Genomic DNA, 72,089 nt, shown 5'->3' on the forward strand with positions numbered 1-72,089 from the left:
GTTTTAGAAATAAAGAAAAACCATATATGGAAATGGAGGCGCCCTTATATGGGCAGTAATGTCAACTAGTGAAAAAGTGTGGTACTGCGCCCAAACAAAATCTTACTGAAAGCTCATTTTTTGAGATATCAACCTAAAATTTAAAACACAACTTGTTCAGATTTTTGGCTTTGATTTTTGTGCAGTTTTAGAGTTACCCAGGTTTTGAAAAAATATATTTTATATAAAATATGAATAATTTTTTTATTTTATTTTATATTTTCATAAACTCAAACTTCTATAACTTTTTTTCTGTTACACTTTCTTAATTTATTTCACTTCTACAAAAATCTGCCAATTTTCTTCTTAAAAACAAGACCAATCTTACATCCATATTCCAAAGCATTCTTGAGTTACAAACATTTAAGTTCGGAAAGTGCATTTTCATGTATATTCAAAAAAGGGGCGTGACACTTAAAGGGTTAAACAAAGAGGATCTTCTAATATCTATCTCAATGATCTCGGTTTGTTGACACCTATAGCCTAGTGGTCAGTGCAATGACTTTTAAGAGCTGATGATTTTTAGGAGACACAAGTTCAAGTCCCGGCTAGGGCTCTTTTTTTGTTTTTTGATCCCATATTTTCCTATCATAATAAAAGGCAACAACTCCAAAATATATTTCTTTGAACTGGTGCCAGGTAACTACATCCAAACACAAAATAGAATCAGCATTTTTTAAGCCACTACATCAATATCTCTCATAATGGGAGAGGGGGAACGGATTCCGACAGCTGATTTTTTGCCGTCGGATTCCGTTCCCCCTGTTTTTCTCAAACAAAGAGGATCTTCTAATATCTATCTCAATAGTTTTGATTTGATTACCCCTATAGCCTAGTGGTCAGTGCAATGACTTTTAAGAGCTGATGATTTTTAGGAGACACAAGTTCAAGTCCCGGCTAGGGCTCTTTTTTAGTTTTTTGATCCCATATTTTCCTATCATAATAAAAGGCAACAACTCCAAAATATATTTATTTGAACTGGTGCCAGGTAATTACATCCAAACACAAAATAGAATCAGCATTTTTTAAGCCACTACATCAATATCTCTCATAATGGGAGAGGGGGAACGGATTCCGACAGCTGATTTTTTGCCGTCGGATTCCGTTCCCCCTGTTTTTCTCAAACAAAGAGGATCTTCTAATATCTATCTCAATGGTTTTGGTTTGTTGACACCTATAGCCTAGTGGTCAGTGCAATGACTTTTAAGAGCTGATGATTTTTAGGAGACACAAGTTCAAGTCCCGGCTCTTGGACTTTTTTTTATACCAGATTTTCCTAATATAAAAAAGTCAAAAACCAGGAAATCACCATACATTTAATCTCTCTTTAACAAGCCTTCATGTAGCTCAAACAGTAGAGCATTGGCACTTGCAACGCCAAGGTCAATGGTTCGATTCCCGGGGAAAGCAAGAAGGTGTATTCAAACTAATTTCAAATTCAAACGTCAGCCAAATGGTTCAATGTAATAATTCTCAAATAAAAACTATCTTCTAATATCTATCAAACTTATACCGATTTCTTGACCCCTTATAGCCTAGTGGTCAGTGCAATGACTTTTAAGAGCTGATGATTTTTAGGAGACACAAGTTCAAGTCCCGGCTAGGGCTCTTTTTTTGTTTTTTGATCCCATATTTTCCTATCATAATAAAAGGCAACAACTCCAAAATATATTTCTTTGAACTGGTGCCAGGTAACTACATCCAAACACAAAATAGAATCAGCATTTTTTAAGCCACTACATCAATATCTCTCATAATGGGAGAGGGGGAACGGATTCCGACAGCTGATTTTTTGCCGTCGGATTCCGTTCCCCCTGTTTTTCTTAAACAAAGAGGATCTTCTAATATCTATCTCAATGATCTCGGTTTGTTGACACCTATAGCCTAGTGGTCAGTGCAATGACTTTTAAGAGCTGATGATTTTTAGGAGACACAAGTTCAAGTCCCGGCTAGGGCTCTTTTTTTGTTTTTTGATCCCATATTTTCCTATCATAATAAAAGGCAACAACTCCAAAATATATTTCTTTGAACTGGTGCCAGGTAACTACATCCAAACACAAAATAGAATCAGCATTTTTTAAGCCACTACATCAATATCTCTCATAATGGGAGAGGGGGAACGGATTCCGACAGCTGATTTTTTGCCGTCGGATTCCGTTCCCCCTGTTTTTCTCAAACAAAGAGGATCTTCTAATATCTATCTCAATGGTTTTGGTTTGATGACCCCTATAGCCTAGTGGTCAGTGCAATGACTTTTAAGAGCTGATGATTTTTAGGAGACACAAGTTCAAGTCCCGGCTAGGGCTCTTTTTTTGTTTTTTGATCCCATATTTTCCTATCATAATAAAAGGCAACAACTCCAAAATATATTTATTTGAACTGGAGCCAGGTAACTACATCCAAACACAAAATAGAATCAGCATTTTTTAAGCCACTACATCAATATCTCTCATAATGGGAGAGGGGGAACGGATTCCGACAGCTGATTTTTTGCCGTCGGATTCCGTTCCCCCTGTTTTTCTTAAACAAAGAGGATCTTCTAATATCTATCTCAATGATCTCGGTTTGTTGACACCTATAGCCTAGTGGTCAGTGCAATGACTTTTAAGAGCTGATGATTTTTAGGAGACACAAGTTCAAGTCCCGGCTAGGGCTCTTTTTTTGTTTTTTGATCCCATATTTTCCTATCATAATAAAAGGCAACAACTCCAAAATATATTTCTTTGAACTGGTGCCAGGTAACTACATCCAAACACAAAATAGAATCAGCATTTTTTAAGCCACTACATCAATATCTCTCATAATGGGAGAGGGGGAACGGATTCCGACAGCTGATTTTTTGCCGTCGGATTCCGTTCCCCCTGTTTTTCTTAAACAAAGAGGATCTTCTAATATCTATCTCAATGATCTCGGTTTGTTGACACCTATAGCCTAGTGGTCAGTGCAATGACTTTTAAGAGCTGATGATTTTTAGGAGACACAAGTTCAAGTCCCGGCTAGGGCTCTTTTTTTGTTTTTTGATCCCATATTTTCCTATCATAATAAAAGGCAACAACTCCAAAATATATTTCTTTGAACTGGTGCCAGGTAACTACATCCAAACACAAAATAGAATCAGCATTTTTTAAGCCACTACATCAATATCTCTCATAATGGGAGAGGGGGAACGGATTCCGACAGCTGATTTTTTGCCGTCGGATTCCGTTCCCCCTGTTTTTCTCAAACAAAGAGGATCTTCTAATATCTATCTCAATAGTTTTGTTTTCATTACCCCTATAGCCTAGTGGTCAGTGCAATGACTTTTAAGAGCTGATGATTTTTAGGAGACACAAGTTCAAGTCCCGGCTAGGGCTCTTTTTTAGTTTTTTGATCCCATATTTTCCTATCATAATAAAAGGCAACAACTCCAAAATATATTTATTTGAACTGGTGCCAGGTAATTACATCCAAACACAAAATAGAATCAGCATTTTTTAAGCCACTACATCAATATCTCTCATAATGGGAGAGGGGGAACGGATTCCGACAGCTGATTTTTTGCCGTCGGATTCCGTTCCCCCTGTTTTTCTCAAACAAAGAGGATCTTCTAATATCTATCTCAATGGTTTTGGTTTGTTGACACCTATAGCCTAGTGGTCAGTGCAATGACTTTTAAGAGCTGATGATTTTTAGGAGACACAAGTTCAAGTCCCGGCTCTTGGACTTTTTTTTATACCAGATTTTCCTAATATAAAAAAGTCAAAAACCAGGAAATCACCATACATTTAATCTCTCTTTAACAAGCCTTCATTTAGCTTAAACAGTAGAGCATTGGCACTTGCAACGCCAAGGTCAATGGTTCGATTCCCGGGGAAAGCAAGAAGGTGTATTCAAACTAATTTCAAATTCAAACGTCAGCCAAATGGTTCAATGTAATAATTCTCAAATAAAAACTATCTTCTAATATCTATCAAACTTATACCGATTTCTTGACCCCTTATAGCCTAGTGGTCAGTGCAATGACTTTTAAGAGCTGATGATTTTTAGGAGACACAAGTTCAAGTCCCGGCTAGGGCTCTTTTTTTGTTTTTTGATCCCATATTTTCCTATCATAATAAAAGGCAACAACTCCAAAATATATTTCTTTGAACTGGTGCCAGGTAACTACATCCAAACACAAAATAGAATCAGCATTTTTTAAGCCACTACATCAATATCTCTCATAATGGGAGAGGGGGAACGGATTCCGACAGCTGATTTTTTGCCGTCGGATTCCGTTCCCCCTGTTTTTCTCAAACAAAGAGGATCTTCTAATATCTATCTCAATAGTTTTGATTTGATTACCCCTATAGCCTAGTGGTCAGTGCAATGACTTTTAAGAGCTGATGATTTTTAGGAGACACAAGTTCAAGTCCCGGCTAGGGCTCTTTTTTTGTTTTTTGATCCCATATTTTCCTATCATAATAAAAGGCAACAACTCCAAAATATATTTATTTGAACTGGTGCCAGGTAATTACATCCAAACACAAAATAGAATCAGCATTTTTTAAGCCACTACATCAATATCTCTCATAATGGGAGAGGGGGAACGGATTCCGACAGCTGATTTTTTGCCGTCGGATTCCGTTCCCCCTGTTTTTCTTAAACAAAGAGGATCTTCTAATATCTATCTCAATGATCTCGGTTTGTTGACACCTATAGCCTAGTGGTCAGTGCAATGACTTTTAAGAGCTGATGATTTTTAGGAGACACAAGTTCAAGTCCCGGCTAGGGCTCTTTTTTTGTTTTTTGATCCCATATTTTCCTATCATAATAAAAGGCAACAACTCCAAAATATATTTCTTTGAACTGGTGCCAGGTAACTACATCCAAACACAAAATAGAATCAGCATTTTTTAAGCCACTACATCAATATCTCTCATAATGGGAGAGGGGGAACGGATTCCGACAGCTGATTTTTTGCCGTCGGATTCCGTTCCCCCTGTTTTTCTTAAACAAAGAGGATCTTCTAATATCTATCTCAATGATCTCGGTTTGTTGACACCTATAGCCTAGTGGTCAGTGCAATGACTTTTAAGAGCTGATGATTTTTAGGAGACACAGATTCAAGTCCCGGCTAGGGCTCTTTTTTTGTTTTTTGATCCCATATTTTCCTATCATAATAAAAGGCAACAACTCCAAAATATATTTCTTTGAACTGGTGCCAGGTAACTACATCCAAACACAAAATAGAATCAGCATTTTTTAAGCCACTACATCAATATCTCTCATAATGGGAGAGGGGGAACGGATTCCGACAGCTGATTTTTTGCCGTCGGATTCCGTTCCCCCTGTTTTTCTCAAACAAAGAGGATCTTCTAATATCTATCTCAATGGTTTTGGTTTGTTGACACCTATAGCCTAGTGGTCAGTGCAATGACTTTTAAGAGCTGATGATTTTTAGGAGACACAAGTTCAAGTCCCGGCTCTTGGACTTTTTTTTATACCAGATTTTCCTAATATAAAAAAGTCAAAAACCAGGAAATCACCATACATTTAATCTCTCTTTAACAAGCCTTCATGTAGCTCAAACAGTAGAGCATTGGCACTTGCAACGCCAAGGTCAATGGTTCGATTCCCGGGGAAAGCAAGAAGGTGTATTCAAACTAATTTCAAATTCAAACGTCAGCCAAATGGTTCAATGTAATAATTCTCAAATAAAAACTATCTTCTAATATCTATCAAACTTATACCGATTTCTTGACCCCTTATAGCCTAGTGGTCAGTGCAATGACTTTTAAGAGCTGATGATTTTTAGGAGACACAAGTTCAAGTCCCGGCTAGGGCTCTTTTTTTGTTTTTTGATCCCATATTTTCCTATCATAATAAAAGGCAACAACTCCAAAATATATTTCTTTGAACTGGTGCCAGGTAACTACATCCAAACACAAAATAGAATCAGCATTTTTTAAGCCACTACATCAATATCTCTCATAATGGGAGAGGGGGAACGGATTCCGACAGCTGATTTTTTGCCGTCGGATTCCGTTCCCCCTGTTTTTCTTAAACAAAGAGGATCTTCTAATATCTATCTCAATGATCTCGGTTTGTTGACACCTATAGCCTAGTGGTCAGTGCAATGACTTTTAAGAGCTGATGATTTTTAGGAGACACAAGTTCAAGTCCCGGCTAGGGCTCTTTTTTTGTTTTTTGATCCCATATTTTCCTATCATAATAAAAGGCAACAACTCCAAAATATATTTCTTTGAACTGGTGCCAGGTAACTACATCCAAACACAAAATAGAATCAGCATTTTTTAAGCCACTACATCAATATCTCTCATAATGGGAGAGGGGGAACGGATTCCGACAGCTGATTTTTTGCCGTCGGATTCCGTTCCCCCTGTTTTTCTTAACCCTTTGACTGTCACCGTCCCACAGGTGGGACGTTTGCCAGTATATTTTTAAAACAATAATATCTTAGTAAAAACCTTAAGTAATATTGACAAACTATATATCATTTGAAAGCTTACAATCTCTAGTTTTCATATTTGGTGACTGATTTTCAAAATAAATTACAGAGGAGCTGTAATTTATCAATTTGCAACAATAATATTTTCATACTCCTAAGGTGTTCAGTCCTTTATTTTGAAATAGTAATGAACATGAAAAATCATGAAAAAAATGGTAGAAACCTCAGTTTGTTTTCATGCCAAGAGTTCAAAAGATAGCATTTGTTCAATTATTTTAGAAAAAAAGGTCTGAAAATGTTTTAGAAATAAAGAAAAACCATATATGGAAATGGAGGCGCCCTTATATGGGCAGTAATGTCAACTAGTGAAAAAGTGTGGTACTGCGCCCAAACAAAATCTTACTGAAAGCTCATTTTTTGAGATATCAACCTAAAATTTAAAACACAACTTGTTCAGATTTTTGGCTTTGATTTTTGTGCAGTTTTAGAGTTACCCAGGTTTTGAAAAAATATATTTTATATAAAATATGAATAATTTTTTTATTTTATTTTATATTTTCATAAACTCAAACTTCTATAACTTTTTTTCTGTTACACTTTCTTAATTTATTTCACTTCTACAAAAATCTGCCAATTTTCTTCTTAAAAACAAGACCAATCTTACATCCATATTCCAAAGCATTCTTGAGTTACAAACATTTAAGTTCGGAAAGTGCATTTTCATGTATATTCAAAAAAGGGGCGTGACACTTAAAGGGTTAAACAAAGAGGATCTTCTAATATCTATCTCAATGATCTCGGTTTGTTGACACCTATAGCCTAGTGGTCAGTGCAATGACTTTTAAGAGCTGATGATTTTTAGGAGACACAAGTTCAAGTCCCGGCTAGGGCTCTTTTTTTGTTTTTTGATCCCATATTTTCCTATCATAATAAAAGGCAACAACTCCAAAATATATTTCTTTGAACTGGTGCCAGGTAACTACATCCAAACACAAAATAGAATCAGCATTTTTTAAGCCACTACATCAATATCTCTCATAATGGGAGAGGGGGAACGGATTCCGACAGCTGATTTTTTGCCGTCGGATTCCGTTCCCCCTGTTTTTCTCAAACAAAGAGGATCTTCTAATATCTATCTCAATAGTTTTGATTTGATTACCCCTATAGCCTAGTGGTCAGTGCAATGACTTTTAAGAGCTGATGATTTTTAGGAGACACAAGTTCAAGTCCCGGCTAGGGCTCTTTTTTAGTTTTTTGATCCCATATTTTCCTATCATAATAAAAGGCAACAACTCCAAAATATATTTATTTGAACTGGTGCCAGGTAATTACATCCAAACACAAAATAGAATCAGCATTTTTTAAGCCACTACATCAATATCTCTCATAATGGGAGAGGGGGAACGGATTCCGACAGCTGATTTTTTGCCGTCGGATTCCGTTCCCCCTGTTTTTCTCAAACAAAGAGGATCTTCTAATATCTATCTCAATGGTTTTGGTTTGTTGACACCTATAGCCTAGTGGTCAGTGCAATGACTTTTAAGAGCTGATGATTTTTAGGAGACACAAGTTCAAGTCCCGGCTCTTGGACTTTTTTTTATACCAGATTTTCCTAATATAAAAAAGTCAAAAACCAGGAAATCACCATACATTTAATCTCTCTTTAACAAGCCTTCATGTAGCTCAAACAGTAGAGCATTGGCACTTGCAACGCCAAGGTCAATGGTTCGATTCCCGGGGAAAGCAAGAAGGTGTATTCAAACTAATTTCAAATTCAAACGTCAGCCAAATGGTTCAATGTAATAATTCTCAAATAAAAACTATCTTCTAATATCTATCAAACTTATACCGATTTCTTGACCCCTTATAGCCTAGTGGTCAGTGCAATGACTTTTAAGAGCTGATGATTTTTAGGAGACACAAGTTCAAGTCCCGGCTAGGGCTCTTTTTTTGTTTTTTGATCCCATATTTTCCTATCATAATAAAAGGCAACAACTCCAAAATATATTTCTTTGAACTGGTGCCAGGTAACTACATCCAAACACAAAATAGAATCAGCATTTTTTAAGCCACTACATCAATATCTCTCATAATGGGAGAGGGGGAACGGATTCCGACAGCTGATTTTTTGCCGTCGGATTCCGTTCCCCCTGTTTTTCTTAAACAAAGAGGATCTTCTAATATCTATCTCAATGATCTCGGTTTGTTGACACCTATAGCCTAGTGGTCAGTGCAATGACTTTTAAGAGCTGATGATTTTTAGGAGACACAAGTTCAAGTCCCGGCTAGGGCTCTTTTTTTGTTTTTTGATCCCATATTTTCCTATCATAATAAAAGGCAACAACTCCAAAATATATTTCTTTGAACTGGTGCCAGGTAACTACATCCAAACACAAAATAGAATCAGCATTTTTTAAGCCACTACATCAATATCTCTCATAATGGGAGAGGGGGAACGGATTCCGACAGCTGATTTTTTGCCGTCGGATTCCGTTCCCCCTGTTTTTCTCAAACAAAGAGGATCTTCTAATATCTATCTCAATGGTTTTGGTTTGATGACCCCTATAGCCTAGTGGTCAGTGCAATGACTTTTAAGAGCTGATGATTTTTAGGAGACACAAGTTCAAGTCCCGGCTAGGGCTCTTTTTTTGTTTTTTGATCCCATATTTTCCTATCATAATAAAAGGCAACAACTCCAAAATATATTTATTTGAACTGGTGCCAGGTAACTACATCCAAACACAATATAGAATCAGCATTTTTTAAGCCACTACATCAATATCTCTCATAATGGGAGAGGGGGAACGGATTCCGACAGCTGATTTTTTGCCGTCGGATTCCGTTCCCCCTGTTTTTCTTAAACAAAGAGGATCTTCTAATATCTATCTCAATGATCTCAGTTTGTTGACACCTATAGCCTAGTGGTCAGTGCAATGACTTTTAAGAGCTGATGATTTTTAGGAGACACAAGTTCAAGTCCCGGCTAGGGCTCTTTTTTTGTTTTTTGATCCCATATTTTCCTATCATAATAAAAGGCAACAACTCCAAAATATATTTCTTTGAACTGGTGCCAGGTAACTACATCCAAACACAAAATAGAATCAGCATTTTTTAAGCCACTACATCAATATCTCTCATAATGGGAGAGGGGGAACGGATTCCGACAGCTGATTTTTTGCCGTCGGATTCCGTTCCCCCTGTTTTTCTTAAACAAAGAGGATCTTCTAATATCTATCTCAATGATCTCGGTTTGTTGACACCTATAGCCTAGTGGTCAGTGCAATGACTTTTAAGAGCTGATGATTTTTAGGAGACACAAGTTCAAGTCCCGGCTAGGGCTCTTTTTTTGTTTTTTGATCCCATATTTTCCTATCATAATAAAAGGCAACAACTCCAAAATATATTTCTTTGAACTGGTGCCAGGTAACTACATCCAAACACAAAATAGAATCAGCATTTTTTAAGCCACTACATCAATATCTCTCATAATGGGAGAGGGGGAACGGATTCCGACAGCTGATTTTTTGCCGTCGGATTCCGTTCCCCCTGTTTTTCTTAAACAAAGAGGATCTTCTAATATCTATCTCAATGATCTCGGTTTGTTGACACCTATAGCCTAGTGGTCAGTGCAATGACTTTTAAGAGCTGATGATTTTTAGGAGACACAAGTTCAAGTCCCGGCTAGGGCTCTTTTTTTGTTTTTTGATCCCATATTTTCCTATCATAATAAAAGGCAACAACTCCAAAATATATTTCTTTGAACTGGTGCCAGGTAACTACATCCAAACACAAAATAGAATCAGCATTTTTTAAGCCACTACATCAATATCTCTCATAATGGGAGAGGGGGAACGGATTCCGACAGCTGATTTTTTGCCGTCGGATTCCGTTCCCCCTGTTTTTCTCAAACAAAGAGGATCTTCTAATATCTATCTCAATGGTTTTGGTTTGATGACCCCTATAGCCTAGTGGTCAGTGCAATGACTTTTAAGAGCTGATGATTTTTAGGAGACACAAGTTCAAGTCCCGGCTAGGGCTCTTTTTTTGTTTTTTGATCCCATATTTTCCTATCATAATAAAAGGCAACAACTCCAAAATATATTTATTTGAACTGGTGCCAGGTAACTACATCCAAACACAATATAGAATCAGCATTTTTTAAGCCACTACATCAATATCTCTCATAATGGGAGAGGGGGAACGGATTCCGACAGCTGATTTTTTGCCGTCGGATTCCGTTCCCCCTGTTTTTCTTAAACAAAGAGGATCTTCTAATATCTATCTCAATGATCTCAGTTTGTTGACACCTATAGCCTAGTGGTCAGTGCAATGACTTTTAAGAGCTGATGATTTTTAGGAGACACAAGTTCAAGTCCCGGCTAGGGCTCTTTTTTTGTTTTTTGATCCCATATTTTCCTATCATAATAAAAGGCAACAACTCCAAAATATATTTCTTTGAACTGGTGCCAGGTAACTACATCCAAACACAAAATAGAATCAGCATTTTTTAAGCCACTACATCAATATCTCTCATAATGGGAGAGGGGGAACGGATTCCGACAGCTGATTTTTTGCCGTCGGATTCCGTTCCCCCTGTTTTTCTTAAACAAAGAGGATCTTCTAATATCTATCTCAATGATCTCGGTTTGTTGACACCTATAGCCTAGTGGTCAGTGCAATGACTTTTAAGAGCTGATGATTTTTAGGAGACACAAGTTCAAGTCCCGGCTAGGGCTCTTTTTTTGTTTTTTGATCCCATATTTTCCTATCATAATAAAAGGCAACAACTCCAAAATATATTTCTTTGAACTGGTGCCAGGTAACTACATCCAAACACAAAATAGAATCAGCATTTTTTAAGCCACTACATCAATATCTCTCATAATGGGAGAGGGGGAACGGATTCCGACAGCTGATTTTTTGCCGTCGGATTCCGTTCCCCCTGTTTTTCTTAAACAAAGAGGATCTTCTAATATCTATCTCAATGATCTCGGTTTGTTGACACCTATAGCCTAGTGGTCAGTGCAATGACTTTTAAGAGCTGATGATTTTTAGGAGACACAAGTTCAAGTCCCGGCTAGGGCTCTTTTTTTGTTTTTTGATCCCATATTTTCCTATCATAATAAAAGGCAACAACTCCAAAATATATTTCTTTGAACTGGTGCCAGGTAACTACATCCAAACACAAAATAGAATCAGCATTTTTTAAGCCACTACATCAATATCTCTCATAATGGGAGAGGGGGAACGGATTCCGACAGCTGATTTTTTGCCGTCGGATTCCGTTCCCCCTGTTTTTCTCAAACAAAGAGGATCTTCTAATATCTATCTCAATAGTTTTGTTTTCATTACCCCTATAGCCTAGTGGTCAGTGCAATGACTTTTAAGAGCTGATGATTTTTAGGAGACACAAGTTCAAGTCCCGGCTAGGGCTCTTTTTTAGTTTTTTGATCCCATATTTTCCTATCATAATAAAAGGCAACAACTCCAAAATATATTTATTTGAACTGGTGCCAGGTAATTACATCCAAACACAAAATAGAATCAGCATTTTTTAAGCCACTACATCAATATCTCTCATAATGGGAGAGGGGGAACGGATTCCGACAGCTGATTTTTTGCCGTCGGATTCCGTTCCCCCTGTTTTTCTCAAACAAAGAGGATCTTCTAATATCTATCTCAATGGTTTTGGTTTGTTGACACCTATAGCCTAGTGGTCAGTGCAATGACTTTTAAGAGCTGATGATTTTTAGGAGACACAAGTTCAAGTCCCGGCTCTTGGACTTTTTTTTATACCAGATTTTCCTAATATAAAAAAGTCAAAAACCAGGAAATCACCATACATTTAATCTCTCTTTAACAAGCCTTCATTTAGCTTAAACAGTAGAGCATTGGCACTTGCAACGCCAAGGTCAATGGTTCGATTCCCGGGGAAAGCAAGAAGGTGTATTCAAACTAATTTCAAATTCAAACGTCAGCCAAATGGTTCAATGTAATAATTCTCAAATAAAAACTATCTTCTAATATCTATCAAACTTATACCGATTTCTTGACCCCTTATAGCCTAGTGGTCAGTGCAATGACTTTTAAGAGCTGATGATTTTTAGGAGACACAAGTTCAAGTCCCGGCTAGGGCTCTTTTTTTGTTTTTTGATCCCATATTTTCCTATCATAATAAAAGGCAACAACTCCAAAATATATTTCTTTGAACTGGTGCCAGGTAACTACATCCAAACACAAAATAGAATCAGCATTTTTTAAGCCACTACATCAATATCTCTCATAATGGGAGAGGGGGAACGGATTCCGACAGCTGATTTTTTGCCGTCGGATTCCGTTCCCCCTGTTTTTCTCAAACAAAGAGGATCTTCTAATATCTATCTCAATAGTTTTCATTTGATTACCCCTATAGCCTAGTGGTCAGTGCAATGACTTTTAAGAGCTGATGATTTTTAGGAGACACAAGTTCAAGTCCCGGCTAGGGCTCTTTTTTAGTTTTTTGATCCCATATTTTCCTATCATAATAAAAGGCAACAACTCCAAAATATATTTATTTGAACTGGTGCCAGGTAATTACATCCAAACACAAAATAGAATCAGCATTTTTTAAGCCACTACATCAATATCTCTCATAATGGGAGAGGGGGAACGGATTCCGACAGCTGATTTTTTGCCGTCGGATTCCGTTCCCCCTGTTTTTCTCAAACAAAGAGGATCTTCTAATATCTATCTCAATGGTTTTGGTTTGTTGACACCTATAGCCTAGTGGTCAGTGCAATGACTTTTAAGAGCTGATGATTTTTAGGAGACACAAGTTCAAGTCCCGGCTCTTGGACTTTTTTTTATACCAGATTTTCCTAATATAAAAAAGTCAAAAACCAGGAAATCACCATACATTTAATCTCTCTTTAACAAGCCTTCATGTAGCTCAAACAGTAGAGCATTGGCACTTGCAACGCCAAGGTCAATGGTTCGATTCCCGGGGAAAGCAAGAAGGTGTATTCAAACTAATTTCAAATTCAAACGTCAGCCAAATGGTTCAATGTAATAATTCTCAAATAAAAACTATCTTCTAATATCTATCAAACTTATACCGATTTCTTGACCCCTTATAGCCTAGTGGTCAGTGCAATGACTTTTAAGAGCTGATGATTTTTAGGAGACACAAGTTCAAGTCCCGGCTAGGGCTCTTTTTTTGTTTTTTGATCCCATATTTTCCTATCATAATAAAAGGCAACAACTCCAAAATATATTTCTTTGAACTGGTGCCAGGTAACTACATCCAAACACAAAATAGAATCAGCATTTTTTAAGCCACTACATCAATATCTCTCATAATGGGAGAGGGGGAACGGATTCCGACAGCTGATTTTTTGCCGTCGGATTCCGTTCCCCCTGTTTTTCTTAAACAAAGAGGATCTTCTAATATCTATCTCAATGATCTCGGTTTGTTGACACCTATAGCCTAGTGGTCAGTGCAATGACTTTTAAGAGCTGATGATTTTTAGGAGACACAAGTTCAAGTCCCGGCTAGGGCTCTTTTTTTGTTTTTTTGATCCCATATTTTCCTATCATAATAAAAGGCAACAACTCCAAAATATATTTCTTTGAACTGGTGCCAGGTAACTACATCCAAACACAAAATAGAATCAGCATTTTTTAAGCCACTACATCAATATCTCTCATAATGGGAGAGGGGGAACGGATTCCGACAGCTGATTTTTTGCCGTCGGATTCCGTTCCCCCTGTTTTTCTTAAACAAAGAGGATCTTCTAATATCTATCTCAATGATCTCGGTTTGTTGACACCTATAGCCTAGTGGACAGTGCAATGACTTTTAAGAGCTGATGATTTTTAGGAGACACAAGTTCAAGTCCCGGCTAGGGCTCTTTTTTTGTTTTTTGATCCCATATTTTCCTATCATAATAAAAGGCAACAACTCCAAAATATATTTCTTTGAACTGGTGCCAGGTAACTACATCCAAACACAATATAGAATCAGCATTTTTTTAAGCCACTACATCAATATCTCTCATAATGGGAGAGGGGGAACGGATTCCGACAGCTGATTTTTTGCCGTCGGATTCCGTTCCCCCTGTTTTTCTTAAACAAAGAGGATCTTCTAATATCTATCTCAATGACCTCAGTTTGTTGACACCTATAGCCTAGTGGTCAGTGCAATGACTTTTAAGAGCTGATGATTTTTAGGAGACACAAGTTCAAGTCCCGGCTAGGGCTCTTTTTTTGTTTTTTGATCCCATATTTTCCTATCATAATAAAAGGCAACAACTCCAAAATATATTTCTTTGAACTGGTGCCAGGTAACTACATCCAAACATAAAATAGAATCAGCATTTTTTAAGCCACTACATCAATATCTCTCATAATGGGAGAGGGGGAACGGATTCCGACAGCTGATTTTTTGCCGTCGGATTCCGTTCCCCCTGTTTTTCTTAAACAAAGAGGATCTTCTAATATCTATCTCAATGATCTCGGTTTGTTGACACCTATAGCCTAGTGGTCAGTGCAATGACTTTTAAGAGCTGATGATTTTTCGGAGACACAAGTTCAAGTCCCGGCTAGGGCTCTTTTTTTCTTTTTTGATCCCATATTTTCCTATCATAATAAAAGGCAACAACTCCAAAATATATTTATTTGAACTGGTGCCAGGTAACTACATCCAAACACAAAATTGAATCGGCATTTTTTAAGCCACTACATCAATATCTCTCATAATGGGAGAGGGGGAACGGATTCCGACAGCTGATTTTATGCCGTCGGATTCCGTTCCCCCTGTTTTTCTTAAACAAAGAGGATCTTCTAATATCTATCTCAATGATCTCGGTTTGTTGACACCTATAGCCTAGTGGTCAGTGCAATGACTTTTAAGAGCTGATGATTTTTAGGAGACACAAGTTCAAGTCCCGGCTAGGGCTCTTTTTTTGTTTTTTGATCCCATATTTTCCTATCATAATAAAAGGCAACAACTCCAAAATATATTTCTTTGAACTGGTGCCAGGTAACTACATCCAAACACAAAATAGAATCAGCATTTTTTAAGCCACTACATCAATATCTCTCATAATGGGAGAGGGGGAACGGATTCCGACAGCTGATTTTTTGCCGTCGGATTCCGTTCCCCCTGTTTTTCTCAAACAAAGAGGATCTTCTAATATCTATCTCAATAGTTTTGTTTTCATTACCCCTATAGCCTAGTGGTCAGTGCAATGACTTTTAAGAGCTGATGATTTTTAGGAGACACAAGTTCAAGTCCCGGCTAGGGCTCTTTTTTAGTTTTTTGATCCCATATTTTCCTATCATAATAAAAGGCAACAACTCCAAAATATATTTATTTGAACTGGTGCCAGGTAATTACATCCAAACACAAAATAGAATCAGCATTTTTTAAGCCACTACATCAATATCTCTCATAATGGGAGAGGGGGAACGGATTCCGACAGCTGATTTTTTGCTGTCGGATTCCGTTCCCCCTGTTTTTCTCAAACAAAGAGGATCTTCTAATATCTATCTCAATGGTTTTGGTTTGTTGACACCTATAGCCTAGTGGTCAGTGCAATGACTTTTAAGAGCTGATGATTTTTAGGAGACACAAGTTCAAGTCCCGGCTCTTGGACTTTTTTTTATACCAGATTTTCCTAATATAAAAAAGTCAAAAACCAGGAAATCACCATACATTTAATCTCTCTTTAACAAGCCTTCATTTAGCTTAAACAGTAGAGCATTGGCACTTGCAACGCCAAGGTCAATGGTTCGATTCCCGGGGAAAGCAAGAAGGTGTATTCAAACTAATTTCAAATTCAAACGTCAGCCAAATGGTTCAATGTAATAATTCTCAAATAAAAACTATCTTCTAATATCTATCAAACTTATACCGATTTCTTGACCCCTTATAGCCTAGTGGTCAGTGCAATGACTTTTAAGAGCTGATGATTTTTAGGAGACACAAGTTCAAGTCCCGGCTAGGGCTCTTTTTTTGTTTTTTGATCCCATATTTTCCTATCATAATAAAAGGCAACAACTCCAAAATATATTTCTTTGAACTGGTGCCAGGTAACTACATCCAAACACAAAATAGAATCAGCATTTTTTAAGCCACTACATCAATATCTCTCATAATGGGAGAGGGGGAACGGATTCCGACAGCTGATTTTTTGCCGTCGGATTCCGTTCCCCCTGTTTTTCTTAAACAAAGAGGATCTTCTAATATCTATCTCAATGATCTCGGTTTGTTGACACCTATAGCCTAGTGGTCAGTGCAATGACTTTTAAGAGCTGATGATTTTTAGGAGACACAAGTTCAAGTCCCGGCTAGGGCTCTTTTTTTGTTTTTTGATCCCATATTTTCCTATCATAATAAAAGGCAACAACTCCAAAATATATTTCTTTGAACTGGTGCCAGGTAACTACATCCAAACATAAAATAGAATCAGCATTTTTTAAGCCACTACATCAATATCTCTCATAATGGGAGAGGGGGAACGGATTCCGACAGCTGATTTTTTGCCGTCGGATTCCGTTCCCCCTGTTTTTCTCAAACAAAGAGGATCTTCTAATATCTATCTCAATGGTTTTGGTTTGATGACCCCTATAGCCTAGTGGTCAGTGCAATGACTTTTAAGAGCTGATGATTTTTAGGAGACACAAGTTCAAGTCCCGGCTAGGGCTCTTTTTTTGTTTTTTGATCCCATATTTTCCTATCATAATAAAAGGCAACAACTCCAAAATATATTTATTTGAACTGGTGCCAGGTAACTACATCCAAACACAATATAGAATCAGCATTTTTTAAGCCACTACATCAATATCTCTCATAATGGGAGAGGGGGAACGGATTCCGACAGCTGATTTTTTGCCGTCGGATTCCGTTCCCCCTGTTTTTCTTAAACAAAGAGGATCTTCTAATATCTATCTCAATGATCTCAGTTTGTTGACACCTATAGCCTAGTGGTCAATGCAATGACTTTTAAGAGCTGATGATTTTTAGGAGACACAAGTTCAAGTCCCGGCTAGGGCTCTTTTTTTGTTTTTTGATCCCATATTTTCCTATCATAATAAAAGGCAACAACTCCAAAATATATTTCTTTGAACTGGTGCCAGGTAACTACATCCAAACACAAAATAGAATCAGCATTTTTTAAGCCACTACATCAATATCTCTCATAATGGGAGAGGGGGAACGGATTCCGACAGCTGATTTTTTGCCGTCGGATTCCGTTCCCCCTGTTTTTCTTAAACAAAGAGGATCTTCTAATATCTATCTCAATGATCTCGGTTTGTTGACACCTATAGCCTAGTGGTCAGTGCAATGACTTTTAAGAGCTGATGATTTTTAGGAGACACAAGTTCAAGTCCCGGCTAGGGCTCTTTTTTTGTTTTTTGATCCCATATTTTCCTATCATAATAAAAGGCAACAACTCCAAAATATATTTCTTTGAACTGGTGCCAGGTAACTACATCCAAACACAAAATAGAATCAGCATTTTTTAAGCCACTACATCAATATCTCTCATAATGGGAGAGGGGGAACGGATTCCGACAGCTGATTTTTTGCTGTCGGATTCCGTTCCCCCTGTTTTTCTTAAACAAAGAGGATCTTCTAATATCTATCTCAATGATCTCGGTTTGTTGACACCTATAGCCTAGTGGTCAGTGCAATGACTTTTAAGAGCTGATGATTTTTAGGAGACACAAGTTCAAGTCCCGGCTAGGGCTCTTTTTTTGTTTTTGGATCCCATATTTTCCTATCATAATAAAAGGCAACAACTCCAAAATATATTTATTTGAACTGGTGCCAGGTAACTACATCCAAACACAATATAGAATCAGCATTTTTTAAGCCACTACATCAATATCTCTCATAATGGGAGAGGTGGAACGGATTCCGACAGCTGATTTTTTGCCGTCGGATTCCGTTCCCCCTGTTTTTCTTAAACAAAGAGGATCTTCTAATATCTATCTCAATGATCTCAGTTTGTTGACACCTATAGCCTAGTGGTCAGTGCAATGACTTTTAAGAGCTGATGATTTTTAGGAGACACAAGTTCAAGTCCCGGCTAGGGCTCTTTTTTTGTTTTTTGATCCCATATTTTCCTATCATAATAAAAGGCAACAACTCCAAAATATATTTCTTTGAACTGGTGCCAGGTAACTACATCCAAACATAAAATAGAATCAGCATTTTTTAAGCCACTACATCAATATCTCTCATAATGGGAGAGGGGGAACGGATTCCGACAGCTGATTTTTTGCCGTCGGATTCCGTTCCCCCTGTTTTTCTCAAACAAAGAGGATCTTCTAATATCTATCTCAATGGTTTTGGTTTGATGACCCCTATAGCCTAGTGGTCAGTGCAATGACTTTTAAGAGCTGATGATTTTTAGGAGATACAAGTAAAGTCCCGGCTAGGGCTCTTTTTTTGTTTTTTGATCCCATATTTTCCTATCATAATAAAAGGCAACAACTCCAAAATATATTTCTTTGAACTGGTGCCAGGTAACTACATCCAAACACAATATAGAATAAGCATTTTTTAAGCCACTACATCAATATCTCTCATAATGGGAGAGGGGGAACGGATTCCGACAGCTGATTTTTTGCCGTCGGATTCCGTTCCCCCTGTTTTTCTTAAACAAAGAGGATCTTCTAATATCTATCTCAATGATCTCGGTTTGTTGACACCTATAGCCTAGTGGTCAGTGCAATGACTTTTAAGAGCTGATGATTTTTAGGAGACACAAGTTCAAGTCCCGGCTAGGGCTCTTTTTTTGTTTTTTGATCCCATATTTTCCTATCATAATAAAAGGCAACAACTCCAAAATATATTTCTTTGAACTGGTGCCAGGTAACTACATCCAAACACAAAATAGAATCAGCATTTTTTAAGCCACTACATCAATATCTCTCATAATGGGAGAGGGGGAACGGATTCCGACAGCTGATTTTTTGCCGTCGGATTCCGTTCCCCCTGTTTTTCTTAAACAAAGAGGATCTTCTAATATCTATCTCAATGATCTCGGTTTGTTGACACCTATAGCCTAGTGGTCAGTGCAATGACTTTTAAGAGCTGATGATTTTTAGGAGACACAGATTCAAGTCCCGGCTAGGGCTCTTTTTTTGTTTTTTGATCCCATATTTTCCTATCATAATAAAAGGCAACAACTCCAAAATATATTTCTTTGAACTGGTGCCAGGTAACTACATCCAAACACAAAATAGAATCAGCATTTTTTAAGCCACTACATCAATATCTCTCATAATGGGAGAGGGGGAACGGATTCCGACAGCTGATTTTTTGCCGTCGGATTCCGTTCCCCCTGTTTTTCTCAAACAAAGAGGATCTTCTAATATCTATCTCAATGGTTTTGGTTTGTTGACACCTATAGCCTAGTGGTCAGTGCAATGACTTTTAAGAGCTGATGATTTTTAGGAGACACAAGTTCAAGTCCCGGCTCTTGGACTTTTTTTTATACCAGATTTTCCTAATATAAAAAAGTCAAAAACCAGGAAATCACCATACATTTAATCTCTCTTTAACAAGCCTTCATGTAGCTCAAACAGTAGAGCATTGGCACTTGCAACGCCAAGGTCAATGGTTCGATTCCCGGGGAAAGCAAGAAGGTGTATTCAAACTAATTTCAAATTCAAACGTCAGCCAAATGGTTCAATGTAATAATTCTCAAATAAAAACTATCTTCTAATATCTATCAAACTTATACCGATTTCTTGACCCCTTATAGCCTAGTGGTCAGTGCAATGACTTTTAAGAGCTGATGATTTTTAGGAGACACAAGTTCAAGTCCCGGCTAGGGCTCTTTTTTTGTTTTTTGATCCCATATTTTCCTATCATAATAAAAGGCAACAACTCCAAAATATATTTCTTTGAACTGGTGCCAGGTAACTACATCCAAACACAAAATAGAATCAGCATTTTTTAAGCCACTACATCAATATCTCTCATAATGGGAGAGGGGGAACGGATTCCGACAGCTGATTTTTTGCCGTTGGATTCCGTTCCCCCTGTTTTTCTTAAACAAAGAGGATCTTCTAATATCTATCTCAATGATCTCGGTTTGTTGACACCTATAGCCTAGTGGTCAGTGCAATGACTTTTAAGAGCTGATGATTTTTAGGAGACACAAGTTCAAGTCCCGTCTAGGGCTCTTTTTTTGTTTTTTGATCCCATATTTTCTTATCATAATAAAAGGCAACAACTCCAAAATATATTTCTTTGAACTGGTGCCAGGTAACTACATCCAAACATAAAATAGAATCAGCATTTTTTAAGCCACTACATCAATATCTCTCATAATGGGAGAGGGGGAACGGATTCCGACAGCTGATTTTTTGCCGTCGGATTCCGTTCCCCCTGTTTTTCTCAAACAAAGAGGATCTTCTAATATCTATCTCAATGGTTTTGGTTTGATGACCCCTATAGCCTAGTGGTCAGTGCAATGACTTTTAAGAGCTGATGATTTTTAGGAGACACAAGTTCAAGTCCCGGCTAGGGCTCTTTTTTAGTTTTTTGATCCCATATTTTCCTATCATAATAAAAGGCAACAACTCCAAAATATATTTCTTTGAACTGGTGCCAGGTAACTACATCCAAACACAAAATAGAATCAGCATTTTTTAAGCCACTACATCAATATCTCTCATAATGGGAGAGGGGGAACGGATTCCGACAGCTGATTTTTTGCCGTCGGATTCCGTTCCCCCTGTTTTTCTCAAACAAAGAGGATCTTCTAATATCTATCTCAATAGTTTTGATTTGATTACCCCTATAGCCTAGTGGTCAGTGCAATGACTTTTAAGAGCTGATGATTTTTAGGAGACACAAGTTCAAGTCCCGGCTAGGGCTCTTTTTTTGTTTTTTGATCCCATATTTTCCTATCATAATAAAAGGCAACAACTCCAAAATATATTTGTTTGAACTGGTGCCAGGTAACTACATCCAAACATAAAATAGAATCAGCATTTTTTAAGCCACTACATCAATATCTCTCATAATGGGAGAGGGGGAACGGATTCCGACAGCTGATTTTTTGCCGTCGGATTCCGTTCCCCCTGTTTTTCTCAAACAAAGAGGATCTTCTAATATCTATCTCAATGGTTTTGGTTTGATGACCCCTATAGCCTAGTGGACAGTGCAATGACTTTTAAGAGCTGATGATTTTTAGGAGACACAAGTTCAAGTCCCGGCTAGGGCTCTTTTTTTGTTTTTTGATCCCATATTTTCCTATCATAATAAAAGGCAACAACTCCAAAATATATTTCTTTGAACTGGTGCCAGGTAACTACATCCAAACACAAAATAGAATCAGCATTTTTTAAGCCACTACATCAATATCTCTCATAATGGGAGAGGGGGAACGGATTCCGACAGCTGATTTTTTGCCGTCGGATTCCGTTCCCCCTGTTTTTCTTAAACAAAGAGGATCTTCTAATATCTATCTCAATGATCTCAGTTTGTTGACACCTATAGCCTAGTGGTCAGTGCAATGACTTTTAAGAGCTGATTATTTTTAGGAGACACAAGTTCAAGTCCCGGCTAGGGCTCTTTTTTTGTTTTTTGATCCCATATTTTCCTATCATAATAAAAGGCAACAACTCCAAAATATATTTCTTTGAACTGGTGCCAGGTAACTACATCCAAACATAAAATAGAATCAGCATTTTTTAAGCCACTACATCAATATCTCTCATAATGGGAGAGGGGGAACGGATTCCGACAGCTGATTTTTTGCCGTCGGATTCCGTTCCCCCTGTTTTTCTTAAACAAAGAGGATCTTCTAATATCTATCTCAATGATCTCGGTTTGTTGACACCTATAGCCTAGTGGTCAGTGCAATGACTTTTGAGAGCTGATGATTTTTAGGAGACACAAGTTCAAGTCCCGGCTAGGGCTCTTTTTTTGTTTTTTGATCCCATATTTTCCTATCATAATAAAAGGCAACAACTCCAAAATATATTTATTTGAACTGGTGCCAGGTAACTACATCCAAACACAAAATTGAATCAACATTTTTTAAGCCACTACATCAATATCTCTCATAATGGGAGAGGGGGAACGGATTCCGACAGCTGATTTTTTGCCGTCGGATTCCGTTCCCCCTGTTTTTCTTAAACAAAGAGAATCTTCTAATATCTATCTCAATGATCTCGGTTTGTTGACACCTATAGCCTAGTGGACAGTGCAATGACTTTTAAGAGCTGATGATTTTTAGGAGACACAAGTTCAAGTCCCGGCTAGGGCTCTTTTTTTGTTTTTTGATCCCATATTTTCCTATCATAATAAAAGGCAACAACTCCAAAATATATTTCTTTGAACTGGTGCCAGGTAACTACATCCAAACACAAAATAGAATCAGCATTTTTTAAGCCACTACATCAATATCTCTCATAATGGGAGAGGGGGAACGGATTCCGACAGCTGATTTTTTGCCGTCGGATTCCGTTCCCCCTGTTTTTCTCAAACAAAGAGGATCTTCTAATATCTATCTCAATAGTTTTGATTTGATTACCCCTATAGCCTAGTGGTCAGTGCAATGACTTTTAAGAGCTGATGATTTTTAGGAGACACAAGTTCAAGTCCCGGCTAGGGCTCTTTTTTAGTTTTTTGATCCCATATTTTCCTATCATAATAAAAGGCAACAACTCCAAAATATATTTATTTGAACTGGTGCCAGGTAATTACATCCAAACACAAAATAGAATCAGCATTTTTTAAGCCACTACATCAATATCTCTCATAATGGGAGAGGGGGAACGGATTCCGACAGCTGATTTTTTGCCGTCGGATTCCGTTCCCCCTGTTTTTCTCAAACAAAGAGGATCTTCTAATATCTATCTCAATGGTTTTGATTTGTTGACACCTATAGCCTAGTGGTCAGTGCAATGACTTTTAAGAGCTGATGATTTTTAGGAGACACAAGTTCAAGTCCCGGCTCTTGGACTTTTTTTTATACCAGATTTTCCTAATAAAAAAGTCAAAAACCAGGAAATCACCATACATTTAATCTCTCTTTAACAAGCCTTCATGTAGCTCAAACAGTAGAGCATTGGCACTTGCAACGCCAAGGGCAATGGTTCGATTCCCGGGGAAAGCAAGAAGGTGTATTCAAACTAATTTCAAATTCAAACGTCAGCCAAATGGTTCAATGTAATAATTCTCAAATAAAAACTATCTTCTAATATCTATCAAACTTATACCGATTTCTTGACCCCTTATAGCCTAGTGGTCAGTGCAATGACTTTTAAGAGCTGATGATTTTTAGGAGACACAAGTTCAAGTCCCGGCTAGGGCTCTTTTTTTGTTTTTTGATCCCATATTTTCCTATCATAATAAAAGGCAACAACTCCAAAATATATTTATTTGAACTGGTGCCAGGTAACTACATCCAAACACAAAATAGAATCAGCATTTTTTAAGCCACTACATCAATATCTCTCATAATGGGAGAGGGGGAACGGATTCCGACAGCTGATTTTTTGCCGTCGGATTCCGTTCCCCCTGTTTTTCTTAAACAAAGAGGATCTTCTAATATCTATCTCAATGATCTCGGTTTGTTGACACCTATAGCCTAGTGGTCAGTGCAATGACTTTTAAGAGCTGATGATTTTTAGGAGACACAAGTTCAAGTCCCGGCTAGGGCTCTTTTTTTGTTTTTTGATCCCATATTTTCCTATCATAATAAAAGGCAACAACTCCAAAATATATTTCTTTGAACTGGTGCCAGGTAACTACATCCAAACACAAAATAGAATCAGCATTTTTTAAGCCACTACATCAATATCTCTCATAATGGGAGAGGGGGAACGGATTCCGACAGCTGATTTTTTGCCGTCGGATTCCGTTCCCCCTGTTTTTCTTAAACAAAGAGGATCTTCTAATATCTATCTCAATGATCTCGGTTTGTTGACACCTATAGCCTAGTGGTCAGTGCAATGACTTTTAAGAGCTGATGATTTTTAGGAGACACAAGTTCAAGTCCCGGCTAGGGCTCTTTTTTTGTTTTTTGATCCCATATTTTCCTATCATAATAAAAGGCAACAACTCCAAAATATATTTCTTTGAACTGGTGCCAGGTAACTACATCCAAACACAAAATAGAATCAGCATTTTTTAAGCCACTACATCAATATCTCTCATAATGGGAGAGGGGGAACGGATTCCGACAGCTGATTTTTTGCCGTCGGATTCCGTTCCCCCTGTTTTTCTCAAACAAAGAGGATCTTCTAATATCTATCTCAATAGTTTTGATTTGATTACCCCTATAGCCTAGTGGTCAGTGCAATGACTTTTAAGAGCTGATGATTTTTAGGAGACACAAGTTCAAGTCCCGGCTAGGGCTCTTTTTTTGTTTTTTGATCCCATATTTTCCTATCATAATAAAAGGCAACAACTCCAAAATATATTTATTTGAACTGGTGCCAGGTAATTACATCCAAACACAAAATAGAATCAGCATTTTTTAAGCCACTACATCAATATCTCTCATAATGGGAGAGGGGGAACGGATTCCGACAGCTGATTTTTTGCCGTCGGATTCCGTTCCCCCTGTTTTTCTCAAACAAAGAGGATCTTCTAATATCTATCTCAATGGTTTTGGTTTGTTGACACCTATAGCCTAGTGGTCAGTGCAATGACTTTTAAGAGCTGATGATTTTTAGGAGACACAAGTTCAAGTCCCGGCTCTTGGACTTTTTTTTATACCAGATTTTCCTAATATAAAAAAGTCAAAAACCAGGAAATCACCATACATTTAATCTCTCTTTAACAAGCCTTCATGTAGCTCAAACAGTAGAGCATTGGCACTTGCAACGCCAAGGTCAATGGTTCGATTCCCGGGGAAAGCAAGAAGGTGTATTCAAACTAATTTCAAATTCAAACGTCAGCCAAATGGTTCAATGTAATAATTCTCAAATAAAAACTATCTTCTAATATCTATCAAACTTATACCGATTTCTTGACCCCTTATAGCCTAGTGGTCAGTGCAATGACTTTTAAGAGCTGATGATTTTTAGGAGACACAAGTTCAAGTCCCGGCTAGGGCTCTTTTTTTGTTTTTTGATCCCATATTTTCCTATCATAATAAAAGGCAACAACTCCAAAATATATTTCTTTGAACTGGTGCCAGGTAACTACATCCAAACACAAAATAGAATCAGCATTTTTTAAGCCACTACATCAATATCTCTCATAATGGGAGAGGGGGAACGGATTCCGACAGCTGATTTTTTGCCGTCGGATTCCGTTCCCCCTGTTTTTCTTAAACAAAGAGGATCTTCTAATATCTATCTCAATGATCTCGGTTTGTTGACACCTATAGCCTAGTGGTCAGTGCAATGACTTTTAAGAGCTGATGATTTTTAGGAGACACAAGTTCAAGTCCCGGCTAGGGCTCTTTTTTTGTTTTTTGATCCCATATTTTCCTATCATAATAAAAGGCAACAACTCCAAAATATATTTCTTTGAACTGGTGCCAGGTAACTACATCCAAACACAAAATAGAATCAGCATTTTTTAAGCCACTACATCAATATCTCTCATAATGGGAGAGGGGGAACGGATTCCGAAAGCTGATTTTTTGCCGTCGGATTCCGTTCCCCCTGTTTTTCTTAAACAAAGAGGATCTTCTAATATCTATCTCAATGAGCTCGGTTTGTTGACACCTATAGCCTAGTGGTCAGTGCAATGACTTTTAAGAGCTGATGATTTTTAGGAGACACAAGTTCAAGTCCCGGCTAGGGCTCTTTTTTTGTTTTTTGATCCCATATTTTCCTATCATAATAAAAGGCAACAACTCCAAAATATATTTCTTTGAACTGGTGCCAGGTAACTACATCCAAACACAAAATAGAATCAGCATTTTTTAAGCCACTACATCAATATCTCTCATAATGGGAGAGGGGGAACGGATTCCGACAGCTGATTTTTTGCCGTCGGATTCCGTTCCCCCTGTTTTTCTCAAACAAAGAGGATCTTCTAATATCTATCTCAATAGTTTTGATTTGATTACCCCTATAGCCTAGTGGTCAGTGCAATGACTTTTAAGAGCTGATGATTTTTAGGAGACACAAGTTCAAGTCCCGGCTAGGGCTCTTTTTTTGTTTTTTGATCCCATATTTTCCTATCATAATAAAAGGCAACAACTCCAAAATATATTTATTTGAACTGGTGCCAGGTAATTACATCCAAACACAAAATAGAATCAGCATTTTTTAAGCCACTACATCAATATCTCTCATAATGGGAGAGGGGGAACGGATTCCGACAGCTGATTTTTTGCCGTCGGATTCCGTTCCCCCTGTTTTTCTCAAACAAAGAGGATCTTCTAATATCTATCTCAATGGTTTTGGTTTGTTGACACCTATAGCCTAGTGGTCAGTGCAATGACTTTTAAGAGCTGATGATTTTTAGGAGACACAAGTTCAAGTCCCGGCTCTTGGACTTTTTTTTATACCAGATTTTCCTAATATAAAAAAGTCAAAAACCAGGAAATCACCATACATTTAATCTCTCTTTAACAAGCCTTCATGTAGCTCAAACAGTAGAGCATTGGCACTTGCAACGCCAAGGTCAATGGTTCGATTCCCGGGGAAAGCAAGAAGGTGTATTCAAACTAATTTCAAATTCAAACGTCAGCCAAATGGTTCAATGTAATAATTCTCAAATAAAAACTATCTTCTAATATCTATCAAACTTATACCGATTTCTTGACCCCTTATAGCCTAGTGGTCAGTGCAATGACTTTTAAGAGCTGATGATTTTTAGGAGACACAAGTTCAAGTCCCGGCTAGGGCTCTTTTTTTGTTTTTTGATCCCATATTTTCCTATCATAATAAAAGGCAACAACTCCAAAATATATTTCTTTGAACTGGTGCCAGGTAACTACATCCAAACACAAAATAGAATCAGCATTTTTTAAGCCACTACATCAATATCTCTCATAATGGGAGAGGGGGAACGGATTCCGACAGCTGATTTTTTGCCGTCGGATTCCGTTCCCCCTGTTTTTCTTAAACAAAGAGGATCTTCTAATATCTATCTCAATGATCTCGGTTTGTTGACACCTATAGCCTAGTGGTCAGTGCAATGACTTTTAAGAGCTGATGATTTTTAGGAGACACAAGTTCAAGTCCCGGCTAGGGCTCTTTTTTTGTTTTTTGATCCCATATTTTCCTATCATAATAAAAGGCAACAACTCCAAAATATATTTCTTTGAACTGGTGCCAGGTAACTACATCCAAACACAAAATAGAATCAGCATTTTTTAAGCCACTACATCAATATCTCTCATAATGGGAGAGGGGGAACGGATTCCGACAGCTGATTTTTTGCCGTCGGATTCCGTTCCCCCTGTTTTTCTCAAACAAAGAGGATCTTCTAATATCTATCTCAATAGTTTTGATTTGATTACCCCTATAGCCTAGTGGTCAGTGCAATGACTTTTAAGAGCTGATGATTTTTAGGAGACACAAGTTCAAGTCCCGGCTAGGGCTCTTTTTTTGTTTTTTGATCCCATATTTTCCTATCATAATAAAAGGCAACAACTCCAAAATATATTTATTTGAACTGGTGCCAGGTAATTACATCCAAACACAAAATAGAATCAGCATTTTTTAAGCCACTACATCAATATCTCTCATAATGGGAGAGGGGGAACGGATTCCGACAGCTGATTTTTTGCCGTCGGATTCCGTTCCCCCTGTTTTTCTCAAACAAAGAGGATCTTCTAATATCTATCTCAATGGTTTTGGTTTGTTGACACCTATAGCCTAGTGGTCAGTGCAATGACTTTTAAGAGCTGATGATTTTTAGGAGACACAAGTTCAAGTCCCGGCTCTTGGACTTTTTTTTATACCAGATTTTCCTAATATAAAAAAGTCAAAAACCAGGAAATCACCATACATTTAATCTCTCTTTAACAAGCCTTCATGTAGCTCAAACAGTAGAGCATTGGCACTTGCAACGCCAAGGTCAATGGTTCGATTCCCGGGGAAAGCAAGAAGGTGTATTCAAACTAATTTCAAATTCAAACGTCAGCCAAATGGTTCAATGTAATAATTCTCAAATAAAAACTATCTTCTAATATCTATCAAACTTATACCGATTTCTTGACCCCTTATAGCCTAGTGGTCAGTGCAATGACTTTTAAGAGCTGATGATTTTTAGGAGACACAAGTTCAAGTCCCGGCTAGGGCTCTTTTTTTGTTTTTTGATCCCATATTTTCCTATCATAATAAAAGGCAACAACTCCAAAATATATTTCTTTGAACTGGTGCCAGGTAACTACATCCAAACACAAAATAGAATCAGCATTTTTTAAGCCACTACATCAATATCTCTCATAATGGGAGAGGGGGAACGGATTCCGAAAGCTGATTTTTTGCCGTCGGATTCCGTTCCCCCTGTTTTTCTTAAACAAAGAGGATCTTCTAATATCTATCTCAATGAGCTCGGTTTGTTGACACCTATAGCCTAGTGGTCAGTGCAATGACTTTTAAGAGCTGATGATTTTTAGGAGACACAAGTTCAAGTCCCGGCTAGGGCTCTTTTTTTGTTTTTTGATCCCATATTTTCCTATCATAATAAAAGGCAACAACTCCAAAATATATTTCTTTGAACTGGTGCCAGGTAACTACATCCAAACACAAAATAGAATCAGCATTTTTTAAGCCACTACATCAATATCTCTCATAATGGGAGAGGGGGAACGGATTCCGACAGCTGATTTTTTGCCGTCGGATTCCGTTCCCCCTGTTTTTCTCAAACAAAGAGGATCTTCTAATATCTATCTCAATAGTTTTGATTTGATTACCCCTATAGCCTAGTGGTCAGTGCAATGACTTTTAAGAGCTGATGATTTTTAGGAGACACAAGTTCAAGTCCCGGCTAGGGCTCTTTTTTTGTTTTTTGATCCCATATTTTCCTATCATAATAAAAGGCAACAACTCCAAAATATATTTATTTGAACTGGTGCCAGGTAATTACATCCAAACACAAAATAGAATCAGCATTTTTTAAGCCACTACATCAATATCTCTCATAATGGGAGAGGGGGAACGGATTCCGACAGCTGATTTTTTGCCGTCGGATTCCGTTCCCCCTGTTTTTCTCAAACAAAGAGGATCTTCTAATATCTATCTCAATGGTTTTGGTTTGTTGACACCTATAGCCTAGTGGTCAGTGCAATGACTTTTAAGAGCTGATGATTTTTAGGAGACACAAGTTCAAGTCCCGGCTCTTGGACTTTTTTTTATACCAGATTTTCCTAATATAAAAAAGTCAAAAACCAGGAAATCACCATACATTTAATCTCTCTTTAACAAGCCTTCATGTAGCTCAAACAGTAGAGCATTGGCACTTGCAACGCCAAGGTCAATGGTTCGATTCCCGGGGAAAGCAAGAAGGTGTATTCAAACTAATTTCAAATTCAAACGTCAGCCAAATGGTTCAATGTAATAATTCTCAAATAAAAACTATCTTCTAATATCTATCAAACTTATACCGATTTCTTGACCCCTTATAGCCTAGTGGTCAGTGCAATGACTTTTAAGAGCTGATGATTTTTAGGAGACACAAGTTCAAGTCCCGGCTAGGGCTCTTTTTTTGTTTTTTGATCCCATATTTTCCTATCATAATAAAAGGCAACAACTCCAAAATATATTTATTTGAACTGGTGCCAGGTAACTACATCCAAACACAAAATAGAATCAGCATTTTTTAAGCCACTACATCAATATCTCTCATAATGGGAGAGGGGGAACGGATTCCGACAGCTGATTTTTTGCCGTCGGATTCCGTTCCCCCTGTTTTTCTTAAACAAAGAGGATCTTCTAATATCTATCTCAATGATCTCGGTTTGTTGACACCTATAGCCTAGTGGTCAGTGCAATGACTTTTAAGAGCTGATGATTTTTAGGAGACACAAGTTCAAGTCCCGGCTAGGGCTCTTTTTTTGTTTTTTGATCCCATATTTTCCTATCATAATAAAAGGCAACAACTCCAAAATATATTTCTTTGAACTGGTGCCAGGTAACTACATCCAAACACAAAATAGAATCAGCATTTTTTAAGCCACTACATCAATATCTCTCATAATGGGAGAGGGGGAACGGATTCCGACAGCTGATTTTTTGCCGTCGGATTCCGTTCCCCCTGTTTTTCTCAAACAAAGAGGATCTTCTAATATCTATCTCAATAGTTTTGATTTGATTACCCCTATAGCCTAGTGGTCAGTGCAATGACTTTTAAGAGCTGATGATTTTTAGGAGACACAAGTTCAAGTCCCGGCTAGGGCTCTTTTTTTGTTTTTTGATCCCATATTTTCCTATCATAATAAAAGGCAACAACTCCAAAATATATTTATTTGAACTGGTGCCAGGTAATTACATCCAAACACAAAATAGAATCAGCATTTTTTAAGCCACTACATCAATATCTCTCATAATGGGAGAGGGGGAACGGATTCCGACAGCTGATTTTTTGCCGTCGGATTCCGTTCCCCCTGTTTTTCTCAAACAAAGAGGATCTTCTAATATCTATCTCAATGGTTTTGGTTTGTTGACACCTATAGCCTAGTGGTCAGTGCAATGACTTTTAAGAGCTGATGATTTTTAGGAGACACAAGTTCAAGTCCCGGCTCTTGGACTTTTTTTTATACCAGATTTTCCTAATATAAAAAAGTCAAAAACCAGGAAATCACCATACATTTAATCTCTCTTTAACAAGCCTTCATGTAGCTCAAACAGTAGAGCATTGGCACTTGCAACGCCAAGGTCAATGGTTCGATTCCCGGGGAAAGCAAGAAGGTGTATTCAAACTAATTTCAAATTCAAACGTCAGCCAAATGGTTCAATGTAATAATTCTCAAATAAAAACTATCTTCTAATATCTATCAAACTTATACCGATTTCTTGACCCCTTATAGCCTAGTGGTCAGTGCAATGACTTTTAAGAGCTGATGATTTTTAGGAGACACAAGTTCAAGTCCCGGCTCTTGGACTTTTTTTTATACCAGATTTTCCTAATATAAAAAAGTCAAAAACCAGGAAATCACCATACATTTAATCTCTCTTTAACAAGCCTTCATGTAGCTCAAACAGTAGAGCATTGGCACTTGCAACGCCAAGGTCAATGGTTCGATTCCCGGGGAAAGCAAGAAGGTGTATTCAAACTAATTTCAAATTCAAACGTCAGCCAAATGGTTCAATGTAATAATTCTCAAATAAAAACCATCTTCTAATATCTATCAAACTTATACCGATTTCTTGACCCCTTATAGCCTAGTGGTCAGTGCAATGACTTTTAAGAGCTGATGATTTTTAGGAGACACAAGTTCAAGTCCCGGCTAGGGCTCTTTTTTTGTTTTTTGATCCCATATTTTCCTATCATAATAAAAGGCAACAACTCCAAAATATATTTCTTTGAACTGGTGCCAGGTAACTACATCCAAACACAAAATAGAATCAGCATTTTTTAAGCCACTACATCAATATCTCTCATAATGGGAGAGGGGGAACGGATTCCGACAGCTGATTTTTTGCCGTCGGATTCCGTTCCCCCTGTTTTTCTTAAACAAAGAGGATCTTCTAATATCTATCTCAATGATCTCGGTTTGTTGACACCTATAGCCTAGTGGTCAGTGCAATGACTTTTAAGAGCTGATGATTTTTAGGAGACACAAGTTCAAGTCCCGGCTAGGGCTCTTTTTTTGTTTTTTGATCCCATATTTTCCTATCATAATAAAAGGCAACAACTCCAAAATATATTTCTTTGAACTGGTGCCAGGTAACTACATCCAAACACAAAATAGAATCAGCATTTTTTAAGCCACTACATCAATATCTCTCATAATGGGAGAGGGGGAACGGATTCCGAAAGCTGATTTTTTGCCGTCGGATTCCGTTCCCCCTGTTTTTCTTAAACAAAGAGGATCTTCTAATATCTATCTCAATGAGCTCGGTTTGTTGACACCTATAGCCTAGTGGTCAGTGCAATGACTTTTAAGAGCTGATGATTTTTAGGAGACACAAGTTCAAGTCCCGGCTAGGGCTCTTTTTTTGTTTTTTGATCCCATATTTTCCTATCATAATAAAAGGCAACAACTCCAAAATATATTTCTTTGAACTGGTGCCAGGTAACTACATCCAAACACAAAATAGAATCAGCATTTTTTAAGCCACTACATCAATATCTCTCATAATGGGAGAGGGGGAACGGATTCCGACAGCTGATTTTTTGCCGTCGGATTCCGTTCCCCCTGTTTTTCTCAAACAAAGAGGATCTTCTAATATCTATCTCAATAGTTTTGATTTGATTACCCCTATAGCCTAGTGGTCAGTGCAATGACTTTTAAGAGCTGATGATTTTTAGGAGACACAAGTTCAAGTCCCGGCTAGGGCTCTTTTTTTGTTTTTTGATCCCATATTTTCCTATCATAATAAAAGGCAACAACTCCAAAATATATTTATTTGAACTGGTGCCAGGTAATTACATCCAAACACAAAATAGAATCAGCATTTTTTAAGCCACTACATCAATATCTCTCATAATGGGAGAGGGGGAACGGATTCCGACAGCTGATTTTATGCCGTCGGATTCCGTTCCCCCTGTTTTTCTCAAACAAAGAGGATCTTCTAATATCTATCTCAATGGTTTTGGTTTGTTGACACCTATAGCCTAGTGGTCAGTGCAATGACTTTTAAGAGCTGATGATTTTTAGGAGACACAAGTTCAAGTCCCGGCTCTTGGACTTTTTTTTATACCAGATTTTCCTAATATAAAAAAGTCAAAAACCAGGAAATCACCATACATTTAATCTCTCTTTAACAAGCCTTCATGTAGCTCAAACAGTAGAGCATTGGCACTTGCAACGCCAAGGTCAATGGTTCGATTCCCGGGGAAAGCAAGAAGGTGTATTCAAACTAATTTCAAATTCAAACGTCAGCCAAATGGTTCAATGTAATAATTCTCAAATAAAAACTATCTTCTAATATCTATCAAACTTATACCGATTTCTTGACCCCTTATAGCCTAGTGGTCAGTGCAATGACTTTTAAGAGCTGATGATTTTTAGGAGACACAAGTTCAAGTCCCGGCTCTTGGACTTTTTTTTATACCAGATTTTCCTAATATAAAAAAGTCAAAAACCAGGAAATCACCATACATTTAATCTCTCTTTAACAAGCCTTCATGTAGCTCAAACAGTAGAGCATTGGCACTTGCAACGCCAAGGTCAATGGTTCGATTCCCGGGGAAAGCAAGAAGGTGTATTCAAACTAATTTCAAATTCAAACGTCAGCCAAATGGTTCAATGTAATAATTCTCAAATAAAAACTATCTTCTAATATCTATCAAACTTATACCGATTTCTTGACCCATTATAGCCTAGTGGTCAGTGCAATGACTTTTAAGAGCTGATGATTTTTAGGAGACACAAGTTCAAGTCCCGGCTAGGGCTCTTTTTTTGTTTTTTGATCCCATATTTTCCTATCATAATAAAAGGCAACAACTCCAAAATATATTTCTTTGAACTGGTGCCAGGTAACTACATCCAAACACAAAATAGAATCAGCATTTTTTAAGCCACTACATCAATATCTCTCATAATGGGAGAGGGGGAACGGATTCCGACAGCTGATTTTTTGCCGTCGGATTCCGTTCCCCCTGTTTTTCTTAAACAAAGAGGATCTTCTAATATCTATCTCAATGATCTCAGTTTGTTGACACCTATAGCCTAGTGGTCAGTGCAATGACTTTTAAGAGCTGATGATTTTTAGGAGACACAAGTTCAAGTCCCGGCTAGGGCTCTTTTTTTGTTTTTTGATCCCATATTTTCCTATCATAATAAAAGGCAACAACTCCAAAATATATTTCTTTGAACTGGTGCCAGGTAACTACATCCAAACACAAAATAGAATCAGCATTTTTTAAGCCACTACATCAATATCTCTCATAATGGGAGAGGGGGAACGGATTCCGACAGCTGATTTTTTGCCGTCGGATTCCGTTCCCCCTGTTTTTCTTAAACAAAGAGGATCTTCTAATATCTATCTCAATGATCTCGGTTTGTTGACACCTATAGCCTAGTGGACAGTGCAATGACTTTTAAGAGCTGATGATTTTTAGGAGACACAAGTTCAAGTCCCGGCTAGGGCTCTTTTTTTGTTTTTTGATCCCATATTTTCCTATCATAATAAAAGGCAACAACTCCAAAATATATTTCTTTGAACTGGTGCCAGGTAACTAGATCCAAACACAATATAGAATCAGCATTTTTTTAAGCCACTACATCAATATCTCTCATAATGGGAGAGGGGGAACGGATTCCGACAGCTGATTTTTTGCCGTCGGATTCCGTTCCCCCTGTTTTTCTTAAACAAAGAGGATCTTCTAATATCTATCTCAATGATCTCGGCTTGTTGACACCTATAGCCTAGTGGTCAGTGCAATGACTTTTAAGAGCTGATGATTTTTAGGAGACACAAGTTCAAGTCCCGGCTAGGGCTCTTTTTTTGTTTTTTGATCCCATATTTTCCTATCATAATAAAAGGCAACAACTCCAAAATATATTTCTTTGAACTGGTGCCAGGTAACTACATCCAAACACAAAATAGAATCAGCATTTTTTAAGCCACTACATCAATATCTCTCATAATGGGAGAGGGGGAACGGATTCCGACAGCTGATTTTTTGCCGTCGGATTCCGTTCCCCCTGTTTTTCTCAAACAAAGAGGATCTTCTAATATCTATCTCAATAGTTTTCATTTGATTACCCCTATAGCCTAGTGGTCAGTGCAATGACTTTTAAGAGCTGATGATTTTTAGGAGACACAAGTTCAAGTCCCGGCTAGGGCTCTTTTTTAGTTTTTTGATCCCATATTTTCCTATCATAATAAAAGGCAACAACTCCAAAATATATTTATTTGAACTGGTGCCAGGTAATTACATCCAAACACAAAATAGAATCAGCATTTTTTAAGCCACTACATCAATATCTCTCATAATGGGAGAGGGGGAACGGATTCCGACAGCTGATTTTTTGCCGTCGGATTCCGTTCCCCCTGTTTTTCTCAAACAAAGAGGATCTTCTAATATCTATCTCAATGGTTTTGGTTTGTTGACACCTATAGCCTAGTGGTCAGTGCAATGACTTTTAAGAGCTGATGATTTTTAGGAGACACAAGTTCAAGTCCCGGCTCTTGGACTTTTTTTTATACCAGATTTTCCTAATATAAAAAAGTCAAAAACCAGGAAATCACCATACATTTAATCTCTCTTTAACAAGCCTTCATGTAGCTCAAACAGTAGAGCATTGGCACTTGCAACGCCAAGGTCAATGGTTCGATTCCCGGGGAAAGCAAGAAGGTGTATTCAAACTAATTTCAAATTCAAACGTCAGCCAAATGGTTCAATGTAATAATTCTCAAATAAAAACTATCTTCTAATATCTATCAAACTTATACCGATTTCTTGACCCCTTATAGCCTAGTGGTCAGTGCAATGACTTTTAAGAGCTGATGATTTTTAGGAGACACAAGTTCAAGTCCCGGCTAGGGCTCTTTTTTTGTTTTTTGATCCCATATTTTCCTATCATAATAAAAGGCAACAACTCCAAAATATATTTCTTTGAACTGGTGCCAGGTAACTACATCCAAACACAAAATAGAATCAGCATTTTTTAAGCCACTACATCAATATCTCTCATAATGGGAGAGGGGGAACGGATTCCGACAGCTGATTTTTTGCCGTCGGATTCCGTTCCCCCTGTTTTTCTTAAACAAAGAGGATCTTCTAATATCTATCTCAATGATCTCGGTTTGTTGACACCTATAGCCTAGTGGTCAGTGCAATGACTTTTAAGAGCTGATGATTTTTAGGAGACACAAGTTCAAGTCCCGGCTAGGGCTCTTTTTTTGTTTTTTTGATCCCATATTTTCCTATCATAATAAAAGGCAACAACTCCAAAATATATTTCTTTGAACTGGTGCCAGGTAACTACATCCAAACACAAAATAGAATCAGCATTTTTTAAGCCACTACATCAATATCTCTCATAATGGGAGAGGGGGAACGGATTCCGACAGCTGATTTTTTGCCGTCGGATTCCGTTCCCCCTGTTTTTCTTAAACAAAGAGGATCTTCTAATATCTATCTCAATGATCTCGGTTTGTTGACACCTATAGCCTAGTGGACAGTGCAATGACTTTTAAGAGCTGATGATTTTTAGGAGACACAAGTTCAAGTCCCGGCTAGGGCTCTTTTTTTGTTTTTTGATCCCATATTTTCCTATCATAATAAAAGGCAACAACTCCAAAATATATTTCTTTGAACTGGTGCCAGGTAACTACATCCAAACACAATATAGAATCAGCATTTTTTTAAGCCACTACATCAATATCTCTCATAATGGGAGAGGGGGAACGGATTCCGACAGCTGATTTTTTGCCGTCGGATTCCGTTCCCCCTGTTTTTCTTAAACAAAGAGGATCTTCTAATATCTATCTCAATGACCTCAGTTTGTTGACACCTATAGCCTAGTGGTCAGTGCAATGACTTTTAAGAGCTGATGATTTTTAGGAGACACAAGTTCAAGTCCCGGCTAGGGCTCTTTTTTTGTTTTTTGATCCCATATTTTCCTATCATAATAAAAGGCAACAACTCCAAAATATATTTCTTTGAACTGGTGCCAGGTAACTACATCCAAACATAAAATAGAATCAGCATTTTTTAAGCCACTACATCAATATCTCTCATAATGGGAGAGGGGGAACGGATTCCGACAGCTGATTTTTTGCCGTCGGATTCCGTTCCCCCTGTTTTTCTTAAACAAAGAGGATCTTCTAATATCTATCTCAATGATCTCGGTTTGTTGACACCTATAGCCTAGTGGTCAGTGCAATGACTTTTAAGAGCTGATGATTTTTCGGAGACACAAGTTCAAGTCCCGGCTAGGGCTCTTTTTTTCTTTTTTGATCCCATATTTTCCTATCATAATAAAAGGCAACAACTCCAAAATATATTTATTTGAACTGGTGCCAGGTAACTACATCCAAACACAAAATTGAATCGGCATTTTTTAAGCCACTACATCAATATCTCTCATAATGGGAGAGGGGGAACGGATTCCGACAGCTGATTTTATGCCGTCGGATTCCGTTCCCCCTGTTTTTCTTAAACAAAGAGGATCTTCTAATATCTATCTCAATGATCTCGGTTTGTTGACACCTATAGCCTAGTGGTCAGTGCAATGACTTTTAAGAGCTGATGATTTTTAGGAGACACAAGTTCAAGTCCCGGCTAGGGCTCTTTTTTTGTTTTTTGATCCCATATTTTCCTATCATAATAAAAGGCAACAACTCCAAAATATATTTCTTTGAACTGGTGCCAGGTAACTACATCCAAACACAAAATAGAATCAGCATTTTTTAAGCCACTACATCAATATCTCTCATAATGGGAGAGGGGGAACGGATTCCGACAGCTGATTTTTTGCCGTCGGATTCCGTTCCCCCTGTTTTTCTCAAACAAAGAGGATCTTCTAATATCTATCTCAATAGTTTTGTTTTCATTACCCCTATAGCCTAGTGGTCAGTGCAATGACTTTTAAGAGCTGATGATTTTTAGGAGACACAAGTTCAAGTCCCGGCTAGGGCTCTTTTTTAGTTTTTTGATCCCATATTTTCCTATCATAATAAAAGGCAACAACTCCAAAATATATTTATTTGAACTGGTGCCAGGTAATTACATCCAAACACAAAATAGAATCAGCATTTTTTAAGCCACTACATCAATATCTCTCATAATGGGAGAGGGGGAACGGATTCCGACAGCTGATTTTTTGCTGTCGGATTCCGTTCCCCCTGTTTTTCTCAAACAAAGAGGATCTTCTAATATCTATCTCAATGGTTTTGGTTTGTTGACACCTATAGCCTAGTGGTCAGTGCAATGACTTTTAAGAGCTGATGATTTTTAGGAGACACAAGTTCAAGTCCCGGCTCTTGGACTTTTTTTTATACCAGATTTTCCTAATATAAAAAAGTCAAAAACCAGGAAATCACCATACATTTAATCTCTCTTTAACAAGCCTTCATTTAGCTTAAACAGTAGAGCATTGGCACTTGCAACGCCAAGGTCAATGGTTCGATTCCCGGGGAAAGCAAGAAGGTGTATTCAAACTAATTTCAAATTCAAACGTCAGCCAAATGGTTCAATGTAATAATTCTCAAATAAAAACTATCTTCTAATATCTATCAAACTTATACCGATTTCTTGACCCCTTATAGCCTAGTGGTCAGTGCAATGACTTTTAAGAGCTGATGATTTTTAGGAGACACAAGTTCAAGTCCCGGCTAGGGCTCTTTTTTTGTTTTTTGATCCCATATTTTCCTATCATAATAAAAGGCAACAACTCCAAAATATATTTCTTTGAACTGGTGCCAGGTAACTACATCCAAACACAAAATAGAATCAGCATTTTTTAAGCCACTACATCAATATCTCTCATAATGGGAGAGGGGGAACGGATTCCGACAGCTGATTTTTTGCCGTCGGATTCCGTTCCCCCTGTTTTTCTTAAACAAAGAGGATCTTCTAATATCTATCTCAATGATCTCGGTTTGTTGACACCTATAGCCTAGTGGTCAGTGCAATGACTTTTAAGAGCTGATGATTTTTAGGAGACACAAGTTCAAGTCCCGGCTAGGGCTCTTTTTTTGTTTTTTGATCCCATATTTTCCTATCATAATAAAAGGCAACAACTCCAAAATATATTTCTTTGAACTGGTGCCAGGTAACTACATCCAAACATAAAATAGAATCAGCATTTTTTAAGCCACTACATCAATATCTCTCATAATGGGAGAGGGGGAACGGATTCCGACAGCTGATTTTTTGCCGTCGGATTCCGTTCCCCCTGTTTTTCTCAAACAAAGAGGATCTTCTAATATCTATCTCAATGGTTTTGGTTTGATGACCCCTATAGCCTAGTGGTCAGTGCAATGACTTTTAAGAGCTGATGATTTTTAGGAGACACAAGTTCAAGTCCCGGCTAGGGCTCTTTTTTTGTTTTTTGATCCCATATTTTCCTATCATAATAAAAGGCAACAACTCCAAAATATATTTATTTGAACTGGTGCCAGGTAACTACATCCAAACACAATATAGAATCAGCATTTTTTAAGCCACTACATCAATATCTCTCATAATGGGAGAGGGGGAACGGATTCCGACAGCTGATTTTTTGCCGTCGGATTCCGTTCCCCCTGTTTTTCTTAAACAAAGAGGATCTTCTAATATCTATCTCAATGATCTCAGTTTGTTGACACCTATAGCCTAGTGGTCAATGCAATGACTTTTAAGAGCTGATGATTTTTAGGAGACACAAGTTCAAGTCCCGGCTAGGGCTCTTTTTTTGTTTTTTGATCCCATATTTTCCTATCATAATAAAAGGCAACAACTCCAAAATATATTTCTTTGAACTGGTGCCAGGTAACTACATCCAAACACAAAATAGAATCAGCATTTTTTAAGCCACTACATCAATATCTCTCATAATGGGAGAGGGGGAACGGATTCCGACAGCTGATTTTTTGCCGTCGGATTCCGTTCCCCCTGTTTTTCTTAAACAAAGAGGATCTTCTAATATCTATCTCAATGATCTCGGTTTGTTGACACCTATAGCCTAGTGGTCAGTGCAATGACTTTTAAGAGCTGATGATTTTTAGGAGACACAAGTTCAAGTCCCGGCTAGGGCTCTTTTTTTGTTTTTTGATCCCATATTTTCCTATCATAATAAAAGGCAACAACTCCAAAATATATTTCTTTGAACTGGTGCCAGGTAACTACATCCAAACACAAAATAGAATCAGCATTTTTTAAGCCACTACATCAATATCTCTCATAATGGGAGAGGGGGAACGGATTCCGACAGCTGATTTTTTGCTGTCGGATTCCGTTCCCCCTGTTTTTCTTAAACAAAGAGGATCTTCTAATATCTATCTCAATGATCTCGGTTTGTTGACACCTATAGCCTAGTGGTCAGTGCAATGACTTTTAAGAGCTGATGATTTTTAGGAGACACAAGTTCAAGTCCCGGCTAGGGCTCTTTTTTTGTTTTTGGATCCCATATTTTCCTATCATAATAAAAGGCAACAACCCCAAAATATATTTATTTGAACTGGTGCCAGGTAACTACATCCAAACACAATATAGAATCAGCATTTTTTAAGCCACTACATCAATATCTCTCATAATGGGAGAGGTGGAACGGATTCCGACAGCTGATTTTTTGCCGTCGGATTCCGTTCCCCCTGTTTTTCTTAAACAAAGAGGATCTTCTAATATCTATCTCAATGATCTCAGTTTGTTGACACCTATAGCCTAGTGGTCAGTGCAATGACTTTTAAGAGCTGATGATTTTTAGGAGACACAAGTTCAAGTCCCGGCTAGGGCTCTTTTTTTGTTTTTTGATCCCATATTTTCCTATCATAATAAAAGGCAACAACTCCAAAATATATTTCTTTGAACTGGTGCCAGGTAACTACATCCAAACATAAAATAGAATCAGCATTTTTTAAGCCACTACATCAATATCTCTCATAATGGGAGAGGGGGAACGGATTCCGACAGCTGATTTTTTGCCGTCGGATTCCGTTCCCCCTGTTTTTCTCAAACAAAGAGGATCTTCTAATATCTATCTCAATGGTTTTGGTTTGATGACCCCTATAGCCTAGTGGTCAGTGCAATGACTTTTAAGAGCTGATGATTTTTAGGAGATACAAGTAAAGTCCCGGCTAGGGCTCTTTTTTTGTTTTTTGATCCCATATTTTCCTATTATAATAAAAGGCAACAACTCCAAAATATATTTCTTTGAACTGGTGCCAGGTAACTACATCCAAACACAATATAGAATAAGCATTTTTTAAGCCACTACATCAATATCTCTCATAATGGGAGAGGGGGAACGGATTCCGACAGCTGATTTTTTGCCGTCGGATTCCGTTCCCCCTGTTTTTCTTAAACAAAGAGGATCTTCTAATATCTATCTCAATGATCTCGGTTTGTTGACACCTATAGCCTAGTGGTCAGTGCAATGACTTTTAAGAGCTGATGATTTTTAGGAGACACAAGTTCAAGTCCCGGCTAGGGCTCTTTTTTTGTTTTTTGATCCCATATTTTCCTATCATAATAAAAGGCAACAACTCCAAAATATATTTCTTTGAACTGGTGCCAGGTAACTACATCCAAACACAAAATAGAATCAGCATTTTTTAAGCCACTACATCAATATCTCTCATAATGGGAGAGGGGGAACGGATTCCGACAGCTGATTTTTTGCCGTCGGATTCCGTTCCCCCTGTTTTTCTTAAACAAAGAGGATCTTCTAATATCTATCTCAATGATCTCGGTTTGTTGACACCTATAGCCTAGTGGTCAGTGCAATGACTTTTAAGAGCTGATGATTTTTAGGAGACACAGATTCAAGTCCCGGCTAGGGCTCTTTTTTTGTTTTTTGATCCCATATTTTCCTATCATAATAAAAGGCAACAACTCCAAAATATATTTCTTTGAACTGGTGCCAGGTAACTACATCCAAACACAAAATAGAATCAGCATTTTTTAAGCCACTACATCAATATCTCTCATAATGGGAGAGGGGGAACGGATTCCGACAGCTGATTTTTTGCCGTCGGATTCCGTTCCCCCTGTTTTTCTTAAACAAAGAGGATCTTCTAATATCTATCTCAATGATCTCGGTTTGTTGACACCTATAGCCTAGTGGTCAGTGCAATGACTTTTAAGAGCTGATGATTTTTAGGAGACACAAGTTCAAGTCCCGGCTAGGGCTCTTTTTTTGTTTTTTGATCCCATATTTTCCTATCATAATAAAAGGCAACAACTCCAAAATATATTTCTTTGAACTGGTGCCAGGTAACTACATCCAAACACAAAATAGAATCAGCATTTTTTAAGCCACTACATCAATATCTCTCATAATGGGAGAGGGGGAACGGATTCCGACAGCTGATTTTTTGCCGTCGGATTCCGTTCCCCCTGTTTTTCTCAAACAAAGAGGATCTTCTAATATCTATCTCAATGGTTTTGGTTTGTTGACACCTATAGCCTAGTGGTCAGTGCAATGACTTTTAAGAGCTGATGATTTTTAGGAGACACAAGTTCAAGTCCCGGCTCTTGGACTTTTTTTTATACCAGATTTTCCTAATATAAAAAAGTCAAAAACCAGGAAATCACCATACATTTAATCTCTCTTTAACAAGCCTTCATGTAGCTCAAACAGTAGAGCATTGGCACTTGCAACGCCAAGGTCAATGGTTCGATTCCCGGGGAAAGCAAGAAGGTGTATTCAAACTAATTTCAAATTCAAACGTCAGCCAAATGGTTCAATGTAATAATTCTCAAATAAAAACTATCTTCTAATATCTATCAAACTTATACCGATTTCTTGACCCCTTATAGCCTAGTGGTCAGTGCAATGACTTTTAAGAGCTGATGATTTTTAGGAGACACAAGTTCAAGTCCCGGCTAGGGCTCTTTTTTTGTTTTTTGATCCCATATTTTCCTATCATAATAAAAGGCAACAACTCCAAAATATATTTCTTTGAACTGGTGCCAGGTAACTACATCCAAACACAAAATAGAATCAGCATTTTTTAAGCCACTACATCAATATCTCTCATAATGGGAGAGGGGGAACGGATTCCGACAGCTGATTTTTTGCCGTCGGATTCCGTTCCCCCTGTTTTTCTTAAACAAAGAGGATCTTCTAATATCTATCTCAATGATCTCGGTTTGTTGACACCTATAGCCTAGTGGTCAGTGCAATGACTTTTAAGAGCTGATGATTTTTAGGAGACACAAGTTCAAGTCCCGGCTAGGGCTCTTTTTTTGTTTTTTGATCCCATATTTTCCTATCATAATAAAAGGCAACAACTCCAAAATATATTTCTTTGAACTGGTGCCAGGTAACTACATCCAAACACAAAATAGAATCAGCATTTTTTAAGCCACTACATCAATATCTCTCATAATGGGAGAGGGGGAACGGATTCCGACAGCTGATTTTTTGCCGTCGGATTCCGTTCCCCCTGTTTTTCTTAACCCTTTGACTGTCACCGTCCCACAGGTGGGACGTTTGCCAGTATATTTTTAAAACAATAATATCTTAGTAAAAACCTTAAGTAATATTGACAAACTATATATCATTTGAAAGCTTACAATCTCTAGTTTTCATATTTGGTGACTGATTTTCAAAATAAATTACAGAGGAGCTGTAATTTATCAATTTGCAACAATAATATTTTCATACTCCTAAGGTGTTCAGTCCTTTATTTTGAAATAGTAATGAACATGAAAAATCATGAAAAAAATGGTAGAAACCTCAGTTTGTTTTCATGCCAAGAGTTCAAAAGATAGCATTTGTTCAATTATTTTAGAAAAAAAGGTCTGAAAATGTTTTAGAAATAAAGAAAAACCATATATGGAAATGGAGGCGCCCTTATATGGGCAGTAATGTCAACTAGTGAAAAAGTGTGGTACTGCGCCCAAACAAAATCTTACTGAAAGCTCATTTTTTGAGATATCAACCTAAAATTTAAAACACAACTTGTTCAGATTTTTGGCTTTGATTTTTGTGCAGTTTTAGAGTTACCCAGGTTTTGAAAAAATATATTTTATATAAAATATGAATAATTTTTTTATTTTATTTTATATTTTCATAAACTCAAACTTCTATAACTTTTTTTCTGTTACACTTTCTTAATTTATTTCACTTCTACAAAAATCTGCCAATTTTCTTCTTAAAAACAAGACCAATCTTACATCCATATTCCAAAGCATTCTTGAGTTACAAACATTTAAGTTCGGAAAGTGCATTTTCATGTATATTCAAAAAAGGGGCGTGACACTTAAAGGGTTAAACAAAGAGGATCTTCTAATATCTATCTCAATGATCTCGGTTTGTTGACACCTATAGCCTAGTGGTCAGTGCAATGACTTTTAAGAGCTGATGATTTTTAGGAGACACAAGTTCAAGTCCCGGCTAGGGCTCTTTTTTTGTTTTTTGATCCCATATTTTCCTATCATAATAAAAGGCAACAACTCCAAAATATATTTCTTTGAACTGGTGCCAGGTAACTACATCCAAACACAAAATAGAATCAGCATTTTTTAAGCCACTACATCAATATCTCTCATAATGGGAGAGGGGGAACGGATTCCGACAGCTGATTTTTTGCCGTCGGATTCCGTTCCCCCTGTTTTTCTCAAACAAAGAGGATCTTCTAATATCTATCTCAATAGTTTTGATTTGATTACCCCTATAGCCTAGTGGTCAGTGCAATGACTTTTAAGAGCTGATGATTTTTAGGAGACACAAGTTCAAGTCCCGGCTAGGGCTCTTTTTTAGTTTTTTGATCCCATATTTTCCTATCATAATAAAAGGCAACAACTCCAAAATATATTTATTTGAACTGGTGCCAGGTAATTACATCCAAACACAAAATAGAATCAGCATTTTTTAAGCCACTACATCAATATCTCTCATAATGGGAGAGGGGGAACGGATTCCGACAGCTGATTTTTTGCCGTCGGATTCCGTTCCCCCTGTTTTTCTCAAACAAAGAGGATCTTCTAATATCTATCTCAATGGTTTTGGTTTGTTGACACCTATAGCCTAGTGGTCAGTGCAATGACTTTTAAGAGCTGATGATTTTTAGGAGACACAAGTTCAAGTCCCGGCTCTTGGACTTTTTTTTATACCAGATTTTCCTAATATAAAAAAGTCAAAAACCAGGAAATCACCATACATTTAATCTCTCTTTAACAAGCCTTCATGTAGCTCAAACAGTAGAGCATTGGCACTTGCAACGCCAAGGTCAATGGTTCGATTCCCGGGGAAAGCAAGAAGGTGTATTCAAACTAATTTCAAATTCAAACGTCAGCCAAATGGTTCAATGTAATAATTCTCAAATAAAAACTATCTTCTAATATCTATCAAACTTATACCGATTTCTTGACCCCTTATAGCCTAGTGGTCAGTGCAATGACTTTTAAGAGCTGATGATTTTTAGGAGACACAAGTTCAAGTCCCGGCTAGGGCTCTTTTTTTGTTTTTTGATCCCATATTTTCCTATCATAATAAAAGGCAACAACTCCAAAATATATTTCTTTGAACTGGTGCCAGGTAACTACATCCAAACACAAAATAGAATCAGCATTTTTTAAGCCACTACATCAATATCTCTCATAATGGGAGAGGGGGAACGGATTCCGACAGCTGATTTTTTGCCGTCGGATTCCGTTCCCCCTGTTTTTCTTAAACAAAGAGGATCTTCTAATATCTATCTCAATGATCTCGGTTTGTTGACACCTATAGCCTAGTGGTCAGTGCAATGACTTTTAAGAGCTGATGATTTTTAGGAGACACAAGTTCAAGTCCCGGCTAGGGCTCTTTTTTTGTTTTTTGATCCCATATTTTCCTATCATAATAAAAGGCAACAACTCCAAAATATATTTCTTTGAACTGGTGCCAGGTAACTACATCCAAACACAAAATAGAATCAGCATTTTTTAAGCCACTACATCAATATCTCTCATAATGGGAGAGGGGGAACGGATTCCGACAGCTGATTTTTTGCCGTCGGATTCCGTTCCCCCTGTTTTTCTCAAACAAAGAGGATCTTCTAATATCTATCTCAATGGTTTTGGTTTGATGACCCCTATAGCCTAGTGGTCAGTGCAATGACTTTTAAGAGCTGATGATTTTTAGGAGACACAAGTTCAAGTCCCGGCTAGGGCTCTTTTTTTGTTTTTTGATCCCATATTTTCCTATCATAATAAAAGGCAACAACTCCAAAATATATTTATTTGAACTGGTGCCAGGTAACTACATCCAAACACAATATAGAATCAGCATTTTTTAAGCCACTACATCAATATCTCTCATAATGGGAGAGGGGGAACGGATTCCGACAGCTGATTTGTTGCCGTCGGATTCCGTTCCCCCTGTTTTTCTTAAACAAAGAGGATCTTCTAATATCTATCTCAATGATCTCAGTTTGTTGACACCTATAGCCTAGTGGTCAGTGCAATGACTTTTAAGAGCTGATGATTTTTAGGAGACACAAGTTCAAGTCCCGGCTAGGGCTCTTTTTTTGTTTTTTGATCCCATATTTTCCTATCATAATAAAAGGCAACAACTCCAAAATATATTTCTTTGAACTGGTGCCAGGTAACTACATCCAAACACAAAATAGAATCAGCATTTTTTAAGCCACTACATCAATATCTCTCATAATGGGAGAGGGGGAACGGATTCCGACAGCTGATTTTTTGCCGTCGGATTCCGTTCCCCCTGTTTTTCTTAAACAAAGAGGATCTTCTAATATCTATCTCAATGATCTCGGTTTGTTGACACCTATAGCCTAGTGGTCAGTGCAATGACTTTTAAGAGCTGATGATTTTTAGGAGACACAAGTTCAAGTCCCGGCTAGGGCTCTTTTTTTGTTTTTTGATCCCATATTTTCCTATCATAATAAAAGGCAACAACTCCAAAATATATTTCTTTGAACTGGTGCCAGGTAACTACATCCAAACACAAAATAGAATCAGCATTTTTTAAGCCACTACATCAATATCTCTCATAATGGGAGAGGGGGAACGGATTCCGACAGCTGATTTTTTGCCGTCGGATTCCGTTCCCCCTGTTTTTCTTAAACAAAGAGGATCTTCTAATATCTATCTCAATGATCTCGGTTTGTTGACACCTATAGCCTAGTGGTCAGTGCAATGACTTTTAAGAGCTGATGATTTTTAGGAGACACAAGTTCAAGTCCCGGCTAGGGCTCTTTTTTTGTTTTTTGATCCCATATTTTCCTATCATAATAAAAGGCAACAACTCCAAAATATATTTCTTTGAACTGGTGCCAGGTAACTACATCCAAACACAAAATAGAATCAGCATTTTTTAAGCCACTACATCAATATCTCTCATAATGGGAGAGGGGGAACGGATTCCGACAGCTGATTTTTTGCCGTCGGATTCCGTTCCCCCTGTTTTTCTCAAACAAAGAGGATCTTCTAATATCTATCTCAATAGTTTTGTTTTCATTACCCCTATAGCCTAGTGGTCAGTGCAATGACTTTTAAGAGCTGATGATTTTTAGGAGACACAAGTTCAAGTCCCGGCTAGGGCTCTTTTTTAGTTTTTTGATCCCATATTTTCCTATCATAATAAAAGGCAACAACTCCAAAATATATTTATTTGAACTGGTGCCAGGTAATTACATCCAAACACAAAATAGAATCAGCATTTTTTAAGCCACTACATCAATATCTCTCATAATGGGAGAGGGGGAACGGATTCCGACAGCTGATTTTTTGCCGTCGGATTCCGTTCCCCCTGTTTTTCTCAAACAAAGAGGATCTTCTAATATCTATCTCAATGGTTTTGGTTTGTTGACACCTATAGCCTAGTGGTCAGTGCAATGACTTTTAAGAGCTGATGATTTTTAGGAGACACAAGTTCAAGTCCCGGCTCTTGGACTTTTTTTTATACCAGATTTTCCTAATATAAAAAAGTCAAAAACCAGGAAATCACCATACATTTAATCTCTCTTTAACAAGCCTTCATTTAGCTTAAACAGTAGAGCATTGGCACTTGCAACGCCAAGGTCAATGGTTCGATTCCCGGGGAAAGCAAGAAGGTGTATTCAAACTAATTTCAAATTCAAACGTCAGCCAAATGGTTCAATGTAATAATTCTCAAATAAAAACTATCTTCTAATATCTATCAAACTTATACCGATTTCTTGACCCCTTATAGCCTAGTGGTCAGTGCAATGACTTTTAAGAGCTGATGATTTTTAGGAGACACAAGTTCAAGTCCCGGCTAGGGCTCTTTTTTTGTTTTTTGATCCCATATTTTCCTATCATAATAAAAGGCAACAACTCCAAAATATATTTCTTTGAACTGGTGCCAGGTAACTACATCCAAACACAAAATAGAATCAGCATTTTTTAAGCCACTACATCAATATCTCTCATAATGGGAGAGGGGGAACGGATTCCGACAGCTGATTTTTTGCCGTCGGATTCCGTTCCCCCTGTTTTTCTTAAACAAAGAGGATCTTCTAATATCTATCTCAATGATCTCGGTTTGTTGACACCTATAGCCTAGTGGTCAGTGCAATGACTTTTAAGAGCTGATGATTTTTAGGAGACACAAGTTCAAGTCCCGACTAGGGCTCTTTTTTTGTTTTTTGATCCCATATTTTCCTATCATAATAAAAGGCAACAACTCCAAAATATATTTCTTTGAACTGGTGCCAGGTAACTACATCCAAACACAAAATAGAATCAGCATTTTTTAAGCCACTACATCAATATCTCTCATAATGGGAGAGGGGGAACGGATTCCGACAGCTGATTTTTTGCCGTCGGATTCCGTTCCCCCTGTTTTTCTCAAACAAAGAGGATCTTCTAATATCTATCTCAATGGTTTTGGTTTGTTGACACCTATAGCCTAGTGGTCAGTGCAATGACTTTTAAGAGCTGATGATTTTTAGGAGACACAAGTTCAAGTCCCGGCTCTTGGACTTTTTTTTATACCAGATTTTCCTAATATAAAAAAGTCAAAAACCAGGAAATCACCATACATTTAATCTCTCTTTAACAAGCCTTCATGTAGCTCAAACAGTAGAGCATTGGCACTTGCAACGCCAAGGTCAATGGTTCGATTCCCGGGGAAAGCAAGAAGGTGTATTCAAACTAATTTCAAATTCAAACGTCAGCCAAATGGTTCAATGTAATAATTCTCAAATAAAAACTATCTTCTAATATCTATCAAACTTATACCGATTTCTTGACCCCTTATAGCCTAGTGGTCAGTGCAATGACTTTTAAGAGCTGATGATTTTTAGGAGACACAAGTTCAAGTCCCGGCTAGGGCTCTTTTTTTGTTTTTTGATCCCATATTTTCCTATCATAATAAAAGGCAACAACTCCAAAATATATTTCTTTGAACTGGTGCCAGGTAACTACATCCAAACACAAAATAGAATCAGCATTTTTTAAGCCACTACATCAATATCTCTCATAATGGGAGAGGGGGAACGGATTCCGACAGCTGATTTTTTGCCGTCGGATTCCGTTCCCCCTGTTTTTCTTAAACAAAGAGGATCTTCTAATATCTATCTCAATGATCTCGGTTTGTTGACACCTATAGCCTAGTGGTCAGTGCAATGACTTTTAAGAGCTGATGATTTTTAGGAGACACAAGTTCAAGTCCCGGCTAGGGCTCTTTTTTTGTTTTTTGATCCCATATTTTCCTATCATAATAAAAGGCAACAACTCCAAAATATATTTCTTTGAACTGGTGCCAGGTAACTACATCCAAACACAAAATAGAATCAGCATTTTTTAAGCCACTACATCAATATCTCTCATAATGGGAGAGGGGGAACGGATTCCGACAGCTGATTTTTTGCCGTCGGATTCCGTTCCCCCTGTTTTTCTTAAACAAAGAGGATCTTCTAATATCTATCTCAATGATCTCGGTTTGTTGACACCTATAGCCTAGTGGTCAGTGCAATGACTTTTAAGAGCTGATGATTTTTAGGAGACACAAGTTCAAGTCCCGGCTAGGGCTCTTTTTTTGTTTTTTGATCCCATATTTTCCTATCATAATAAAAGGCAACAACTCCAAAATATATTTCTTTGAACTGGTGCCAGGTAACTACATCCAAACACAAAATAGAATCAGCATTTTTTAAGCCACTACATCAATATCTCTCATAATGGGAGAGGGGGAACGGATTCCGACAGCTGATTTTTTGCCGTCGGATTCCGTTCCCCCTGGTTTTCTCAAACAAAGAGGATCTTCTAATATCTATCTCAATAGTTTTGATTTGATTACCCCTATAGCCTAGTGGTCAGTGCAATGACTTTTAAGAGCTGATGATTTTTAGGAGACACAAGTTCAAGTCCCGGCTAGGGCTCTTTTTTAGTTTTTTGATCCCATATTTTCCTATCATAATAAAAGGCAACAACTCCAAAATATATTTATTTGAACTGGTGCCAGGTAATTACATCCAAACACAAAATAGAATCAGCATTTTTTAAGCCACTACATCAATATCTCTCATAATGGGAGAGGGGGAACGGATTCCGACAGCTGATTTCTTGCCGTCGGATTCCGTTCCCCCTGTTTTTCTCAAACAAAGAGGATCTTCTAATATCTATCTCAATGGTTTTGGTTTGTTGACACCTATAGCCTAGTGGTCAGTGCAATGACTTTTAAGAGCTGATGATTTTTAGGAGACACAAGTTCAAGTCCCGGCTCTTGGACTTTTTTTTATACCAGATTTTCCTAATATAAAAAAGTCAAAAACCAGGAAATCACCATACATTTAATCTCTCTTTAACAAGCCTTCATGTAGCTCAAACAGTAGAGCATTGGCACTTGCAACGCCAAGGTCAATGGTTCGATTCCCGGGGAAAGCAAGAAGGTGTATTCAAACTAATTTCAAATTCAAACGTCAGCCAAATGGTTCAATGTAATAATTCTCAAATAAAAACTATCTTCTAATATCTATCAAACTTATACCGATTTCTTGACCCCTTATAGCCTAGTGGTCAGTGCAATGACTTTTAAGAGCTGATGATTTTTAGGAGACACAAGTTCAAGTCCCGGCTAGGGCTCTTTTTTTGTTTTTTGATCCCATATTTTCCTATCATAATAAAAGGCAACAACTCCAAAATATATTTCTTTGAACTGGTGCCAGGTAACTACATCCAAACACAAAATAGAATCAGCATTTTTTAAGCCACTACATCAATATCTCTCATAATGGGAGAGGGGGAACGGATTCCGACAGCTGATTTTTTGCCGTCGGATTCCGTTCCCCCTGTTTTTCTTAAACAAAGAGGATCTTCTAATATCTATCTCAATGATCTCGGTTTGTTGACACCTATAGCCTAGTGGTCAGTGCAATGACTTTTAAGAGCTGATGATTTTTAGGAGACACAAGTTCAAGTCCCGGCTAGGGCTCTTTTTTTGTTTTTTGATCCCATATTTTCCTATCATAATAAAAGGCAACAACTCCAAAATATATTTATTTGAACTGGTGCCAGGTAACTACATCCAAACACAAAATAGAATCAGCATTTTTTAAGCCACTACATCAATATCTCTCATAATGGGAGAGGGGGAACGGATTCCGACAGCTGATTTTTTGCCGTCGGATTCCGTTCCCCCTGTTTTTCTTAAACAAAGAGGATCTTCTAATATCTATCTCAATGATCTCGGTTTGTTGACACCTATAGCCTAGTGGACAGTGCAATGACTTTTAAGAGCTGATGATTTTTAGGAGACACAAGTTCAAGTCCCGGCTAGGGCTCTTTTTTTGTTTTTTTGATCCCATATTTTCCTATCATAATAAAAGGCAACAACTCCAAAATATATTTCTTTGAACTGGTGCCAGGTAACTACATCCAAACACAATATAGAATCAGCATTTTTTTAAGCCACTACATCAATATCTCTCATAATGGGAGAGGGGGAACGGATTCCGACAGCTGATTTTTTGCCGTCGGATTCCGTTCCCCCTGTTTTTCTTAAACAAAGAGGATCTTCTAATATCTATCTCAATGATCTCAGTTTGTTGACACCTATAGCCTAGTGGTCAGTGCAATGACTTTTAAGAGCTGATGATTTTTAGGAGACACAAGTTCAAGTCCCGGCTAGGGCTCTTTTTTTGTTTTTTGATCCCATATTTTCCTATCATAATAAAAGGCAACAACTCCAAAATATATTTCTTTGAACTGGTGCCAGGTAACTACATCCAAACATAAAATAGAATCAGCATTTTTTAAGCCACTACATCAATATCTCTCATAATGGGAGAGGGGGAACGGATTCCGACAGCTGATTTTTTGCCGTCGGATTCCGTTCCCCCTGTTTTTCTTAAACAAAGAGGATCTTCTAATATCTATCTCAATGATCTCGGTTTGTTGACACCTATAGCCTAGTGGTCAGTGCAATGACTTTTAAGAGCTGATGATTTTTCGGAGACACAAGTTCAAGTCCCGGCTAGGGCTCTTTTTTTCTTTTTTGATCCCATATTTTCCTATCATAATAAAAGGCAACAACTCCAAAATATATTTATTTGAACTGGTGCCAGGTAACTACATCCAAACACAAAATTGAATCGGCATTTTTTAAGCCACTACATCAATATCTCTCATAATGGGAGAGGGGGAACGGATTCCGACAGCTGATTTTATGCCGTCGGATTCCGTTCCCCCTGTTTTTCTTAAACAAAGAGGATCTTCTAATATCTATCTCAATGATCTCGGTTTGTTGACACCTATAGCCTAGTGGTCAGTGCAATGACTTTTAAGAGCTGATGATTTTTAGGAGACACAAGTTCAAGTCCCGGCTAGGGCTCTTTTTTTGTTTTTTGATCCCATATTTTCCTATCATAATAAAAGGCAACAACTCCAAAATATATTTCTTTGAACTGGTGCCAGGTAACTACATCCAAACACAAAATAGAATCAGCATTTTTTAAGCCACTACATCAATATCTCTCATAATGGGAGAGGGGGAACGGATTCCGACAGCTGATTTTTTGCCGTCGGATTCCGTTCCCCCTGTTTTTCTCAAACAAAGAGGATCTTCTAATATCTATCTCAATAATTTTGGTTTCATTACCCCTATAGCCTAGTGGTCAGTGCAATGACTTTTAAGAGCTGATGATTTTTAGGAGACACAAGTTCAAGTCCCGGCTAGGGCTCTTTTTTAGTTTTTTGATCCCATATTTTCCTATCATAATAAAAGGCAACAACTCCAAAATATATTTATTTGAACTGGTGCCAGGTAATTACATCCAAACACAAAATAGAATCAGCATTTTTTAAGCCACTACATCAATATCTCTCATAATGGGAGAGGGGGAACGGATTCCGACAGCTGATTTTTTGCCGTCGGATTCCGTTCCCCCTGTTTTTCTCAAACAAAGAGGATCTTCTAATATCTATCTCAATGGTTTTGGTTTGTTGACACCTATAGCCTAGTGGTCAGTGCAATGACTTTTAAGAGCTGATGATTTTTAGGAGACACAAGTTCAAGTCCCGGCTCTTGGACTTTTTTTTATACCAGATTTTCCTAATATAAAAAAGTCAAAAACCAGGAAATCACCATACATTTAATCTCTCTTTAACAAGCCTTCATTTAGCTTAAACAGTAGAGCATTGGCACTTGCAACGCCAAGGTCAATGGTTCGATTCCCGGGGAAAGCAAGAAGGTGTATTCAAACTAATTTCAAATTCAAACGTCAGCCAAATGGTTCAATGTAATAATTCTCAAATAAAAACTATCTTCTAATATCTATCAAACTTATACCGATTTCTTGACCCCTTATAGCCTAGTGGTCAGTGCAATGACTTTTAAGAGCTGATGATTTTTAGGAGACACAAGTTCAAGTCCCGGCTAGGGCTCTTTTTTTGTTTTTTGATCCCATATTTTCCTATCATAATAAAAGGCAACAACTCCAAAATATATTTCTTTGAACTGGTGCCAGGTAACTACATCCAAACACAAAATAGAATCAGCATTTTTTAAGCCACTACATCAATATCTCTCATAATGGGAGAGGGGGAACGGATTCCGACAGCTGATTTTTTGCCGTCGGATTCCGTTCCCCCTGTTTTTCTTAAACAAAGAGGATCTTCTAATATCTATCTCAATGATCTCGGTTTGTTGACACCTATAGCCTAGTGGTCAGTGCAATGACTTTTAAGAGCTGATGATTTTTAGGAGACACAAGTTCAAGTCCCGGCTAGGGCTCTTTTTTTGTTTTTTGATCCCATATTTTCCTATCATAATAAAAGGCAACAACTCCAAAATATATTTCTTTGAACTGGTGCCAGGTAACTACATCCAAACACAAAATAGAATCAGCATTTTTTAAGCCACTACATCAATATCTCTCATAATGGGAGAGGGGGAACGGATTCCGACAGCTGATTTTTTGCCGTCGGATTCCGTTCCCCCTGTTTTTCTCAAACAAAGAGGATCTTCTAATATCTATCTCAATGGTTTTGGTTTGTTGACACCTATAGCCTAGTGGTCAGTGCAATGACTTTTAAGAGCTGATGATTTTTAGGAGACACAAGTTCAAGTCCCGGCTCTTGGACTTTTTTTTATACCAGATTTTCCTAATATAAAAAAGTCAAAAACCAGGAAATCACCATACATTTAATCTCTCTTTAACAAGCCTTCATGTAGCTCAAACAGTAGAGCATTGGCACTTGCAACGCCAAGGTCAATGGTTCGATTCCCGGGGAAAGCAAGAAGGTGTATTCAAACTAATTTCAAATTCAAACGTCAGCCAAATGGTTCAATGTAATAATTCTCAAATAAAAACTATCTTCTAATATCTATCAAACTTATACCGATTTCTTGACCCCTTATAGCCTAGTGGTCAGTGCAATGACTTTTAAGAGCTGATGATTTTTAGGAGACACAAGTTCAAGTCCCGGCTAGGGCTCTTTTTTTGTTTTTTGATCCCATATTTTCCTATCATAATAAAAGGCAACAACTCCAAAATATATTTCTTTGAACTGGTGCCAGGTAACTACATCCAAACACAAAATAGAATCAGCATTTTTTAAGCCACTACATCAATATCTCTCATAATGGGAGAGGGGGAACGGATTCCGACAGCTGATTTTTTGCCGTCGGATTCCGTTCCCCCTGTTTTTCTTAAACAAAGAGGATCTTCTAATATCTATCTCAATGATCTCGGTTTGTTGACACCTATAGCCTAGTGGTCAGTGCAATGACTTTTAAGAGCTGATGATTTTTAGGAGACACAAGTTCAAGTCCCGGCTAGGGCTCTTTTTTTGTTTTTTGATCCCATATTTTCCTATCATAATAAAAGGCAACAACTCCAAAATATATTTCTTTGAACTGGTGCCAGGTAACTACATCCAAACACAAAATAGAATCAGCATTTTTTAAGCCACTACATCAATATCTCTCATAATGGGAGAGGGGGAACGGATTCCGACAGCTGATTTTTTGCCGTCGGATTCCGTTCCCCCTGTTTTTCTTAAACAAAGAGGATCTTCTAATATCTATCTCAATGATCTCGGTTTGTTGACACCTATAGCCTAGTGGTCAGTGCAATGACTTTTAAGAGCTGATGATTTTTAGGAGACACAAGTTCAAGTCCCGGCTAGGGCTCTTTTTTTGTTTTTTGATCCCATATTTTCCTATCATAATAAAAGGCAACAACTCCAAAATATATTTCTTTGAACTGGTGCCAGGTAACTACATCCAAACACAAAATAGAATCAGCATTTTTTAAGCCACTACATCAATATCTCTCATAATGGGAGAGGGGGAACGGATTCCGACAGCTGATTTTTTGCCGTCGGATTCCGTTCCCCCTGTTTTTCTCAAACAAAGAGGATCTTCTAATATCTATCTCAATAGTTTTGATTTGATTTGATTACCCCTATAGCCTAGTGGTCAGTGCAATGACTTTTAAGAGCTGATGATTTTTAGGAGACACAAGTTCAAGTCCCGGCTAGGGCTCTTTTTTAGTTTTTTGATCCCATATTTTCCTATCATAATAAAAGGCAACAACTCCAAAATATATTTATTTGAACTGGTGCCAGGTAATTACATCCAAACACAAAATAGAATCAGCATTTTTTAAGCCACTACATCAATATCTCTCATAATGGGAGAGGGGGAACGGATTCCGACAGCTGATTTTTTGCCGTCGAATTCCGTTCCCCCTGTTTTTCTCAAACAAAGAGGATCTTCTAATATCTATCTCAATGGTTTTGGTTTGTTGACACCTATAGCCTAGTGGTCAGTGCAATGACTTTTAAGAGCTGATGATTTTTAGGAGACACAAGTTCAAGTCCCGGCTCTTGGACTTTTTTTTATACCAGATTTTCCTAATATAAAAAAGTCAAAAACCAGGAAATCACCATACATTTAATCTCTCTTTAACAAGCCTTCATGTAGCTCAAACAGTAGAGCATTGGCGCTTGCAACGCCAAGGTCAATGGTTCGATTCCCGGGGAAAGCAAGAAGGTGTATTCAAACTAATTTCAAATTCAAACGTCAGCCAAATGGTTCAATGTAATAATTCTCAAATAAAAACTATCTTCTAATATCTATCAAACTTATACCGATTTCTTGACCCCTTATAGCCTAGTGGTCAGTGCAATGACTTTTAAGAGCTGATGATTTTTAGGAGACACAAGTTCAAGTCCCGGCTAGGGCTCTTTTTTTGTTTTTTGATCCCATATTTTCCTATCATAATAAAAGGCAACAACTCCAAAATATATTTCTTTGAACTGGTGCCAGGTAACTACATCCAAACACAAAATAGAATCAGCATTTTTTAAGCCACTACATCAATATCTCTCATAATGGGAGAGGGGGAACGGATTCCGACAGCTGATTTTTTGCCGTCGGATTCCGTTCCCCCTGTTTTTCTTAAACAAAGAGGATCTTCTAATATCTATCTCAATGATCTCGGTTTGTTGACACCTATAGCCTAGTGGTCAGTGCAATGACTTTTAAGAGCTGATGATTTTTAGGAGACACAAGTTCAAGTCCCGGCTAGGGCTCTTTTTTTGTTTTTTGATCCCATATTTTCCTATCATAATAAAAGGCAACAACTCCAAAATATATTTCTTTGAACTGGTGCCAGGTAACTACATCCAAACACAAAATAGAATCAGCATTTTTTAAGCCACTACATCAATATCTCTCATAATGGGAGAGGGGGAACGGATTCCGACAGCTGATTTTTTGCCGTCGGATTCAGTTCCCCCTGTTTTTCTCAAACAAAGAGGATCTTCTAATATCTATCTCAATGGTTTTGGTTTGATGACCCCTATAGCCTAGTGGTCAGTGCAATGACTTTTAAGAGCTGATGATTTTTAGGAGACACAAGTTCAAGTCCCGGCTAGGGCTCTTTTTTTGTTTTTTGATCCCATATTTTCCTATCATAATAAAAGGCAACAACTCCAAAATATATTTATTTGAACTGGTGCCAGGTAACTACATCCAAACACAATATAGAATCAGCATTTTTTAAGCCACTACATCAATATCTCTCATAATGGGAGAGGGGGAACGGATTCCGACAGCTGATTTTTTGCCGTCGGATTCCGTTCCCCCTGTTTTTCTTAAACAAAGAGGATCTTCTAATATCTATCTCAATGATCTCAGTTTGTTGACACCTATAGCCTAGTGGTCAGTGCAATGACTTTTAAGAGCTGATGATTTTTAGGAGACACAAGTTCAAGTCCCGGCTAGGGCTCTTTTTTTGTTTTTTGATCCCATATTTTCCTATCATAATAAAAGGCAACAACTCCAAAATATATTTCTTTGAACTGGTGCCAGGTAACTACATCCAAACACAAAATAGAATCAGCATTTTTTAAGCCACTACATCAATATCTCTCATAATGGGAGAGGGGGAACGGATTCCGACAGCTGATTTTTTGCCGTCGGATTCCGTTCCCCCTGTTTTTCTTAAACAAAGAGGATCTTCTAATATCTATCTCAATGATCTCGGTTTGTTGACACCTATAGCCTAGTGGTCAGTGCAATGACTTTTAAGAGCTGATGATTTTTAGGAGACACAAGTTCAAGTCCCGGCTAGGGCTCTTTTTTTGTTTTTTGATCCCATATTTTCCTATCATAATAAAAGGCAACAACTCCAAAATATATTTCTTTGAACTGGTGCCAGGTAACTACATCCAAACACAAAATAGAATCAGCATTTTTTAAGCCACTACATCAATATCTCTCATAATGGGAGAGGGGGAACGGATTCCGACAGCTGATTTTTTGCCGTCGGATTCCGTTCCCCCTGTTTTTCTTAAACAAAGAGGATCTTCTAATATCTATCTCAATGATCTCGGTTTGTTGACACCTATAGCCTAGTGGTCAGTGCAATGACTTTTAAGAGCTGATGATTTTTAGGAGACACAAGTTCAAGTCCCGGCTAGGGCTCTTTTTTTGTTTTTGGATCCCATATTTTCCTATCATAATAAAAGGCAACAACTCCAAAATATATTTATTTGAACTGGTGCCAGGTAACTACATCCAAACACAATATAGAATCAGCATTTTTTAAGCCACTACATCAATATCTCTCATAATGGGAGAGGGGGAACGGATTCCGACAGCTGATTTTTTGCCGTCGGATTCCGTTCCCCCTGTTTTTCTTAAACAAAGAGGATCTTCTAATATCTATCTCAATGATCTCAGTTTGTTGACACCTATAGCCTAGTGGTCAGTGCAATGACTTTTAAGAGCTGATGATTTTTAGGAGACACAAGTTCAAGTCCCGGCTAGGGCTCTTTTTTTGTTTTTTGATCCCATATTTTCCTATCATAATAAAAGGCAACAACTCCAAAATATATTTCTTTGAACTGGTGCCAGGTAACTACATCCAAACACAAAATAGAATCAGCATTTTTTAAGCCACTACATCAATATCTCTCATAATGGGAGAGGGGGAACGGATTCCGACAGCTGATTTTTTGCCGTCGGATTCCGTTCCCCCTGTTTTTCTTAAACAAAGAGGATCTTCTAATATCTATCTCAATGATCTCGGTTTGTTGACACCTATAGCCTAGTGGTCAGTGCAATGACTTTTAAGAGCTGATGATTTTTAGGAGACACAAGTTCAAGTCCCGACTAGGGCTCTTTTTTTGTTTTTTGATCCCATATTTTCCTATCATAATAAAAGGCAACAACTCCAAAATATATTTCTTTGAACTGGTGCCAGGTAACTACATCCAAACACAAAATAGAATCAGCATTTTTTAAGCCACTACATCAATATCTCTCATAATGGGAGAGGGGGAACGGATTCCGACAGCTGATTTTTTGCCGTCGGATTCCGTTCCCCCTGTTTTTCTCAAACAAAGAGGATCTTCTAATATCTATCTCAATGGTTTTGGTTTGTTGACACCTATAGCCTAGTGGTCAGTGCAATGACTTTTAAGAGCTGATGATTTTTAGGAGACACAAGTTCAAGTCCCGGCTCTTGGACTTTTTTTTATACCAGATTTTCCTAATATAAAAAAGTCAAAAACCAGGAAATCACCATACATTTAATCTCTCTTTAACAAGCCTTCATGTAGCTCAAACAGTAGAGCATTGGCACTTGCAACGCCAAGGTCAATGGTTCGATTCCCGGGGAAAGCAAGAAGGTGTATTCAAACTAATTTCAAATTCAAACGTCAGCCAAATGGTTCAATGTAATAATTCTCAAATAAAAACTATCTTCTAATATCTATCAAACTTATACCGATTTCTTGACCCCTTATAGCCTAGTGGTCAGTGCAATGACTTTTAAGAGCTGATGATTTTTAGGAGACACAAGTTCAAGTCCCGGCTAGGGCTCTTTTTTTGTTTTTTGATCCCATATTTTCCTATCATAATAAAAGGCAACAACTCCAAAATATATTTCTTTGAACTGGTGCCAGGTAACTACATCCAAACACAAAATAGAATCAGCATTTTTTAAGCCACTACATCAATATCTCTCATAATGGGAGAGGGGGAACGGATTCCGACAGCTGATTTTTTGCCGTCGGATTCCGTTCCCCCTGTTTTTCTTAAACAAAGAGGATCTTCTAATATCTATCTCAATGATCTCGGTTTGTTGACACCTATAGCCTAGTGGTCAGTGCAATGACTTTTAAGAGCTGATGATTTTTAGGAGACACAAGTTCAAGTCCCGGCTAGGGCTCTTTTTTTGTTTTTTGATCCCATATTTTCCTATCATAATAAAAGGCAACAACTCCAAAATATATTTCTTTGAACTGGTGCCAGGTAACTACATCCAAACACAAAATAGAATCAGCATTTTTTAAGCCACTACATCAATATCTCTCATAATGGGAGAGGGGGAACGGATTCCGACAGCTGATTTTTTGCCGTCGGATTCCGTTCCCCCTGTTTTTCTTAAACAAAGAGGATCTTCTAATATCTATCTCAATGATCTCGGTTTGTTGACACCTATAGCCTAGTGGTCAGTGCAATGACTTTTAAGAGCTGATGATTTTTAGGAGACACAAGTTCAAGTCCCGGCTAGGGCTCTTTTTTTGTTTTTTGATCCCATATTTTCCTATCATAATAAAAGGCAACAACTCCAAAATATATTTCTTTGAACTGGTGCCAGGTAACTACATCCAAACACAAAATAGAATCAGCATTTTTTAAGCCACTACATCAATATCTCTCATAATGGGAGAGGGGGAACGGATTCCGACAGCTGATTTTTTGCCGTCGGATTCCGTTCCCCCTGGTTTTCTCAAACAAAGAGGATCTTCTAATATCTATCTCAATAGTTTTGATTTGATTACCCCTATAGCCTAGTGGTCAGTGCAATGACTTTTAAGAGCTGGTGATTTTTAGGAGACACAAGTTCAAGTCCCGGCTAGGGCTCTTTTTTAGTTTTTTGATCCCATATTTTCCTATCATAATAAAAGGCAACAACTCCAAAATATATTTATTTGAACTGGTGCCAGGTAATTACATCCAAACACAAAATAGAATCAGCATTTTTTAAGCCACTACATCAATATCTCTCATAATGGGAGAGGGGGAACGGATTCCGACAGCTGATTTCTTGCCGTCGGATTCCGTTCCCCCTGTTTTTCTCAAACAAAGAGGATCTTCTAATATCTATCTCAATGGTTTTGGTTTGTTGACACCTATAGCCTAGTGGTCAGTGCAATGACTTTTAAGAGCTGATGATTTTTAGGAGACACAAGTTCAAGTCCCGGCTCTTGGACTTTTTTTTATACCAGATTTTCCTAATATAAAAAAGTCAAAAACCAGGAAATCACCATACATTTAATCTCTCTTTAACAAGCCTTCATGTAGCTCAAACAGTAGAGCATTGGCACTTGCAACGCCAAGGTCAATGGTTCGATTCCCGGGGAAAGCAAGAAGGTGTATTCAAACTAATTTCAAATTCAAAAGTCAGCCAAATGGTTCAATGTAATAATTCTCAAATAAAAACTATCTTCTAATATCTATCAAACTTATACCGATTTCTTGACCCCTTATAGCCTAGTGGTCAGTGCAATGACTTTTAAGAGCTGATGATTTTTAGGAGACACAAGTTCAAGTCCCGGCTAGGGCTCTTTTTTTGTTTTTTGATCCCATATTTTCCTATCATAATAAAAGGCAACAACTCCAAAATATATTTCTTTGAACTGGTGCCAGGTAACTACATCCAAACACAAAATAGAATCAGCATTTTTTAAGCCACTACATCAATATCTCTCATAATGGGAGAGGGGGAACGGATTCCGACAGCTGATTTTTTGCCGTCGGATTCCGTTCCCCCTGTTTTTCTTAAACAAAGAGGATCTTCTAATATCTATCTCAATGATCTCGGTTTGTTGACACCTATAGCCTAGTGGTCAGTGCAATGACTTTTAAGAGCTGATGATTTTTAGGAGACACAAGTTCAAGTCCCGGCTAGGGCTCTTTTTTTGTTTTTTGATCCCATATTTTCCTATCATAATAAAAGGCAACAACTCCAAAATATATTTATTTGAACTGGTGCCAGGTAACTACATCCAAACACAAAATAGAATCAGCATTTTTTAAGCCACTACATCAATATCTCTCATAATGGGAGAGGGGGAACGGATTCCGACAGCTGATTTTTTGCCGTCGGATTCCGTTCCCCCTGTTTTTCTTAAACAAAGAGGATCTTCTAATATCTATCTCAATGATCTCGGTTTGTTGACACCTATAGCCTAGTGGACAGTGCAATGACTTTTAAGAGCTGATGATTTTTAGGAGACACAAGTTCAAGTCCCGGCTAGGGCTCTTTTTTTGTTTTTTTGATCCCATATTTTCCTATCATAATAAAAGGCAACAACTCCAAAATATATTTCTTTGAACTGGTGCCAGGTAACTACATCCAAACACAATATAGAATCAGCATTTTTTTAAGCCACTACATCAATATCTCTCATAATGGGAGAGGGGGAACGGATTCCGACAGCTGATTTTTTGCCGTCGGATTCCGTTCCCCCTGTTTTTCTTAAACAAAGAGGATCTTCTAATATCTATCTCAATGATCTCAGTTTGTTGACACCTATAGCCTAGTGGTCAGTGCAATGACTTTTAAGAGCTGATGATTTTTAGGAGACACAAGTTCAAGTCCCGGCTAGGGCTCTTTTTTTGTTTTTTGATCCCATATTTTCCTATCATAATAAAAGGCAACAACTCCAAAATATATTTCTTTGAACTGGTGCCAGGTAACTACATCCAAACATAAAATAGAATCAGCATTTTTTAAGCCACTACATCAATATCTCTCATAATGGGAGAGGGGGAACGGATTCCGACAGCTGATTTTTTGCCGTCGGATTCCGTTCCCCCTGTTTTTCTTAAACAAAGAGGATCTTCTAATATCTATCTCAATGATCTCGGTTTGTTGACACCTATAGCCTAGTGGTCAGTGCAATGACTTTTAAGAGCTGATGATTTTTCGGAGACACAAGTTCAAGTCCCGGCTAGGGCTCTTTTTTTCTTTTTTGATCCCATATTTTCCTATCATAATAAAAGGCAACAACTCCAAAATATATTTATTTGAACTGGTGCCAGGTAACTACATCCAAACACAAAATTGAATCGGCATTTTTTAAGCCACTACATCAATATCTCTCATAATGGGAGAGGGGGAACGGATTCCGACAGCTGATTTTATGCCGTCGGATTCCGTTCCCCCTGTTTTTCTTAAACAAAGAGGATCTTCTAATATCTATCTCAATGATCTCGGTTTGTTGACACCTATAGCCTAGTGGTCAGTGCAATGACTTTTAAGAGCTGATGATTTTTAGGAGACACAAGTTCAAGTCCCGGCTAGGGCTCTTTTTTTGTTTTTTGATCCCATATTTTCCTATCATAATAAAAGGCAACAACTCCAAAATATATTTCTTTGAACTGGTGCCAGGTAACTACATCCAAACACAAAATAGAATCAGCATTTTTTAAGCCACTACATCAATATCTCTCATAATGGGAGAGGGGGAACGGATTCCGACAGCTGATTTTTTGCCGTCGGATTCCGTTCCCCCTGTTTTTCTCAAACAAAGAGGATCTTCTAATATCTATCTCAATAATTTTGGTTTCATTACCCCTATAGCCTAGTGGTCAGTGCAATGACTTTTAAGAGCTGATGATTTTTAGGAGACACAAGTTCAAGTCCCGGCTAGGGCTCTTTTTTAGTTTTTTGATCCCATATTTTCCTATCATAATAAAAGGCAACAACTCCAAAATATATTTATTTGAACTGGTGCCAGGTAATTACATCCAAACACAAAATAGAATCAGCATTTTTTAAGCCACTACATCAATATCTCTCATAATGGGAGAGGGGGAACGGATTCCGACAGCTGATTTTTTGCCGTCGGATTCCGTTCCCCCTGTTTTTCTCAAACAAAGAGGATCTTCTAATATCTATCTCAATGGTTTTGGTTTGTTGACACCTATAGCCTAGTGGTCAGTGCAATGACTTTTAAGAGCTGATGATTTTTAGGAGACACAAGTTCAAGTCCCGGCTCTTGGACTTTTTTTTATACCAGATTTTCCTAATATAAAAAAGTCAAAAACCAGGAAATCACCATACATTTAATCTCTCTTTAACAAGCCTTCATTTAGCTTAAACAGTAGAGCATTGGCACTTGCAACGCCAAGGTCAATGGTTCGATTCCCGGGGAAAGCAAGAAGGTGTATTCAAACTAATTTCAAATTCAAACGTCAGCCAAATGGTTCAATGTAATAATTCTCAAATAAAAACTATCTTCTAATATCTATCAAACTTATACCGATTTCTTGACCCCTTATAGCCTAGTGGTCAGTGCAATGACTTTTAAGAGCTGATGATTTTTAGGAGACACAAGTTCAAGTCCCGGCTAGGGCTCTTTTTTTGTTTTTTGATCCCATATTTTCCTATCATAATAAAAGGCAACAACTCCAAAATATATTTCTTTGAACTGGTGCCAGGTAACTACATCCAAACACAAAATAGAATCAGCATTTTTTAAGCCACTACATCAATATCTCTCATAATGGGAGAGGGGGAACGGATTCCGACAGCTGATTTTTTGCCGTCGGATTCCGTTCCCCCTGTTTTTCTTAAACAAAGAGGATCTTCTAATATCTATCTCAATGATCTCGGTTTGTTGACACCTATAGCCTAGTGGTCAGTGCAATGACTTTTAAGAGCTGATGATTTTTAGGAGACACAAGTTCAAGTCCCGGCTAGGGCTCTTTTTTTGTTTTTTGATCCCATATTTTCCTATCATAATAAAAGGCAACAACTCCAAAATATATTTCTTTGAACTGGTGCCAGGTAACTACATCCAAACACAAAATAGAATCAGCATTTTTTAAGCCACTACATCAATATCTCTCATAATGGGAGAGGGGGAACGGATTCCGACAGCTGATTTTTTGCCGTCGGATTCCGTTCCCCCTGTTTTTCTCAAACAAAGAGGATCTTCTAATATCTATCTCAATGGTTTTGGTTTGTTGACACCTATAGCCTAGTGGTCAGTGCAATGACTTTTAAGAGCTGATGATTTTTAGGAGACACAAGTTCAAGTCCCGGCTCTTGGACTTTTTTTTATACCAGATTTTCCTAATATAAAAAAGTCAAAAACCAGGAAATCACCATACATTTAATCTCTCTTTAACAAGCCTTCATGTAGCTCAAACAGTAGAGCATTGGCACTTGCAACGCCAAGGTCAATGGTTCGATTCCCGGGGAAAGCAAGAAGGTGTATTCAAACTAATTTCAAATTCAAACGTCAGCCAAATGGTTCAATGTAATAATTCTCAAATAAAAACTATCTTCTAATATCTATCAAACTTATACCGATTTCTTGACCCCTTATAGCCTAGTGGTCAGTGCAATGACTTTTAAGAGCTGATGATTTTTAGGAGACACAAGTTCAAGTCCCGGCTAGGGCTCTTTTTTTGTTTTTTGATCCCATATTTTCCTATCATAATAAAAGGCAACAACTCCAAAATATATTTCTTTGAACTGGTGCCAGGTAACTACATCCAAACACAAAATAGAATCAGCATTTTTTAAGCCACTACATCAATATCTCTCATAATGGGAGAGGGGGAACGGATTCCGACAGCTGATTTTTTGCCGTCGGATTCCGTTCCCCCTGTTTTTCTTAAACAAAGAGGATCTTCTAATATCTATCTCAATGATCTCGGTTTGTTGACACCTATAGCCTAGTGGTCAGTGCAATGACTTTTAAGAGCTGATGATTTTTAGGAGACACAAGTTCAAGTCCCGGCTAGGGCTCTTTTTTTGTTTTTTGATCCCATATTTTCCTATCATAATAAAAGGCAACAACTCCAAAATATATTTCTTTGAACTGGTGCCAGGTAACTACATCCAAACACAAAATAGAATCAGCATTTTTTAAGCCACTACATCAATATCTCTCATAATGGGAGAGGGGGAACGGATTCCGACAGCTGATTTTTTGCCGTCGGATTCCGTTCCCCCTGTTTTTCTTAAACAAAGAGGATCTTCTAATATCTATCTCAATGATCTCGGTTTGTTGACACCTATAGCCTAGTGGTCAGTGCAATGACTTTTAAGAGCTGATGATTTTTAGGAGACACAAGTTCAAGTCCCGGCTAGGGCTCTTTTTTTGTTTTTTGATCCCATATTTTCCTATCATAATAAAAGGCAACAACTCCAAAATATATTTCTTTGAACTGGTGCCAGGTAACTACATCCAAACACAAAATAGAATCAGCATTTTTTAAGCCACTACATCAATATCTCTCATAATGGGAGAGGGGGAACGGATTCCGACAGCTGATTTTTTGCCGTCGGATTCCGTTCCCCCTGTTTTTCTCAAACAAAGAGGATCTTCTAATATCTATCTCAATAGTTTTGATTTGATTTGATTACCCCTATAGCCTAGTGGTCAGTGCAATGACTTTTAAGAGCTGATGATTTTTAGGAGACACAAGTTCAAGTCCCGGCTAGGGCTCTTTTTTAGTTTTTTGATCCCATATTTTCCTATCATAATAAAAGGCAACAACTCCAAAATATATTTATTTGAACTGGTGCCAGGTAATTACATCCAAACACAAAATAGAATCAGCATTTTTTAAGCCACTACATCAATATCTCTCATAATGGGAGAGGGGGAACGGATTCCGACAGCTGATTTTTTGCCGTCGGATTCCGTTCCCCCTGTTTTTCTCAAACAAAGAGGATCTTCTAATATCTATCTCAATGGTTTTGGTTTGTTGACACCTATAGCCTAGTGGTCAGTGCAATGACTTTTAAGAGCTGATGATTTTTAGGAGACACAAGTTCAAGTCCCGGCTCTTGGACTTTTTTTTATACCAGATTTTCCTAATATAAAAAAGTCAAAAACCAGGAAATCACCATACATTTAATCTCTATTTAACAAGCCTTCATGTAGCTCAAACAGTAGAGCATTGGCGCTTGCAACGCCAAGGTCAATGGTTCGATTCCCGGGGAAAGCAAGAAGGTGTATTCAAACTAATTTCAAATTCAAACGTCAGCCAAATGGTTCAATGTAATAATTCTCAAATAAAAACTATCTTCTAATATCTATCAAACTTATACCGATTTCTTGACCCCTTATAGCCTAGTGGTCAGTGCAATGACTTTTAAGAGCTGATGATTTTTAGGAGACACAAGTTCAAGTCCCGGCTAGGGCTCTTTTTTTGTTTTTTGATCCCATATTTTCCTATCATAATAAAAGGCAACAACTCCAAAATATATTTCTTTGAACTGGTGCCAGGTAACTACATCCAAACACAAAATAGAATCAGCATTTTTTAAGCCACTACATCAATATCTCTCATAATGGGAGAGGGGGAACGGATTCCGACAGCTGATTTTTTGCCGTCGGATTCCGTTCCCCCTGTTTTTCTTAAACAAAGAGGATCTTCTAATATCTATCTCAATGATCTCGGTTTGTTGACACCTATAGCCTAGTGGTCAGTGCAATGACTTTTAAGAGCTGATGATTTTTAGGAGACACAAGTTCAAGTCCCGGCTAGGGCTCTTTTTTTGTTTTTTGATCCCATATTTTCCTATCATAATAAAAGGCAACAACTCCAAAATATATTTCTTTGAACTGGTGCCAGGTAACTACATCCAAACACAAAATAGAATCAGCATTTTTTAAGCCACTACATCAATATCTCTCATAATGGGAGAGGGGGAACGGATTCCGACAGCTGATTTTTTGCCGTCGGATTCAGTTCCCCCTGTTTTTCTCAAACAAAGAGGATCTTCTAATATCTATCTCAATGGTTTTGGTTTGATGACCCCTATAGCCTAGTGGTCAGTGCAATGACTTTTAAGAGCTGATGATTTTTAGGAGACACAAGTTCAAGTCCCGGCTAGGGCTCTTTTTTTGTTTTTTGATCCCATATTTTCCTATCATAATAAAAGGCAACAACTCCAAAATATATTTATTTGAACTGGTGCCAGGTAACTACATCCAAACACAATATAGAATCAGCATTTTTTAAGCCACTACATCAATATCTCTCATAATGGGAGAGGGGGAACGGATTCCGACAGCTGATTTTTTGCCGTCGGATTCCGTTCCCCCTGTTTTTCTTAAACAAAGAGGATCTTCTAATATCTATCTCAATGATCTCAGTTTGTTGACACCTATAGCCTAGTGGTCAGTGCAATGACTTTTAAGAGCTGATGATTTTTAGGAGACACAAGTTCAAGTCCCGGCTAGGGCTCTTTTTTTGTTTTTTGATCCCATATTTTCCTATCATAATAAAAGGCAACAACTCCAAAATATATTTCTTTGAACTGGTGCCAGGTAACTACATCCAAACACAAAATAGAATCAGCATTTTTTAAGCCACTACATCAATATCTCTCATAATGGGAGAGGGGGAACGGATTCCGACAGCTGATTTTTTGCCGTCGGATTCCGTTCCCCCTGTTTTTCTTAAACAAAGAGGATCTTCTAATATCTATCTCAATGATCTCGGTTTGTTGACACCTATAGCCTAGTGGTCAGTGCAATGACTTTTAAGAGCTGATGATTTTTAGGAGACACAAGTTCAAGTCCCGGCTAGGGCTCTTTTTTTGTTTTTTGATCCCATATTTTCCTATCATAATAAAAGGCAACAACTCCAAAATATATTTCTTTGAACTGGTGCCAGGTAACTACATCCAAACACAAAATAGAATCAGCATTTTTTAAGCCACTACATCAATATCTCTCATAATGGGAGAGGGGGAACGGATTCCGACAGCTGATTTTTTGCCGTCGGATTCCGTTCCCCCTGTTTTTCTTAAACAAAGAGGATCTTCTAATATCTATCTCAATGATCTCGGTTTGTTGACACCTATAGCCTAGTGGTCAGTGCAATGACTTTTAAGAGCTGATGATTTTTAGGAGACACAAGTTCAAGTCCCGGCTAGGGCTCTTTTTTTGTTTTTGGATCCCATATTTTCCTATCATAATAAAAGGCAACAACTCCAAAATATATTTATTTGAACTGGTGCCAGGTAACTACATCCAAACACAATATAGAATCAGCATTTTTTAAGCCACTACATCAATATCTCTCATAATGGGAGAGGGGGAACGGATTCCGACAGCTGATTTTTTGCCGTCGGATTCCGTTCCCCCTGTTTTTCTTAAACAAAGAGGATCTTCTAATATCTATCTCAATGATCTCAGTTTGTTGACACCTATAGCCTAGTGGTCAGTGCAATGACTTTTAAGAGCTGATGATTTTTAGGAGACACAAGTTCAAGTCCCGGCTAGGGCTCTTTTTTTGTTTTTTGATCCCATATTTTCCTATCATAATAAAAGGCAACAACTCCAAAATATATTTCTTTGAACTGGTGCCAGGTAACTACATCCAAACATAAAATAGAATCAGCATTTTTTAAGCCACTACATCAATATCTCTCATAATGGGAGAGGGGGAACGGATTCCGACAGCTGATTTTTTGCCGTCGGATTCCGTTCCCCCTGTTTTTCTCAAACAAAGAGGATCTTCTAATATCTATCTCAATGGTTTTGGTTTGATGACCCCTATAGCCTAGTGGTCAGTGCAATGACTTTTAAGAGCTGATGATTTTTAGGAGATACAAGTAAAGTCCCGGCTAGGGCTCTTTTTTTGTTTTTTGATCCCATATTTTCCTATCATAATAAAAGGCAACAACTCCAAAATATATTTCTTTGAACTGGTGCCAGGTAACTACATCCAAACACAATATAGAATCAGCATTTTTTAAGCCACTACATCAATATCTCTCATAATGGGAGAGGGGGAACGGATTCCGACAGCTGATTTTTTGCCGTCGGATTCCGTTCCCCCTGTTTTTCTTAAACAAAGAGGATCTTCTAATATCTATCTCAATGATCTCGGTTTGTTGACACCTATAGCCTAGTGGTCAGTGCAATGACTTTTAAGAGCTGATGATTTTTAGGAGACACAAGTTCAAGTCCCGGCTAGGGCTCTTTTTTTGTTTTTTGATCCCATATTTTCCTATCATAATAAAAGGCAACAACTCCAAAATATATTTCTTTGAACTGGTGCCAGGTAACTACATCCAAACACAAAATAGAATCAGCATTTTTTAAGCCACTACATCAATATCTCTCATAATGGGAGAGGGGGAACGGATTCCGACAGCTGATTTTTTGCCGTCGGATTCCGTTCCCCCTGTTTTTCTTAAACAAAGAGGATCTTCTAATATCTATCTCAATGATCTCGGTTTGTTGACACCTATAGCCTAGTGGTCAGTGCAATGACTTTTAAGAGCTGATGATTTTTAGGAGACACAAGTTCAAGTCCCGGCTAGGGCTCTTTTTTTGTTTTTTGATCCCATATTTTCCTATCATAATAAAAGGCAACAACTCCAAAATATATTTCTTTGAACTGGTGCCAGGTAACTACATCCAAACACAAAATAGAATCAGCATTTTTTAAGCCACTACATCAATATCTCTCATAATGGAAGAGGGGGAACGGATTCCGACAGCTGATTTTTTGCCGTCGGATTCCGTTCCCCCTGTTTTTCTCAAACAAAGAGGATCTTCTAATATCTATCTCAATGGTTTTGGTTTGTTGACACCTATAGCCTAGTGGTCAGTGCAATGACTTTTAAGAGCTGATGATTTTTAGGAGACACAAGTTCAAGTCCCGGCTCTTGGACTTTTTTTTATACCAGATTTTCCTAATATAAAAAAGTCAAAAACCAGGAAATCACCATACATTTAATCTCTCTTTAACAAGCCTTCATGTAGCTCAAACAGTAGAGCATTGGCACTTGCAACGCCAAGGTCAATGGTTCGATTCCCGGGGAAAGCAAGAAGGTGTATTCAAACTAATTTCAAATTCAAACGTCAGCCAAATGGTTCAATGTAATAATTCTCAAATAAAAACTATCTTCTAATATCTATCAAACTTATACCGATTTCTTGACCCCTTATAGCCTAGTGGTCAGTGCAATGACTTTTAAGAGCTGATGATTTTTAGGAGACACAAGTTCAAGTCCCGGCTAGGGCTCTTTTTTTGTTTTTTGATCCCATATTTTCCTATCATAATAAAAGGCAACAACTCCAAAATATATTTCTTTGAACTGGTGCCAGGTAACTACATCCAAACACAAAATAGAATCAGCATTTTTTAAGCCACTACATCAATATCTCTCATAATGGGAGAGGGGGAACGGATTCCGACAGCTGATTTTTTGCCGTCGGATTCCGTTCCCCCTGTTTTTCTTAAACAAAGAGGATCTTCTAATATCTATCTCAATGATCTCGGTTTGTTGACACCTATAGCCTAGTGGTCAGTGCAATGACTTTTAAGAGCTGATGATTTTTAGGAGACACAAGTTCAAGTCCCGGCTAGGGCTCTTTTTTTGTTTTTTGATCCCATATTTTCCTATCATAATAAAAGGCAACAACTCCAAAATATATTTCTTTGAACTGGTGCCAGGTAACTACATCCAAACACAAAATAGAATCAGCATTTTTTAAGCCACTACATCAATATCTCTCATAATGGGAGAGGGGGAACGGATTCCGACAGCTGATTTTTTGCCGTCGGATTCCGTTCCCCCTGTTTTTCTCAAACAAAGAGGATCTTCTAATATCTATCTCAATGGTTTTGGTTTGTTGACACCTATAGCCTAGTGGTCAGTGCAATGACTTTTAAGAGCTGATGATTTTTAGGAGACACAAGTTCAAGTCCCGGCTCTTGGACTTTTTTTTATACCAGATTTTCCTAATATAAAAAAGTCAAAAACCAGGAAATCACCATACATTTAATCTCTCTTTAACAAGCCTTCATGTAGCTCAAACAGTAGAGCATTGGCACTTGCAACGCCAAGGTCAATGGTTCGATTCCCGGGGAAAGCAAGAAGGTGTATTCAAACTAATTTCAAATTCAAACGTCAGCCAAATGGTTCAATGTAATAATTCTCAAATAAA

This window comes from Phoxinus phoxinus (assembly GCF_949152265.1).
Source record: "Phoxinus phoxinus genome assembly, chromosome: 7".
Taxonomy (NCBI): Eukaryota; Metazoa; Chordata; class Actinopteri; order Cypriniformes; family Leuciscidae; genus Phoxinus; species Phoxinus phoxinus.